The sequence below is a fragment of the Mangifera indica genome, chromosome 7 (genome assembly GCF_011075055.1).
Source record: "Mangifera indica cultivar Alphonso chromosome 7, CATAS_Mindica_2.1, whole genome shotgun sequence".
Taxonomy (NCBI): Eukaryota; Viridiplantae; Streptophyta; class Magnoliopsida; order Sapindales; family Anacardiaceae; genus Mangifera; species Mangifera indica.
Window position 1 is genome coordinate 13,124,869 of NC_058143.1, and position 72,089 is coordinate 13,196,957.

The 72,089-nt window shown below is 31.8% G+C and overlaps 7 protein-coding genes, 1 long non-coding RNA gene, 1 other non-coding gene and 1 pseudogene across 13 annotated transcripts; 5 read left to right on the top strand and 5 right to left on the bottom strand.

The window, feature by feature from the left end:
• Positions 1 to 7,927: 7,927 nt before the first annotated feature.
• Positions 7,928 to 9,905, bottom strand: LOC123220291. The gene is made up of 2 exons (XR_006503017.1): positions 8,562 to 9,905; positions 7,928 to 8,469 (listed from the first exon to the last, which is right to left on the bottom strand). It is a non-coding gene; the product is annotated as an uncharacterized LOC123220291 (long non-coding RNA).
• On the bottom strand, positions 9,484 to 9,586 carry LOC123222216. The gene has a single exon (XR_006503540.1). It is a non-coding gene; the product is annotated as a U6 spliceosomal RNA (small nuclear RNA).
• Positions 9,906 to 10,640: 735 nt separating the features above from the next.
• LOC123220289 (60S ribosomal protein L18-2-like) lies at positions 10,641 to 12,567 on the bottom strand. Its single transcript, XM_044642401.1, has 5 exons — positions 12,463 to 12,567; positions 12,289 to 12,378; positions 12,062 to 12,190; positions 11,646 to 11,828; positions 10,641 to 10,975 (listed from the first exon to the last, which is right to left on the bottom strand). Exons 1-5 carry the CDS (start codon positions 12,463 to 12,465, stop codon positions 10,817 to 10,819), a joined length of 564 nt encoding a protein of 187 aa, XP_044498336.1. The 5' UTR covers positions 12,466 to 12,567; the 3' UTR covers positions 10,641 to 10,816.
• Positions 12,568 to 14,215: 1,648 nt separating this feature from the next.
• On the bottom strand, positions 14,216 to 17,724 carry LOC123220290 (malignant T-cell-amplified sequence 1 homolog). Its single transcript, XM_044642402.1, has 8 exons — positions 17,534 to 17,724; positions 16,596 to 16,677; positions 16,414 to 16,481; positions 16,196 to 16,293; positions 15,161 to 15,297; positions 14,894 to 14,961; positions 14,637 to 14,700; positions 14,216 to 14,494 (listed from the first exon to the last, which is right to left on the bottom strand). Exons 1-8 carry the CDS (start codon positions 17,542 to 17,544, stop codon positions 14,477 to 14,479), a joined length of 546 nt encoding a protein of 181 aa, XP_044498337.1. The 5' UTR covers positions 17,545 to 17,724; the 3' UTR covers positions 14,216 to 14,476.
• Positions 17,725 to 27,723: 9,999 nt separating this feature from the next.
• LOC123221497 lies at positions 27,724 to 30,131 on the top strand. The gene is made up of 2 exons (XM_044644336.1): positions 27,724 to 29,470; positions 29,542 to 30,131. The coding sequence occupies exons 1-2, from the start codon at positions 27,724 to 27,726 to the stop codon at positions 30,129 to 30,131; spliced, it is 2,337 nt and encodes a 778-aa protein (XP_044500271.1).
• Positions 30,132 to 35,747: 5,616 nt separating this feature from the next.
• On the top strand, positions 35,748 to 38,079 carry LOC123220292. 2 transcript variants are annotated; one of them, XM_044642404.1, is made up of 5 exons: positions 35,749 to 36,635; positions 36,751 to 37,113; positions 37,190 to 37,405; positions 37,478 to 37,874; positions 37,969 to 38,079. In XM_044642404.1, exons 1-5 carry the CDS (start codon positions 35,853 to 35,855, stop codon positions 37,983 to 37,985), a joined length of 1,776 nt encoding a protein of 591 aa, XP_044498339.1. In that variant the 5' UTR covers positions 35,749 to 35,852; the 3' UTR covers positions 37,986 to 38,079. The 2 variants fall into 2 exon arrangements, with proteins under 2 accessions (XP_044498338.1, XP_044498339.1); XM_044642403.1 differs by having other exon boundaries at positions 35,748 to 36,635; positions 37,190 to 37,874.
• Positions 38,080 to 41,558: 3,479 nt separating this feature from the next.
• Positions 41,559 to 43,076, top strand: LOC123220293 (bidirectional sugar transporter SWEET17-like). Its single transcript, XM_044642405.1, has 6 exons — positions 41,559 to 41,740; positions 41,834 to 41,870; positions 41,951 to 42,161; positions 42,241 to 42,402; positions 42,475 to 42,594; positions 42,703 to 43,076. The coding sequence occupies exons 1-6, from the start codon at positions 41,704 to 41,706 to the stop codon at positions 42,874 to 42,876; spliced, it is 741 nt and encodes a 246-aa protein (XP_044498340.1). The 5' UTR covers positions 41,559 to 41,703; the 3' UTR covers positions 42,877 to 43,076.
• Positions 43,077 to 50,462: 7,386 nt separating this feature from the next.
• LOC123220082 lies at positions 50,463 to 51,348 on the top strand. The gene has a single exon (XM_044642092.1). It carries the CDS (start codon positions 50,510 to 50,512, stop codon positions 51,173 to 51,175), a length of 666 nt encoding a protein of 221 aa, XP_044498027.1. The 5' UTR covers positions 50,463 to 50,509; the 3' UTR covers positions 51,176 to 51,348.
• A 2,689-nt stretch (positions 51,349 to 54,037) lies between these two features.
• Positions 54,038 to 57,124, top strand: LOC123221865 (serine/threonine-protein phosphatase PP1-like). Of its 4 annotated transcripts, none has more exons than XM_044644822.1 (6): positions 54,038 to 54,213; positions 54,320 to 54,363; positions 54,527 to 54,727; positions 55,486 to 56,045; positions 56,313 to 56,516; positions 56,612 to 57,124. In XM_044644822.1, exons 3-6 carry the CDS (start codon positions 54,532 to 54,534, stop codon positions 56,618 to 56,620), a joined length of 969 nt encoding a protein of 322 aa, XP_044500757.1. In that variant the 5' UTR covers positions 54,038 to 54,213; positions 54,320 to 54,363; positions 54,527 to 54,531; the 3' UTR covers positions 56,621 to 57,124. The 4 variants fall into 4 exon arrangements, with proteins under 4 accessions (XP_044500757.1, XP_044500756.1, XP_044500754.1 ...); XM_044644821.1 differs by having other exon boundaries at positions 54,041 to 54,213; positions 54,317 to 54,363; positions 56,659 to 57,124; XM_044644819.1 differs by having other exon boundaries at positions 54,041 to 54,213; positions 56,659 to 57,124.
• Positions 57,125 to 58,039: 915 nt separating this feature from the next.
• On the bottom strand, positions 58,040 to 59,110 carry LOC123221498 (annotated as a pseudogene).
• Positions 59,111 to 72,089: the final 12,979 nt, after the last annotated feature.

The following is a 72,089-nucleotide window of genomic DNA, read 5'->3' on the forward strand; positions in this document are numbered from 1 at the left end:
TAAAGGATAACCATTGTTACTTATTCTCATTGGTTGAAATATTATATATCTTTTACAGGATTAAAGCAAGTGATTACTTCATCATAAATATAATATGCAAATGGTGTTTCAATCAACCCATTTAAACTTCAGGCCCTACTACAGCTAAATCTCTGGTGTTTACCTCATTCAAATTGAATGTCCTTAAAATTATGTCCAATGAGTGAACATTAGGAATTATAAAGGGCCCGAAATTTGAGGTATGAGCTTGCAGTGTTACAATGGGAACGAACCAGGTTAAATTCATGGTTACCAAAACAACCTTTATTCCACTGGTTTAGATATTGACTCTGGGGGCAATTTGACTTAAATAACACGGAAAAATGGCATACCTTGCAACTGAGTAATTTTACTCATTGATGGAGACAGTATCTTGCAGTGAAATACTGCTGATCCATCTGGACTAAGATAGCCATCCAAGGGATCAACAACAGCAGAATTTTCAGGATCAACTTCAATGCTGAATTTACTAGGTGCTCTCCCTAAATTTTGTAACAGAAAGCAAAGAATTATAATCTGGTAAGGAAGAAATGAAAATGTTGGAACCTCAGGTGACTAAGTGTATCTTTACCTTTGAAAAATGGCACTCTTCAGGTAATGAAATTTTAGTACTGAGGTTGCCTTAATTGGATATGCCGCCATCAACTACAATGGTCTAAGTGACAGCCAATGATCGCCTCTGGAGTCAGTTTTGGCGATTTGGATCTGGAAGCAGGAGGCTGAACTTCTTTAAGCTCTAGAATAAGAAGTACAGGTTCTTCCTTTTTCAAGTCTAGGTATCTGATGACCCTATTGTTTGTATCACCTATGAGAAGCCTTGCTGAAAATTGAACAACAAACGCATTGAATAAGTAGTTCTGATAATTTATTCAAAGGCACAGCGAATCACAGTCAGTTAAAATGTCCACAGAAAATTTGAAAAAAGCTAGTGGTTAATGAAACAGAGAAGATGGACTAGCATCACCATTTTCTGCTTCGATGATTCCTGATAGCTCTGAAAGCTGAAAGAAACAGAAAATGCATTAAAAGTGAAATTTCAGGCAATCACAAAATCGGGAATAGTGATGTAGTTTACTTGGAGAGTGAAATAAACACCCTCAGCCTTTCATTTGTGTTCATTAGGTTAACAATTTAGTTCTTTTTGGGTTTGAAATGGAATAACAAGGATGAAAGAGCTTCATTATAATAATTCAAAAAATGTGGATGTGACAAAATTCAAAATAGGAGATGCTACTTGGATTATGCATTCTTTCATTTTAATCTAATGGCCCATAATAGCTAAGAAATTGCTTTATGAACTAATGAAAGAAACTCAGTTTCATTGTGTCTGAAATTCCACAATGCAGGTAACAAAGCATTGCCTTTCCATGTGCAACTTATTGCAACTGTGACACAACAAACAAGTATATGTAATGCAGTTGAGCAAGAGATATAGATTTTTTTGAAATTAAAATTCCTTCAAAACAACATTTGCTGAATTTTTGGCCACCGGTATGAGCAGAATTCAGTAAGAAGGATACAGACTACTTTTCTAATCTGAGCTGCTAAGGCTGTTCCATCCTTGAAAGCAGATTTCCCAGTCCCTGCTAGGGCACTGACCCTTTTACTAGCTGGACCCAGCTTCTTGATCGGAAAATTCACCATAAAAGAGCTGAAAAATCAAGTAGTTTGCTTTGCTTAAGCTATAATTCACATTCTTTTATGAGTTATGTGATCTACTTTCAATGAGAGCCCATGGTGCTGTATCAAGAGCATTCATGAAGCAGCTTTAAATTTATCATCAGAACATTCAAAAAATTATTGGCAGGCCACAGTTGTTTAAATATTTTTAATATCTTTATCCATTAGCTAATTACCTTGTGATTGTAGCCATCTGCAATATAAATTTGACCATCCTTTGTGCAAAAGACAAACCCTGTTCCATCATGGTCTCCCAAATGTAAACCATTGTAAAAGTTTTACTAAGGACTTCCAGATAATATTACAATATACTATCGGGCATTCTTTAGATGGTACGCTTGGTATAGAAGGCATAACTAGTCGTTTTAATAAGCATGGTACAATTGTGTAGCGTTAAACAATTGTGCAACCCAAAAATATATTGGATAGATCCCAGGGAGAGCTTCAAGTAAAATTAGTTTAAATAATTTGGTTTTTAATATGACGGATTTTCATATCTGATTTTTTTATTACTTGATTCTAACCTTCTTCACTTATAATAATATCCACACTTATAACCCAAATAAAACCTTAAAATCGAAAAGCTTTAAATGCATATCAATATCATCTTCATTATCAATGAAACATAATTAATTTCCTACACCCTAAGCAATAAAAAGAGAAATGATGTACTAATATTTGTACCTATTATGTACATTAAAATTCTTTTAAATCTTTAAGATCTATGACGAAATAAGTGGTATGTTCAACAAAGACGGTGTATGTGGGTTTTGAAATTGGTCAACCTAAATCAATTTTATACGAAGTAATTTCATCTAACCCAAATATGTTGGTTACAAAAATATAAGCTGAGTTGAGGATTATTTTTGTATAACCCCTTGAAAAATAATTATTTTAATTAATTAAAAAAAATTAAAGAATGAAAATATGACAATTAAGACCACTAATCAATCTATCCCTAGTCAACATTAATTTGAATCCTCTATGGTTCTCTTCCCAAACACCCAATCCACCTATTTATACTGTTACAAATTCGGTTAATTGGTCCTGCTTCTGGATTGACAAAAACGTAACTGAGAATGAAATCACAATGAGCCTGCCTATTAGATTTACCAATTAACTGTTTGAAGTAAATTGAATTAACTCAAGCTGATGGCAACAACTTTATATTTGTAACATGAAAACCATAGCATGCATGTGCTTAATTGATTGTGCTTTGTCAACTTGAGAAACTTAGCCCATGATTGGATTAGCCTACATTGACACTGGTAAACCAGCAGCAGCTAAATTTGCATCAACCTTGATGCCATCAGCACTAGATGTAACAGCAACTTTTAGGCCTTTGCTTTTACACTGTTTTACAGCGACATTACATTAGCCAATCTTTAATTGCAGGAAAAAGTAATTAGGATAATGAAATTTGTCATTAATTAGATTACCTACCTGAGTCCCGGAAATTCTATTCCTGAATTTTGTTTTGCATACAGCAAGCATTGAAAAACCAGAGGCAAGTAATGAGTATACCATCTTCTTATTGAAATATGTAGTTTAATGGTATATTAATGACCTTCTCCAGATATACCATCTTCAAATGCCAACCATTTATGAAAAGACAAGCAAGATTAAAAAAAAAAAAAAAAAGAAGAAGAAGAATCGCCCGATCAACTAGATGAGCTAAAATGCAAAAGTAATTAGTGACTATTAATTAGCTCTTACCATTTCCTATGAAAGGTGCACAGTCCACTGTAACATGAACTCCCATTTCTGCACTAACATCCACACCAGCCCTTCTTGAAGGCTTCTCACTACTACACAAAACCCCATCCATATCAAACAATACAGCTGACACTTTCCCCCGCTCACTTGAACCACTTTATGAAACATTCATATCGTTCGATCTGCTCAACTTTTGTTGCACATGCTTTTACTACTACCATTTTTTGTGTAAAAACTCTGCGCTTTACTCTGCATTGATAAAAAGGGTTTGAGATTGAAGTGGGGTTCAAAAGTTTTGCGTTTGAAGAGAAGAGTGTGGTTTTATGAGACAAAGAAGAAGGTGGCGGTGACAGTAATTTCATGGTTAAGACCTGGTTGTTTAATTGGTAACTATAATTGATAATAGAGAGTGATGCTTCTAATTATTATTAGGGAGGAGTTCTAAAGGTCAAGAGTTCCAATGACACAAACACTCCCTATGGTTTGCAGAGGATATCAAAGTGAATTTATCAAGAGTTTGAAACCGGGGACCTTGTCGTATTGGTTGGAGGGATAAACCCGAATCATAATAACTGGACCCATAATCATTATATCAAATAAATTAAAGTTTCACAAACGTGATAAAGACTTGAATTCAAGATTTCTTTATTAAAATTTTAATATTCTACTAGTTTTACTAACCTTCGAAGTCAAGATTGAGTTTTTACACTAGCTAATTGTTTGGACTTAAAGAGTCCAAAGGGACAAAAACTAGGGGTGCTGTGTTCCTGAGAAATGACCAAATGCATGGTTTTTATACCCATGTTATCACCTTACCCATCACATTTCTCTTCAATGCCATGCTTTTACTCTGCCAAAATTCATAGGGAAATTCAAAGATGATTCATTATTTTAATGACATTATACTTGTCATCCACTAATGACCATTCTAGTGAATATAACTGTATGTCATTATGTAAACCTAAGCAAACTGTTTTACATTAAAAAAAAAAAGACGAAAAATCATATCAACCTCACACTATGATAACTAAATTTCATAGATGTTTTATCCTTACCATGATTACTTCTATAATGGCCACTTTGAAGCACACTTGGTGATGTCCTTCGAATTAGGTGAAATAATTGTGATTAGTCCACTAATTTTTTTCCCACTAAGCAATATATTTAGCCTATATAATCTCTTCTTTGGAAGAAAGATTCACCATCCCATTTCCATATCAAGAAAGCTTAAACAGAAAGAAGTAAGGGTATGTCCTAGTTCATTCGTGTTGAAGTTGCTTTCATATATTATTATTATTTTATCTTGACTCTCAAGTAATCATTAATCTTATATTGTTTTAAGCTATATATAGGTTATAATCATGAAGACAGTACTTGGTAGTTCTATTTGTCCTTGTATTGGTCTCACAAAAACTCCAGGTTGAAGCCAGAAAATTTAATTTAGAGGTGAAAAATGAGAAATCTGATTCCCAGACTTCATACAACATTGAACCTGGGAGAAAGCTAGATGCTGTTAGCAATGGTGCCATCGTTGATTCAGAGCCATTAGTTGCTGTTAAAAATGATAACGAAGGCAACATCAGTGGTACTGATGATAGTTCAGATGAGGTGAACCATAGTTATAAAAATTATGGGAATCCTTCCGGATCATCTACCGATTCTCACCATATTTATACCGACGATTGCGGGCCGAAGAAAAGTTGCTAAGAAGGTACGGAGAAGAAATGTGTAAATAAATTTATAGTATGGTTGAAGGGTACTGTGGCAGTGCAATGTCACAAGCTTGATATTGCTACTTAGATGTGTATTAAATTTATAGTATAAGTGATATACGTTGTGTTGTGTGTGCTATATTTTGTCATGGTTGTATGGCCTTGAGCCAAAATACCAAGTGGTTGACACTTTATCTAAATAGAAGGATCACAACGAGTGTTGTTTTGTGTGCTTAAGATTTGAGATAGCTTAATGACAACAGCTCAATCATCTCATCATCCCATTAATCAGAAGTGAGATTTTTGTATGCATTTAGGCTCCTTGAGAATTCTAATTAAGGGCCAATATTTTCATGAGCATTTTAACAAAGAGAAACAATGTGATTTTATATAAAATTAACATTTGATGTATAATAATTGAATCTATAATCAATGCACAGATAATTTAAAGTTTTTTCAGTCATATGATCAATACAATTCAAACCCAAACCCTCTGCTTGAGAAATCTTGCAACGCGAATCCTTGGGGTAGGGTTATGGTTCTTTTGTCACCATTGAAAGTGACATCGACATCAAACACAAGATTGATTATAAAGTAATCCCTCTTTCTTTTGTGTATCCAATACCAAATAAATATATACTTTGATTTTGTCAATCCCTTCTATAAAAAGTATATTTTAATTATTTCTAATCATATATCCTTTTGGTGTTTTATAAGAATGTTCATGTTACATCTAACAATTGGGTCAAATGGAAATGACACGTTAAGATAACACATTTCTTTACTTGTTTTAAACTATAATTAGCTACTGTTTAGATTATTTGAATTCCTAAGAAAGTTAGCCTTTGCAGTCAGTCACAACTTACTGTTCATAGGTACTCTCAAATTACTATACATGTGGGTAGCTGCATATACTGATATACACATTCATTGATATAGGCATTCTCAAGAGGCTTGGAAATGAAGTTTTGAGTAAAATATTGTAGAATTTTAGAAAGATAACTTGTCATTCTTTGTTAGCCATGCTGGAAGTATCATTGCCAACCTTATATGCTTTAAGTCATGACTATTATCAATGTTGAAAATTGCACTAACGGTAACTACACCAAATTAATGAGATTTATGTCTTAGAATATGATAAGTTAAGATAAAAATTGATAACATTGATAATTTTTACATGGTTTAATCAAAAAACCATTTAAGAGCCTAGGTTCACAGTTAGGGTTAAACTTGAACCGAGCTAGTTTGGGCTCAAAAGTTGGCTCAACTTGATTCGGCTCGGTTCGAATTAATTTACTTTAAATATGATCTGAATTCGAGTTAAGAAGTTTAATTTGTTTTAAAATTGAGCCAAACTTGAGTTATACAAAGTTCAACTCAGCTTGGCTTGTGAGCTAAATAGATGATTTGATTTGATTCAAACTTAGCTTGTAGCTCGATTTGAATTATATTAAATAATTGTTAAATGATGTCGTTTTGTTAATGAGTCTAACTTCAAACTACAAATCTGAGTCACATATCTAAATTATAAATTTGAACTATAAATTTAAATCAAACTCAAATTGAACTCAAACCATACTATTTTCATTAGAACCAAATTCGAATTATCTTTAATTTTGGCTTGACGAATTTGAACCGAACTCAAATTGAACTATTTTTTATTCGAGCTAAGAGGTGTTCGAACTCGGTTCGATTCGTATCCAACCCTATTCATAGTGTAGATGCTAATATAAATGAAATGGCTTACAAAAAGATAATAAGAGTTCAACATTCTTGTGTTATAATCTTCCCATGATTTCCAACTCACTGTTCATATCTACTGTAAAGGAATGACATTTGAGTAAATGTAATAATTATGACTAATAAAATGATAGTGGTTTCCAAAACGTTAAAAAGAGTAAATACACTCCATCCATTGTTGTTGAATCGCAGAAAGATCATTCCATAACAATAGGAATCTTATGAGTTAAGTGTCTCTGGTTAGAAAATAAAAAAGAAGTAATGTCAGAAACCATTCAGGTCATAAAGAACAAAAGATGTTTTCTTGTAGACAAAATAAAACCATTAGTTAGGGTGAAGCCTCTAAAATTTGAAAATACTGGAAAGAGTGCCGGAAGCTCTTTATTGAATCATGCTGAATCCCTCCAGAGTTACAGATCGCAATTAATTCTTGGTTGCTGGACTTCTCTGGTTTTTGATGATCTAATAATATCATTGAAATATTTTTGTCAAGAAATAGTTGATATATTTATTTCCTTACGGCGTCTTGATTTGTCAGTTAAACTATGAGACAGATGATTGTAGCGAGCTCAAAGATAGTGATGTCAAATCACTTGGGCCATTTTTAACTGAATTGTGTATATTTTTTTCAGCATTGTATGCCTGTTGTCTTGCTGGCAACTTGGTGGAAGAGCCGTGGAATTTTGCTTGGCCTTCTGCTATTGATTTGCCTCATCCAAGCCTCCTGCCTGTGCAGTCATGGGATTCTTCTGCAAGGTTGCAATGGTTCCATTGAGATAAATTAACCTTTGTAACAATAGGACGTAATGAAGATGATTTCTGAAGGCTATTTTGTTCAACAGTTTGCACTAATTATTGGAAGTCCTTTGGTGGGTCAACTTATGTTGGCTTGAATAGTGTTGCAGAACATCCAGTGGAGGGCCTTTGCCTGATGGTGGCAGCATAGGCAGGATTTATTGATTTGATAATATTCTGTTTGAAAGAATAATTTTCTGTGCTGTATCTGATCATATTCCACCCAAACAAACAATATTCTAGTCTAAACCAAAGTGAAATTTAGATATATCTCCAATCTAACACTACATCTTAAGTTTTGCAAAACGACAAAACAATAGCAATCGAGTATAGAGAAATGAAATATGCTTGTAACAGAGGTGCTAGCTCCTCCCAAGGCAATTGCTAAAATAACAAAGAGCAGCTACACCCTCTCCACGCTTGGTATTCGGGAGACTAGGTTTCTCCCCCAGTTGTTTTCGACAGTTTTCCTGCTTGATTCATCCTCCTCTTCAAACTCTCTATGTTATCCTTGCTCCTCTCATAACTGCCCAACCAATTTACTGTCAAGTGTGCTTGTTGTCTCTAGGGGTGCCTAATCTCCCTTTTGTGTCATCTGTTATTATCATGTCATGGGAACTGACTCTAAAGCACCAACCCCATCACTCTACACTCCCCTTTTATTATCATTTCATGATTCTCTCCACTCATAGCCTACCACATGTCATCCTCTTGAACTGTTGAAATTGATAACTCTGAACCACTCTCTCTTCAAGTTGCATCCCCTTTGAAGCTCTCTCCCTGGGGCCTGCGTTCATAAACCTTGGTTATAAGAGTTCCATAATATGCATTTCTCCAATGGCCAGTTTAATTTCACAGAAGTTGGAAATGCAAATTGACCTTTATATTTGCTGTGTCAGTATCAGTTGGCAAATAATGTAAGTGATATTCTGTTTACATTGGAATATCAGAATAACCAAGTCAAACTGTAAATCAAGGAATCAAATTGCATTAAACAGAATAATTTATGAAACATCAACCATCTGCACTGTGAAATACCTCATCGATGACCTTCAAGCCTCATACAAATATTCTAAGTTTAGTGATATGGATCTTACCAAAAAGGTAGGATAGCAACTAAAGAAAAACTGGTTAATTGTAATTTTCACAAGGAACCCAAGAAAATTATCCAATGAATGCAACCACTCTAAATATAAGTCACTGCAAACAACAGTTTATGTTCATCAGCAATTAAGAACAGAAATAGAAATTTGTAAGGCAATCATTATGAAGAAAAGAAAAAAATTAGAGCTGAGCTCATCAGAGGCTTATGAAAGGGCTTCCACAGAAGTGAAAAACTGGTGAGCTTAAAATAAATAGATCCTATCAATATATTATTGCTTATACTTCAATATTTGTGTGTTGAAAACAAACAGCATGAAGAGATACAGAAGCCATGGCGAAATGAGTTATTAAAGGGCGGTCAAATTCTGTTAAAAAGATATTTCAGAAACGCCAATCCAATAACACCCACAACCCCATTAATTAAATTTAGCATGCAACAATCAAATAACAAAAACCTAGAAACCCAAACATTCAAACCAAATAATCAAACAAAACCCACTTCAAAATCAAACTACCCAGCTAAAAATTCATACAAAATAATCAAACCCAGTTCAAAATAAACCACCCAGCTGAAAATTTACAAAATTATCAAACCATTGTGAGAAACCCAGCTCAAAAATAAATTCATACAAAATAATCAAACCCGGTTCAAAATCAAACCATTGTGAGAAACCCAGCTCAAATATTCAGAAGGTAAAAAAATTTGGACCATTTCTCGATTTGTGCGTGTCATCCTTGCGCAGGGGCCATGCTAATCTTCTCTGTATCGTTCCAATTTTATCGGATGTCTCCGAAGAGACGACCACTAGTGACCTTGCCTTTGCTTATAAAATGTTTAGCTATTTCTCAACTGAACGATGTGGGAGGGATAGTTGGTTTCCAACTAGATCACTCATTCTACACGTCACTAGACCTGCTTTTGAATTTGAATTGAATTGAGTTATATGATTGAATACGACTCGTCGTACCCTCCGTTGTTAATTTTGGGCCCAGAGCCCAACGAATCTATACTACATTAATTTTATTTCTTTTGAAATTTCCTGTTATTATCGATTTGATAACGTCATTGGAACCCATTGTAAGGCTGGTGTTTCGGATTGATGTTGACTTTGAGGTGACATCTTGGATAAAAGAAATAGTAAAAAATTGAGAGGAAGGAGAGTGCTATAACAAAGTGAGAGAATAGTGAGCTACTTGAGCTGTAAAATGTAAATGTAGGATAATATTGGGGGTTCTGTCCAGTCTATAAAAGCGAACTGCACATACCCATCACTCTGGCTGGAACCCCCTATTCCAGGAATCACAATTCTTTTCGAACCAGTCCTCTCCTTCATAACTATGCCGATTATATCAAGTAAGTATTCATATTTAATAATTGAACCCACAACCACAACTCCACATGGTAAGCCAAAAATTGATTTAGATATAGATTCACTGAGTCTAGTATTCAAAACCTCCTTCTTCGATATCCTAAACTAACACCACTCAAGCTCCCATTGGGAGTTAGTTCACCAGAACATAACACAAACACAAACACAAACACCATCAATCCATCACTATTTTCGTTACACGCATTTTGGGAACCAAGTACCATGCGTCCAATACTTCCCTGATACTTTTTGTCAGGGTTTTACCCTAAATGCAAAAACCAGTTTTGGAATAACTATAAATTTGTTAGTAATTAATGTATGCAAAATAGTCACTTATGCTAATTCAAAATTAATCCTGCACATGGAATGGATTATCATTCCACTGACTATTTGAAGGGGGGAAATCCCAGTATAATTTTATAAGGAACATTGGACTCGAAAAAAAAAAAATGTAAACTTTGATTGCCCCCGAACCATCAAATCATTACTTAAAAAACATTGATTCATAATTTAAAGCACTAAAACCATATCTCAATCTAGGCATCCATAAGCATAGATCTTAAATAACAAGAACCCCCCCACAGATACCTAAACGCAAGTCTAGTAAAATTTTGATTGCAACACAGTAAGAAATAACAATCCTCCAACACTAAATTCAACTTAAACTCTGAATCCCTTGCTGTTTCTCCTTCCTCTAGCCCGCTCAAATTTCCTTCCCTTGGACCGCACATAGGGCTTGGTATGGCTGTGTGGCACACCAGGAGCTGGACCAAAGTGCTTCACTGCTTCACGAGCATTCTTTGGACCTCTGAGAAGTACCTGTGGATGAAAAAAATACCAAAAAAATAACTCTCTATCTGCTTAAACATATTTTCTAGAAATATGATAACTTGCCATAACCTACTTTAACATGCAGGAAAACCAAAAACATGATCGAATGTATTATCATGTCCAACAAATTTACTGATAACATGCCAGTAGAAATTCAATACCATAGTACAAATAATCAGGTGCCAGTTTGCTTCCCTTATTGATCTCAATGAGCACAAAATTAAGTAAGCAATGGAGTGACGTGCTACAATTTGGAAGAATAATCACTTAGTGCACAAAGCTGACTCAAAGAAAGAATTTATTGATACCAAACTAGCGCAAATTCTATAACATTAGCATCAATAAACAGAGCCAGTTTGTTTCCCTTATAGACCAAAAGAGGTAGACAAAGAAGCGAGTAAACAATGAGGTAACATGCTACAAATTGAAAGTATTAGAAACCCAACAAATTAAAGGCTAATGATACAAAATCAAGGCCATGTAATACTGGAGAACCTATTTCCACCGATCAAGCAACGTTTAACCCAACCCATCACCAAACCAACATGGGTACCTCACTGATTTACTAAAGCCAACAAAAGGCAATTACAGTACTCAAGACAAAATATCACATAATCAGGCAAATAATACAAATATACAAACATATTAAAATGCGTACCGTCTTCTGGCCCAATGGAGCCCTGAGAGCAAGTTGATCAAAAGTCAAGCACTCTCCACCGGCCTTCTCAATCCTTGCCCTAGCTGTCTCAGTAAACCTCAAAGCAGTGACCTTCAAAGCTGGCACCTCATAAACCCTAATGTCATCCGTCACTGTTCCCACAACCACTGCAATGAATTCCTCCTATATCATTTTAAAAAAAAAAACCCACCATTACTCTCACAAAATAACTAAGATCTAAAGATACCTCACATCATAACACATGCCAACTGAACATACAATATAATTCATTTTAACTTGCGAAACACCATTCCATGTGAATTCGTAATAGAATCTAATACGTAATACGTCTAATTGCGAAAAAAAATTAACAAAAGATATAATATGAAATGAGAGACACAGAGAAAGACGTTAACCTTTCCTTTCATGTAGCGGATAAGCCTAGAGAGAGATAGTGGGGGCTTGTTGACCTTGCTCATGAACAGCCTCTTCAATATCACTTTATTGAAGTTACTATCCGTCCTTCTTACAAGAAATCGGTACAACTATTACCACAACGACGCCAACCAAAAAAATTAAAAATTGCATAACAGTAAGCTAGAAAAACAAAGATGAATTACTAAACGAAAAAGCAAGAAGGGACCTTGACAAGGAGCTTAAGGTAGATATCATCGGACTTGGGTGCAGTTCTCTTCGACTTCTTGCTCTTACCTCCTGCGACCAGATCGATCCCCTGAAACAACAACGACTTCAATAAGCAAGCTAGTTGATTATGTTAACAGAGTACATGAATCTAAGGATAATGAGATGAAGAGACCATTGCGACTGCTCTACTGGTAGATGGCGCGGCTGCTGTGAGTGTGGCGTGAGACAACGAACATGAAGATTAAGGTAGGGTTTTTAGCGCTTCTTTATAGGCTGGGTCTTGTGTGTTTCCTCATTTTGATCTTCGGTTTCATGGGTCCGGTATTGGGCCAAGCCCACCACTGTTTGAATTTCATCGACAAAATTTTCAAATTGATTTTATAAATATATTGTTATGTCCGAACATAAACGAAATTGTTTTGTATGATAATTTAAGTTGTGATTTTTGGGTAACTAAGAATTTTTTTATCGTGTAAAAGATGAAAATGTTTAACCAAGATCATCTATTTTATAACTATAGGAATTTCTTCTACTTGAGAAAAGAGATTAAAAAATTGATGTAATATTAAATTTTTTTAAAAAAAATTTTAAATTCAAATCTCTATCATATCTGTAAAATTTTTTGTAACATATAAAAAATATTTATATAAAAACATTTTACATGCTACATTTATATCATCATATCAAATTAACCAAAAGACTCGTTGGAATGGCAAATTCTTACTAATAAATTTTAAAAAAGCTAAATATTGAAAAGACTGTTTCCCACCCAAGGTTTGTTGTAATGACAAATTTTTACCTATTAAGTTAAAAAAAGTTAAATATCCACTCATCATTTAATTTTGTTAGTGTCTTTTGTTAATTTTTAAAATAAATTATTGATTTACCATATTTTAATGTAATAAGGAAAATACCCACCTAAATTAATATATATTTAAATTACATATTTATACTTTGTTCAATTGAATGTAGAAAATTACCCTTTATATAAAAAATAAAATTTAATCAATATAATTAAGGTGAATTTATCAATTTAGTTGACTAGTTTATTTTATTATTTTTATAGGTTAAATTCATCTAAAAAAAATTCATTAATCTAACAATCATTTAAGAGAATTAAAATAATATCACCTCTTAAATATTTAATATTAACAAATAAAATAAAATATATTATACAATCCAATGGAGGGATTCCAAAATATTGTTTATATTATTTGTAGATATTTTTCATTGTGTTAAATGATAATCACATTTTCCACGTGTCAACTTTTTATTTTTTTTTTAGTAACAAGAAATCTCACCTGAATTTGATTGTTCTTTTAAAGCAAAATTAATTATATCAAGTAAGTCAAATCTCGAGTTCAGTGATTGATTTCATAATCATTGAATCAGATAAATTAAAAGTTTAATCTTGAAATATTATTAAAAAAAAATTAAACTTATGCCCTCTTATATATTGAATTTCATTTTTTGCTATTCAAATTATCTCTTATAAATTAACTTTACTTCACATATACTATCAAAATAAATCGACACGGTCAAATTGTGACCATTGATCAAATATTGAACAATGTATTATATTATATATATTGACTTTTACATTTTGAAATGATACGTTAATTCTTTATTTTATGTGCTCCGACTTGTTATGTGTCAACACAAGACCCCATTTTCAAAAGCCACTTCTTTTTCTGGCCCTTCATGATTTATAAAATAATATTTTCTTAATTATAAATAATTTTAAGATTGAATTATTGAATATTAAGTATAATCACTATCTTATCTCTACCTTAAATGGATTTCATTAACAAAAATATTTTACAAGTAGGTATTTAGTTTTTTCAAACTTATGAAGAAAAAATTTATCATTTCATGGTAATTAGTCTTTTGGCCTATCAAATTTTTTCATTTTCTAGTAACTCAAATGGCATCAAATTCATGTAATATCATTTCCAGATTGTCCACAAAATGGAAAAACATTGAATTGATAGAATGGTTTATCTATATGATTGTGTCGATCCTCTACTGTACAAACAACATATGAGAAATGTTCATGACTCTTCAGCAGGGATACAAACAGTTCGAGGGGGAAAAAAAGCAGCAGAAAGATCAAACAAAAAACTTCTCAAGTTCTTTCTTTATCCTATGCATGGATGGAACCGCAGCTGCGCTCGCTCAGAATGTCCTCAATCTAGACGTTCCATCTACAGTACAGAATAATTATATGAAGTCATAATATTTTTTCTTGTTCTCAACAAGATCATATAGATTTTCATTTCACAAGCTTTAGCAGTATGATAGGCTCAACTGAAAAGGCCAAATTTTCACCCTTCCGTGTTTGCATACCTTCCAAAGGCCGTCATTGAGATAATGCATATTGTCCACTCCAATGCCCTTATTAATTGCCTTTCTGTAAAACAATAAAATAAGTTGAATTTACGGATATACCAACCACAACTAAGGGAGCTGTGCACTAGAGTTGTGCCTAGGTCATGTTATGCTTCATTATTCTTCTATTAAAAGGAAAGGTAAATGGCTATCTGAATACCCAGTTTGACACATCTATGGTTATAAGTATACTAGTAAAAGGTTTGACAACTTACATGTCCTTTGCTGACATCTTTGTAAACCCAATAGCAAGAGCATGTCGCTTTCCCTCAGCCATTATGGCCTGAGAGTATCAATTTTGACGTCAGAAAGAAAACACTATATTTCACTGCTCTCATAATATATCATCCGAAACAAAAGGATGAAGAAGATAGCAATACTTTGAGCAATATATTAGAACAGAAAACAGTGTAACTTGATTGAATCTTAACAGTAATTTCAAAAACAAACTAGCACAAAGAGAGACAGAGGAGTGTATGTACCACAGGAGTTTCTGCTTCCACTTCCTCATCCAAAGCACCACCAGGAGATGTAAGACCAGGACACATTATGTTTGCACCAGACAGGACAAATTTTATTGCACCCCTGTCCACTTGTAGTTTTTTCATTATATTTGGATCTGTAAATCAAGAATACAGAAGAATAAATAGTCTGCAACTTGAATTTCTGTAAGAGTGAGGTCCACTCAAAAGACAGATTTAACTTTTAATCGATGGTAAATGACAAGAACAATGTCAGAAAGAGTTTTAAATCTTAGTTGCAGTTCTATAAACTTGTAATTGAAGGGGTATGATTGATTATGAGCAGCCAGGAGAAATCTAAACATTATATGCTAAACTTCGTCAGAGATAAGTTAAACAATAGATTAATCATCTTTGCTCGGTTGCCCTGAAATTTCCATCTATCTTCCTTCAACCGATAGAAAGGTGAAATTAGTGATTTGGACAGCTGCCACATCCTTGTCCCTTCCTACATATACATCCTGCCAAGACAGCAGTAGTGGTCTCCTACTGCTTTTTTTTCTCTCTACCTTATTTCCTTCCCTGTCATTTCTCCCCTTCCATGCAAAGTAAGAATAATAAGCTTAGCAACTTTGAATTTATCCAAAAGGTTAATAGAACACCTTTCATGAGGATAGACTAGGGAATGACTTGGCCAAGGACCCTGATATCTTTTTGTCTAACAATTCAAAAACTATTGTAATGGCAAAGCTAAGACTTATCTTATTGTCTAACAATTCTAGACCTAAAAAGGCAAATTGTACACCAATATGCTTCTCTGGAGAACCTTAAACTTGATTATCAATAAAATTGTTTGTGTACATATAGAGATAGCAGCAAGTGGAAACTCATTTTCATGTTTCTCCTTGTAATTCACAAACAATTACATCCAAATATAAATGAATCAGAACCAACATTTTAGAGAATTAAAAACATGCAATGACTAATAAAATGATTAATATTAAAAACGATGCAATTATGAGAGAAAAAAATATTGTTGACAAAACAACAACTTACATTGATGGAGAAGTCGTAGGGTAGGCATGTAAGGTCCATCACGAATATTGAAAAACAATGGAACATTATTCACTAGAACCAAATTCAGATGATTTTGACTACAAGGAATAGGAGAAGTATGTTAAAAAACATACAGCCGATGCCCTGACAATTACTTTCACAAAGGAACAGTTGAACTAATAAGCAATTGCAGAAGCAGGAGTGACAAAGTTACAAACCATTTACAAACAATTAAAGGTGATTTCTTTGGAAGCAAATCATCCAACACTGGCTCAAGTCCTGGGTACTGCACCAGAAATGAAAATTTTTTATTGAATAAAAATATCAAACGAAAAATAGAATCAGACTATTAAATTATTAGAAGCAGAATAATGAAACAATAACAGCAACAAGATATGACCTCATCTGCAATGCTTTGGCGAATTTTTCGCTGGACAGATGCCTTGAGTTGGTTCTGTGAGGAAACATCTTCAGATGAAAACCTACAAGAATACAAAATATAACAGGTTAAAATTTTTTACCAATAGAAGCAATCATATATGTATTTAAGCAAATTAATTGCTGCACATGTGAAGACAAAGGAGGAAAAGCAGTTAGGTCTTTACTCTTTACAAATCTTATGATAGACAACTTCAAATATCAACCTAAAAAAAGTTTCTATTAGTGCACAAAACACCCTAAACATAACACTTCTACTAGGGGCTGACATTAATAATATTAATAGCCCATTATTTGATCCATTATTAATAATGTCTCACGACAAAATTATAGAAACCCAATTACAATATTATTTGCCATGCTTTCAACAGAAGCAAAGGTGATTAATTCAACAGTATGATTAGCAAAACAATGAAACCTACAACATTCATCTCACACCAAAATTTACACCAAGTGCACAACGTAACCCTCCTCAAATACATACATTATTTTACCAATTTCAATGTCAGCACCAAATGCAACCCAATTAGCAGAAAATCAAACTTAGATGCAAATAAAAACCACAAAATTAAATTAGCAAAAACATATTGCCACCAACGCTATCACAATAAACCATCAATACATAAGAAATTATCAAGTGATTAATCTGTCACTTCGTTTTGCAAGTAAATTAACAGCTAGCATTAACATAAAAACAAAAACAGAAACAAAAGTTAAACCTGTTTTCATAAATTCCTTAGAACAATTACAATCCAGCCAAACCAACAAGAATAAACTATCTAACCCAGATGAAAAAACAAACTGAAACGTGCATAGGAACTTAAATGTCACAATCATTTAACCAAATCAACAGAAGAACACGAAAAAGAAAAAAATGATTAAAATTGAGAGAAAGCTTACTTTTTGAACATCCTTGGTGGAAGTGCAGGGGTTATGTGTAAGAATGAGTTTTGGGAGTTCTACGACTCGCTCCAAAAGCAAAAAGAAGTTGGCCCGCTTAGCCAACTAGTCTATCGAGTTCAGCGTCGTGTCCGTCCGTGTTAGAGAGATCCAAATTCCAAATGCTGAAAGAGAGTTTTTCGTTTGGTTTTGGGCGGAAATGTCAAGTGGGCTTCAATATCTTGCACCCGAGTCTGGGTAATTTGTAATTACAACAATTTCTTTTTACTACATTACCCTTTATTAGATAGAATAGTACCACATTTTCCAAAATATAATTTCAAAAATACTAGCCTTGTTCTATAAATAAATAATTAAACTGATATTTAATAGAGAAAATAATTAAATTAATTTTTTTAAATAATGTTATACATTTTAATCCTTTCTTGCTTTATATAATTGAATTCTAAAAATAAAAAAAAAAAACGTTTTACCGAAATTGCTTTTACATATAAAAGGGTTGTTTCCCCTCATTTTCATTACTTCACCTGCCTACCCTTCCTACCTTCAACATTCTTCTCCCTTGTTTGCAAGATTTCAGCTCCAAATCTTTGTTTTCCTTCACTTTCTCAGTCATAATCATCCCATAAACGAATTCACATGTTAATAATCAATTTATTTTGTCTTCGTTTTTTGATTTGTTTCAATTTGACTGCATAATCTATTTGTCGGTTTTTATTGACTCCTACTAATGATACTATAACCAAGACAACATTTTATTCATGGGATGACTTAACCATAAATGGTAACTCTTGTGATGTTTTCTTGGTAAAGCCTTAAGCCAAGGGAGTTTTTTGGACAACCCTTCTAAAGTTGGGGTCATGGCTACAAGATCTGGTATGTGTTATAACCTAAGAAGCACAGAAACGCATAGCAACGTGCGTTTCCACGAATCCAAAACGTTTCGGTTTTCGAAACAGCCCGAAATTGGTACGAAACATTTTGGGGCCGTTTCGGTAATTTTAGATAAAAGAGAAACACGTTTCTTTAATAGAAAGAGTTTCCTATGCATACCAGGATTTTGAAAGTGTATCATAAATGGATTCTGAAAGGATTTTGAAAGTAAATAACAAAAATAGTTTCCTGTACGTAATAGTTTTTTGGGCATCTTCTCTTCTTTGCTGTCAATCTCCTTTGCCGCCAATCTGCTGGGCGTCTTCTTCTCTTCTTTGCTGTCCTGGGCGTCTTCTTCTTTTGCTGGGTGTCTCAATAAATTAATTTGTTCCAGCAAAAAAAAAATGTAAATTTTGGCAGCATATATAATACTGGATATTAGCTGAGAAACTCACCAAGAAAGCATAAAAAAGCTAATTATGGAACAATGTATGTTTTTCAAAGAGAATGAATGTTATAGGAATTGGTAAAAATGAAAGAATATAAAAAAACATCTTTGAAACAGAATTTTCTTTCTGTTTGTCCTCGAGATTATCGCTGGAAACATTTATTCTCTTTGAAAATAGGACAACATTCAATATATTTTGATAAAATATATTGATTTATATACATGTTTATTTTTCATTTTAAAAGATGAATATATAAGTATTGATTTAATTTATACATACATGTTTCAAGAACTTGAATTTGTAACTTATTTTTGGTATAAAATTATTTTATTATATGTTATTTTAAATTGGTTGGAAAAAAATCAATTGTTGTATTTTTTAATTAAAATATAGGTTATTGTATTTTTTATAAAAATTTCATATTTATAAAAAAACCCTTATATTTTTTATATTTACATGTTTCCCCACGTTTCCGTTTCCTACTTTTTTAAGAAAATATGTTTCCACGTTTCTGTTTCCGTGCTACCTAGGATATAACTAATATGTATTCTTTAATTTCATGTTAATAAGTTTTTATATTTTATCATGATATACGACTCTTCGGCAAACTACAAAGTTAGTTCAGATTGATTCATGGACTTGATGGCCCTATACACATATCTGTTAGCCATCATGTCTCAATCGTGATATTGATCAGACTTAGGACATCCACTACACACGGATGAAAATAAGTTTGAGGGGCTACGGTTCTAAAGTTAAGGATGAAAGTAAAATGGGTATTAAATTGGGTTCTTGAGTATATGTGTATAATACATAAAAACTGGGTTAAAATTGTATAATATGATTAAAAAAGAAGTTAAGTCAATTAATTTCTTAGTTTACAAATCTATTTGTAAGAGATACTTTTCTGAAAATAATATTCTCTTTCTACTTTGTCAGGTTTCAGAATTAGAAATGTATTTACACCGAGCCAAGCTCGAGCTTAAGCCAACCTAAGTTCAACTCACCTTAAAAGAGACAAGTTCAATGAGCTCTTCAAACTATTTTGAGTTCAGTTTGATTTGACTTGAAAGAGTTAAGCTTGAACTTGACAACCTCTTCTCAAACTAGTTCGAGTTTAGTTTGACTTAGTATTGTAACTAAATCAAAATTGATTAAAATGATATTGTTTTAATATATATTGATTAAAATGAAATTATTTTAGTTAATTTAAAAAGAAAAAATTTTAAGCTCATGGGCTTGACAAACAAAATACCCCAAACTTGATCTTGATAATATAAAACCTTTAAGCTTAAGTTTAAACTAAAATTTATTTAAATCAAACTTGTTTAAGATTCATTTAAACTAAACTAACGATTCAAATCCACCTCTAACACTTGTTAGCTCAATAATGAAAAACTAATTTCCATTTTCAAAAGTAACAAACTTTTAAAGCCTTGACTTATTTTAAAGAAATCATTTTAATATTCTATTATATTTAATGTCTTCATTTTATTTTATTTTTTTTATGCATTTGCCTTTAAAGATAGTTTAAATAATAAAAAAAGAGACTTTATATATAAAAAGGTATAGACTCAAGTCTCTTTTAGTGATATTTCAATATCAAACTCTTGACTTACTTAATTTAGTGATTGTGAACTAATTACTAAATCTAAAATTTTACTTATTTGACATAATTGATACTGTTCCAAAGAAAGAGATTGTGACGTTGTCCTAAGAGTTAACAAAATTAGTAAAGTACTAAAATTTTTACAGAAAATGTTTGAATTCAATTATTTGTCACGCTTATAAAACTTTAATTTATTTAATGCTGTAATTGTGAGTTTGATTACTATATCCCATAATTTACTTATTCAATCAATTCAAACAAAATTCCTCGGTCAACCAAAAAAAAGTTGTCCCATATTTTAACTTTTTAAATTTGTATAACATAAGTAATGTTGGAGTATAAATAAATTAACATTTCACGAGCGATAAAATACAGTTGTGACTAAACAAAAGTTTATAAGTAATAAGCTCAAAAAACATTTTTAGGTTTCACTCACAAATTTGAAGCTTAATCCGTAGCACCAAACCCCTCTGATGCCAATCTTTATCGTCCTCCCAACTGAACAATTATTACACATATAGTTAGAACTAAAAATTAAGGAAGAAAAATTTAATACTATTTTCAAGACCAAGAAATCTTAAAGAAATCATTTTAATGGACTATTTCTTTATTAAAAGAAATATATATATATATATATATATATATATATATATATATATATATATATATATATATATATATATATATATATATATATATATATATGTAAAGGACTTTTGCCAATCAAATTTATATGTAAAGCACTTTTGCCATGAAGAAACTTTTATATATTTGAGAGCTAATTAATTTTGAGCTATTCACTTATAAATTTTCTTCTCTATTTAAAACCCTTACTCATACACTTTGTAATTTCATTTGCATTAAATTGTACTAAGCTTAAACTTTGATATACACTCTTTGAAAGAGATTATATTTTGAATTCATACTGAAATTTGCACTATAAAGAGTGAGGTTTACTCTTGAAGAGATTAGAAAACTTTTTAGTGAGAGAAATTGAGTTCTAGTATTTGTAAAGGTTACTAGCATCTTAAAAGCTATTTTGTTGTGAAGAAAAACTTGGTTGAGTTTTTGTCAACTAAGGATTAGTGGAATCCAACGGAGATAGCTTGGAGGAGTGGACGTAGGCCGGATTGTGCCGAACCACTATATATCATGTGTTTGATTTTCTTTTCCTTTAAACTTATATTTTGTGTTATGTTTTTTTTTATTGTATTGACTATTTGAAATATTCTTGTCATTCTCATAAATTACATTAAAAATAAGCAACATTCATTGATTTGAATAAATTGATTTAATTCTTTAATTTGGTAAAGATTGTTTTAAATTGCCTAATTCACCCTCCTCTTAAGTCATTCGATCCTTTACATTTGACAGATGAGTCGACACATCCACAGAGTTTCCAAGAGTTTGACGAGAATTATGGTGATGATGATAATGACGACAACATGGATGAAGATTACGAAGTAGAGGGTAATGAAGATGATGATGATGATGAATTCTCGGGGTTTGATGAGGGCATATACGGTGTTCTGAGCCAAGAGGTTGACAAAAGTAAAAACCATGTTTGTAATGAGGGGGCCAAATGTAACACAAGACGTCATGGATCTATTAATATTAGAGTATATTTAAGTCACATTCATAATCCAAATCCATTTCAATAGGTTTTTGAGCCTATTATTGATGTTAAAAAAGTAAGTATTAGTAATCGGGCAACAGGAAGGGACAACCATTTGCAAGTGATGAGTTTTTATAATTCGAAGACATAATTAAAAACATTATGTCAATTGGACACCTTTGTGTCCTCCCTGAATATCAGACCAGTGACTAGTGCAAACTCATGAGGGCTGAACTGAAATTCAAGACCATTTAATCTGAACCACATTTCTCTCACTGGGTCCTTATGGTTAATCATACGAAGTAACATCGCATGCATCCAAACGACACTAAACCTTGACTCTGCCAAATCTAATAAGTGTCCGAAATATGTTGTCCTAAAAATAACTCTCTGAGGAAGCATTAGTTTGTTCATAATTATAGTCACAGTGTCTATCTTTGTCCGAAATGGCATGTGCAATCAGAATCCGTTTATTACATTAATGAAAGATTAATGAAAAATAATTATTTTTAATAAAAAATTAATCAAACAAACTGGATTATCATTAAATTAATAAGGATAGCATCAATTAATTCAATTGACTCTTCTATTTTTCAAAATTAATAATAGCCTTAAAGTTATATTTTACATGAGTAACATTTTTTTTAAAAATTGATAGGTGAGATGAAAAAAAAAAGAATAAAAAATTGGAATTGATAAATGGATAGGTGGCCTGGTAGAAAAGGTTGGCAGCGACGCCAACTTGTTCCACCTTTGCCCACCAACGAATTTTGCCTTTAATTAGCTTGAATTAAACAATAATTCGATCATAATCAAATTGAGATTTACATAGAATTACTTAATTCGTAATTTATATTGAATTACTTAATTGAATTCAGATTGAATTAAATTTAATTGATATTAGTAATTTACATTGAATTAGTTAATTGAATTCAAATTAAATTAAATTTGATATGATATAATTATGCTTCTATTTTTACAAGAAAACCTTACATATTGTTCTGCCATTATGTCGCCGCTGCCAATTCAAGAAGTTTCATTGTTAGCCGATGATTGATGAAGATGTTCATTGAATTTTTTTCGCACACAGGAAAACAATTTGATGATTTATGCTATATATGTTTAATACTTTTATGCTATATATTATATGATCTTTACGAGAAAGCAAATAAATAGTTTTGCAAAAAATAATTGCAAAAGTATGTACATTCACATGAATGAACACATTAAAGTAAACACGCATGCAGAGTATTCTCTATAATATTCTATGTTTCTCTGCAATATTCTATACAACTATCTATGCAAATATTCTTTACGTACTGTTTTAATATGAGATTAATGTCAATCAGAATTTAGGGAGATAAGATCAAGTGAGTTTAATTTTTTTTTAGATTTAATATAAAAAATTTAAACAAAAAAATTTTTAAATTCACTTAATCTTTCTAACACATATATAAATCTTGTTTCAAATATTGACATTAAATATCTACCAATATTCTCTCTTTACAATGCACACAAAGAAATAATAGTGTTGCCTTATTTAATTTCTCAAAGTTGAAGATAAAAACAATATAAGTACTCCAATATATAAAGTAGTAAAAATGTTTAACGTGAAAAGTATGATATAAATGTATACATGGGCCGAAATTAGGATAAAAAATTCAATATCCCTAAATAAAATGACATCTTAGCTTGTATAGGCTTATACAAGTAGCCAACTTACCTAGTTTTTTTAAAACACGCACCTACACTTCACTTCATATGTCCTTCCTAATATCATGTTAACTTAAAATTATGGATAAATAAATACATTACATTTTAACCTATTGTACAAACATGAGTTTAAGATCTTAGATTAATATAAATTTATCGTTCTTTGACCTATTAAAGGGATCAGACCGTAAAATCAATGAAAGCCACAACAGATAATATCTTGCCAGGACAACGTTAACAATTTGCATATAAATATAATTTAAATTTATGTCTCTTTAACAAGGGAAATTGAAATTTTTAGCACTTTTTTATTCCGTGTATACAAAATTGCCACCTATCCTAAAGCTTTCACAAATATACCACAACAGTACTCACCTTCCCCAAAATACCCCTCTTCAATTTTTCATGCATAAATTCTCTCTCCTCTTCTCTGCAACTTTTTTTTCTCTTCTTCCTCTTCTTCCAAAGTTATAAAGAAATCACTCTCTCTTCTCCCTCATCTTCAAAAACAAAAACAGGAAGGAAACAACCAAATTCTTCAAATTAAGAATTCTTCAAAGTAAGGATTTTTACAAAAAAAAGGGGAAAAAAAAGAGCAATCTACAAGAGAAAAAATGACCATCGAAGAAATGACCATGTAAGATGATCATGTAACAGAATTTAACTGGAAAAAGAAAAAAATTGATATTTAAGGATTTAAGTGAAACAAAAAAAACTGGGCATTTAACTTAAAAAAAAAAAAATAGTTGGCGTGAAAGTTGCTGTGTAACGCCAACTTTAAAAAAAAAATGTATATAATATTAAATAATATTATTATATTAATATAATATATTATATACTATAATATTATAATATATTATAATTTATATAATTAAATTATAATATTTTATAATATAATATTACATATATAATATAAAATATATTATATATAATATATATAATTATTACAGGGGTTGGCGGCATCGCCAACCCCTGGAAATATATATTATATATATAATAATAATATTATAATTATATATTAATATAATATTATTATATATAATATAATATATAAAATATTATAATTTATATAATTAATTTTTAATATTATTATAATATTTTATAATATAATATTTTATAATATATAATATTATATTATATTATATATAATATTATATATTTTATAATTATATATTATTATAATATATTACTTATTTTATATAATATAATTTATATTAATTATAAATATTATATTATAATATAATTTTATATTTTATAAAATATATGTAAAAGCAATCTGGGTTGGCGATAAGGGAAATTGGCCTGTAGCATTAATGTAGGGTGGGCCCACCTTTTATAAAGCAAAACATGATTTTTATATATATATATAATTATTTAATTTATATAAAATTATATCATATATTAATATATGATATATTATATTATATTTTAATTAGAATATTATAATTATATTATATAATTATATATTATAATATATTATATACTATAATATTATCATATAATAATATATTAATATAATATATAATATATAATATATTATAATTTAAATAATATTATTATAATATAATATTACATATATAATATAATATATATAAAATATATTATATATAATTATTACCAGGGGTTGGCGGCATCGCCAACCCTTGGCGTCGCCAAGGGTTGGCGATGTCGCCAACCCCTGGTTATATATATTATATATTATATATATAATATTATATTATAATATAATTTTATATTTTATAAAATATATGTAAAAGGACTCTGGGTTGGCGAGAAGGGGAAATTGGCCTGCAGCATTAATGTAGGGTGGGCCCACCCTTTATAAAGCAAAACATGACTTATATATATATATATAATTTTTTAATTTTATATATATATAATTATATTATATATTTATATTAATATATGATATATTATATTATATTTTAATTAGAATTTTATAATAATATATTATTTATATTATTATAATTATTATTTTATTATAATAGTATATTAATATTAAAATATATTATTATATATTATTATAATATTAAAGATATTCTAGTATTAATAATTATATATTATAATATATAATATTATATATATTAATATAATATATATAATATTATATTAATAAATTTTTTTGCCAGGGTTGGCGGAACGCCAACCCTTGGCGTACGCCAAAGGTTGGCGATTCCGCCAACCCATGACTTATATATATATATATAATTAAATAATTATATATATAATTATATTATATATTAATATATATAATATATTATATTTAATATATTATAATATATAATTATAATTATATATTATATTATAGATAATATATATTATATATAATATATTATATTATCTTATTTATATTATATTTTTAATTAAAATATTATAATTATATTATATATTAATATATAAAATATTTTCTTTAATATATGTATAAGGGTTGGAGTTGCCAACGCCAACCCTTATATGTATATATTATTATTATATTGATATTATAATTATAATATATAATAATAAATAATAATATTATTTAATTTTATATATAATATAATATATATAATAAGTTATTATATATTATATATATTCTGAAGAATTCTTATTATTATAATATTATATAATAATATATATTATTATATTTTTAATTGGAATAATAAATTATATTTTAGTATAATTAAATGATTGATGCTCATGAAGTGACCCATGCAGAGAATCTCTGTAATATGAGGAAAGAATCCCAGCAGCATGAAACTAAAATATTAGTATTAATGGTAGGAAGAAGACATGTGACTGAACAATAAAACATGTGAGAATCCATTATAAAAGATTCAAAATGGACATAAGGGAGGGAGAGACGAACATTGATAAATTTATTAAGAGAATAAACACCTGCTGCAAAAAATTCATAGCAAAGTCATCCACGTCCAGGTTAGTGTTGACTTAACCCTTTATGTTATTTGTTTTCTTTATAAATAGCTGAAACTTAAATAATTATGGTGTTTTCATGTTCATGTAAAATTTAATTTTATTATGATTTCATGTTGTTAGATTGTTTAATGCTATTATTTCATGTTGTTTCTATTGTTTAAAGTTATTATTATTGTTTAATGTTGTTGTGATAGCTATAAAATACCAAAATACAGCTGAAAAAAAATTCCAGTTTAATGATGAACAGGTTGGCGGAATCGCCAAGGGTTGGCGAAACGCCAACCCTTGGCGTTTCCGCCAACCTGTTCATCCCCACTTAATTTATTTAATTTTGGATTTTTCCCTGTTTTCGTCTATTGCACGTAATTTCTTTACTTTTTATACTTGTTTTTTCCTGTCTTCTTTTATTGCATGATGTGTTGTGACTTGTATTGACAGGGAGTTAGAAAATATATTACAAAATTGCCACCAAATATGCCCCACTGAATTTATTTAATTTTTCCTGTTTTCTTCTATTGTAAGCAATTTCTTTATTTTTTATGCTTGTTTTTTCCTGTTTTCTTCTATTGCATGATGTGTTGTTTTCCTTGTATTAACAGGGAGTTAGATAATATATTACGAAATTGCCACTATCTATTTTTTCATGTTTTGCCTTGATACATTTTTGTGCATCAGTTGATGATAAGATAGTTAAATATGTATATATGAAGTTTGATGCCATTGGTACTGCATTTGGGGCTTAATTTGAAAAAATGGAAGCATAGTGTAATTTGGAGTTTTTATGTTTTTAGGTTTATTTTTAGTTAGGATGGAAAAAGCTGCATTTAAGATTCGATATGGAGGCCAATGGGTTGAAGGTGATGATAATGTCACAAGATATGTTGGTGGGAATGAGAGAGGGATTTGTATTGACCCAAATGTTGATTTTGATGGATTCATTGGAAGAATCAGCTCTCGTCTAAGACTCAATCAAAGACAGTCAATTGTGCGTGTATTTACAGTAGGTGATATAGGTCCAATGGAGATTGTTGACGATGATGATGTGAAGTTTTTGATGGTTGTAGCAAGAGGTTCACAAGGTTACACAAAACTTTTTGTTACCGAGAGTCAAATTGACGGAAGGGCCAATCAACAAGGCGAAGATGTTCATGATGAAGAACGGTCAAATCAACCGACAGATGAGTGGGCACATCCACAAAGTTTTCAAGAGTTTGGAGGGAATTATGGTGTTAATGATGATAATGACGAGAACATGGATGAGGATTATGATGTAGAAGGTAATGAAGAGGAAGAGGTGGAGGAGGAGGAGGAGGAGGATGATGATGATGAAGACGAAGAATTCTCGGGGTTTGGTGACGACATAAACGGTGTTCCGAGCCAAGACGCTGGCAGAAGTCAAAGTCATCCTTGCTACAATGAGGCTGAATGTAGCACAAGACGTCATGGCTTTATGAATATTGGAGCATATTCAAGTAACATCCATAATCCAAATCCATTTCAATGGGTTCCTGAGCCTGCTGTTGATGTTGAGAATACAGGTATTACTAACCGGGCAACACAAAGGGGCAATCGTTTGCAAATAATGGGTTTTTATAACTCCAAGGCTGAATTGAGAGCACTATTTCGAACGTATGCCTTGGAGACCGGAATTCAGTGGAAGGTTGGTCACTCCGATAACATACGGTACGAGCTTAAGTGCGTACACCCACAATGTAAATGGCGGGCACGAGCGACGAGAGAGCAAGACGGAGACTATTGGGTCTTACGACGTATGGATGAGACCCACACTTGTCCGCGAGATCAAATATTGCCACATCACAGACAAGCAGGTGCCGAATCATTAGGTAACATACTTAAGTCCATGTTCGTGGTTGATCGTATTTATCGACCAAAGGAAATTATTTCAGACATGGCAGATAGGTATCGGATTGACATATCATACACGCAAGCATGGCGTGCCAAAACATATGCAATAAATGCATTACGAGGATCTCCGGAAGAGTCTTTCGGTATATTACGTGAGTACTGTCATAATTTGGAGCTTAAGAACCCAGGAACTATGGCACGTATTGATGTCGATCTGGAAAATAGGTTCAAGTTTTTTTTCATGTGTATGGGGTGTTCTATACGAGGGTTCCAACAATTCTGTCGTCCGGTGATATGCATTGATGCTTCACACTTAAAAGGAAAGTATCTTGGGTCTCTTTTCATTGCTGTTGCCAAGGACGGTAATAATCAAATTTACCCACTTGCATTCGGTATTGGGCACAAAGAGGGACTAGATACATGGACGCCGTTTTTGACGTACCTTCGCATGTGCATTGGTGATTTGCCGGATTTGGCTATTATTTCTGATCGTCATCATTCAATAATTGCGGCGGTCGCAAACGTAATGCCTCACGCTCGTCATGGGTTTTGTAATTTCCATATCAAGGGTAACATGCGTTCGCAGTTTAAAAATACTAAACATATTGAAGGACTATTTTGGAGAGCTGCTAAGGCATATCGTCTCACGGACTTTCAAGCCGCTATGAATAGAATTGCTAGAGTCAATCCCGCTGCAGCAACCTATTTGACCGACATTGGGTATGACAGATGGGCACGTGCGCACTTTGGAGGATGGCGGTACAATATTATGACGACCAATATTGCAGAGTCCTTCAATGCTTTAACACGGACTGCTCGCGCTTTGCCTATCACTATATTGGTAGAGTTTCTTCGAAGCACGCTACAACATTGGTTTTTCAATAGGCGAAACATGGCTGGTGCGTATGACTCAAATTTATTATGATGTTTCCATTTTTTCACCCCATTTATTTTAGTTGTTTTTTTGCAGGTCAGAGATCTCACCCGTTAACACCATGGGCTGAGGACAAGCTTGCTCGGCATGTGTTCAAATCTGCCAACATGATTGTTAAACCAATCAACATGCAACAATACGAAGTTCATGACTCACGCCAACAAGTTTTCATCGTGAATCTTCTATATCGAACGTGTGATTGTGGAAAATTTCAACGATCCCAGATTCCATGTGCACACGCTGCTGCTATCGCAAGGTATAATAACCTATCAGACTGTGTAGGCTGGGTCAGTACATACTACTCTACTGAATATTTACGTAGGGTATACGAGGAAGATATTAATCCACTAGGGGATCAATCAACTTGGGCACCATCAAATTTGCCTGTGATTTTTCCTCCAGTGATGGAGCAACGAAGGTCTGGTCGCCCTTCCAGTCATGCAAGAAGACCTTCACAAGGAGAAGAAGTTCGACAACAATACTGTAGTCGATGTCACCAACCTGGTCATACTCGTTTGAGATGTCCGAGTCCAGCACCAATGCCTGTGGTTAGCTCATACCGCACACCCAGTAACACACGAACTCGAGGTCGTCGTACTGATGGTGCAACCCATACGGTCGACTAGGTTACCATGTTGGATCTTCTATTGGGTTTTGTACATGTACACGATGGCAATGGACTTTAATATATTGCATGTTTTATTTAATGTAATTTATCTATTACGGTCTATACAATTTTTAATGTCTTGCATTTTATTATCGTTTTTGTTAGCCTATCATTTTTTATTATTGGTGTGATAATCTGTTTATATATATATAATTATGAAAGACCATCAGGGGTTTGTTTCCTTTATAACAATCAAATATATTTATTTATAAAATAACAATTTATTGGATTCACTTTTATATAACAATCATTGCGAGAAAGGATACTATAATGAAATGAAATTTCTGTAAATGTAAAATATATTTTGATATAATTAAATATTATATCATTTTCTTTTGATATTCCTATTCTCATTCTCTACTCTCTACATGTAATAAGAGATAAAGGATGTAGACTAAAGAATAAAAAAAATATATTATGATATAATTAAATATTATTTCATAAGTAATTTAAAATATATTATTACTGGGAAAAAAATGAAAACACTTGCACACATATATCCAATAAAGCAAAAATATTCCACGGAATTTAGTTGAATTACTGAGGGAACTGGAGTGAATTATTGATGCAAATAATTCAGCTATGGCAGGAATGAATAATTTTAGCCCAAAATGCTCTTGAAAGAAACTCTGCACAACAGTAAATTACTCAGCAGAATTATTTAAAGGGTGAGAAAAGGGTGCAAAAAAAAACAAAAAAAAGGGTTGGCGGGGCCAACCCTTAACATTTATTTTATTTTAATGCAAACAGGGTTGGCGTGCCCTTTTTATAATATTATAAAATATGTTATATTATATATATTTTTTTAATATAATATATTATAATGGTTGGCGGAATCGCCAACCCTTGGCGACGCCAAGGGTTGGCGATTCCGCCAACCCAGGCTATATATATATTTTATATATATAATATATATATATATTATAATATTATATATTATGTAATATATTATAGAATTATAATTATATTATATATTAATATATAATATATTATATATAATAAATTATTTATATGATATTTTTTATTAGAATATTATAATTATATTATGTTATTATAATTATAATATATAATATTATAATAATATTAATATATTATATATAATATTATATAATATAATATGTGTATATATTATTGCCAGGGTTGATGAAAACCTTATTAGTTTATTTTATATATAATATATATTATATATATTATATATTAAATATTATTATATAATTTTAATATATTATATAGTATAATAATATATATAATATACAATATATTATTATATATTATAATATATAATATAATATATTATATATTATAATATATATTGTAATATATAATATAATATATATAATATATTATGTAATATTATTTAATATACATTGAAGGGTTAGCGTGACCTGCTTTTAGTATATTATGTGTTGGCGGTGTGCATCAACCATTTGTCTGCTGATTGTTAATGTTACGCTAACCCTCAAAAATCTTTTATATTTTTCAGTAATTTTTAATAACCTATCAGTCTTATTCTGAAATCTGAAATCTACATAATAAGATTATATAGGTCTGCAAATCATTTTTTTTCCAGTTTTTTAACACAATATTATAATTAAAATACAATATAATATTATAATATTAAGAATTCTTCAAATTAATGTGATATAATATAACATATTTTAATTATATTTAATATTATATAATTATAAATATTAAATATAATATATAATATATTAATATATTAAAATATTATAATATTTATTACTGTAGCTACTAAAGGTTGGCGGAATCGCCAACCCTTGGCGTCGCCAAGGGTTGGCGATTCCGCCAACCATTATAATATATTATATTATAAAAATATATATAATATAAAATAGTATATAATATTATATACTTTTATATTATAATATTATATTTTATAGTATAATTAAATGGTTGACGCCAACCATTTTCTTGCAATTATTATTATTTTGTTGATATAAAATATATTATATTATATTTCCCTCAATCTTAGTATTTTCACTAATAACTATAGAATGTATTAGATTATTTGAACAATATATTAAATATCTTCATAATGTGGACATGGAATTCAATTACTATGACCAACTTCCGACCCATCCTGGGCAACAGATTTGTACGATTTAAAACAGGGCATCTTGTTAATCAAACGCTCGTCATATTTATATGGGTTCGATCTCCACCAATCAGATTGAGAAAAAACATTTTCTCTTTCTCTAACGATAGTAGGAGTAACTTTATCTAAGATAAAGTTATTATAATACTTGCAATAGCCTACATGCCTCGCACTTCGTTGATTCGAGAAAATCGAGAGAGATGTTGACTTTCTTATATTCATCACAATTCTCCGTTCTTCAGCGAGCTGCAATTCATCCACGCATTGCCAATAAGTCTTGAATTTCTTTTCTCGGACGAGATCAGCAATTATTGGAGTCCAATAATCTGGTAACGACCTTAGTAATCCAGATATCCGCTCCTTTCTAGTTAATTTTATGCCATTGTCTTTTAAATCATTATATCTCTCATGCATGACACCAAGATGAGTGAAAAGGTTGTGCACTGGATTCATCTTATAATTTAGATAGTAGTCCTTAGTCGACATGTTCCCCCTTATACCTGACTAGTAAAGACAGAACAATAATTTATACATGCATAACAATATACATATTTAATTTAAAAAAATATATTTTTTATTTAAATTTAAATAAATTAAGTGAAAAAAATGTATATTTAACAGATTAATAGATTAAGCCAAAATTCAATAAAAACCTTGAAACAATTGGCTAATCAAACATATTACGGAAATTGTAATATTTAACAATATGTTGATTTACTTAATTAAATTTTAATAGAATTAAATTGAAATTTTTTAGACTGAATCCAAATATGAAATAATTTCAATGCAGGTGTAATACAATAGAATTAAATAAATTAAGGTTTCTTAAAACCTTACCTGTTGTCCTAGCAATATTTCGTCTCTGCAATAAATTTCGTTGGTTGATTGCTTAATAAAATTTTTTCTCCTGCAAAGTATAAATCTGCCTATCTGTTGTGGTATGTTCAAGATAGGATTGCCATATATATATATATAAAGATAATAATAATAATAATAATAGGTAATAATATTACAAACGGTAGCACGTGAATATTATTCGATCAGTGCATCCCTGCCAGACTGTGTATTCTCTGCAATTATTCCTCTGCGATTATTCCTCTGCAATATTCCCATGCGGCTGCTATAAAGAAATTTGGCATGGATTTTGCGCAGGCCCCCCACCGTTGTGAAATAATGCTGCAAACACATTTGGCATGGATTTTGCGCAGGCCCCCCACCATTGTGAAATAATATGATTAAGTATAAAAAGCAGGAGGGTTGGCGGGGCCAACCTTTTTTGTTTTTTTATTATAATGCCAGCCCTTTTTGCATTATAAAATAAATCTTGCCGACGGTTTTTTCTTTTTTTGCACCCTTTTCTCACCTTTAATAATTCTTCTGAGAACTGTTGTGCATAGATTTGTTCAAAAGCATTTTTTGATTATTCATTCCTGACATAGTTGAATTTTTTGCATCAATAATTCAATCCAGCTCCCTCAATAGTTCAACAAAATTCCGTGGAATGTGTTTTGCTTTATTGGATATATATATATGCATGTGTTTTCAATTTTTCCCCAGTAATGTTTTTGCTTGCTTGCATTCATATTTCCCACCAAATTGTTTAGTTGCTTGGTTCGGGTAATTTTCTGGTTCAGCGAAAAATCCATCAAATAGTTTCATCGGATATCGATACTTACAACATAATGGCAGGAAGACAGGTTAGGTTTCGTTATAATAAATGTAATAATATATATTTTCAGAGTTTTTTTCTTGTGGCTTAGATTAATTATATGATCAACGATTTTTTTTTTCTGTGGGTTAGAATATGTAGTTTTAGCATAATGTAGCAATATTTGTCCTTTTTCATATATTAAGAATTCTTCAAATTACTTATTTTGTGGGTCAGATTATGTAGCTTAGCATAATTTATATTTAATTTAAAATGTTAATTAGTGGGTCCCATGAGAATTTTTAATTATACTAATAAAAAACTATAAAGGGTGGCGTTGTTTAATTTCAATTGTTTAATATCCACATGAGAATTTTTAATTGTTTAGAATTAAAATAATACAAATAATAAACTATAAAGGAGTTAGAATCATTGGGGGTGGAACGTCCAGGGAAGCCAATTCCATTCTAATTTATTTTTATTTTTAACATTAGAAATTTTAAATTATTATTAATTTATTGGTTATATCTTTCTCGCTATATAGTCCATGCATATTTGATTATTGTAGTGATTTGGAGAAATTGTGTTATGTTAAATCTGTGCAAATTCTAATTTATGAATCTGGTAAGATATTCGTTTTTGTATTTTTAGGACATCTCTTCTCAGCTCTCTAGTTGTAAGAACAAACATACCACTAAAGTAGGGAATATCCCATCCATCACAACGTGGTTAATTTAATAATAATCATTCAGTTTCCTTCAGTAGTGTAATTTAATGAATTAATATATATTTTTAGGCATTTGCAATCAACTATCAAGAGGGGGCTTACAGATTCCACGATGCATACCAATTTCGTGTGCATATGTCGCTTCGAACAAAAATGGACACTTTGACTGTAATTAGGAATAAACTAACATTTAGTCAAAGAGCCATTTTCCGCACAACATGTTTTGGACATTTATTAGATTTGGTGGAGCCACGGTTCAGTGCCGTTTTTATTCAAGCAATGTTGCTACGTATGATCAATCGTGGGAACCCAGATAGAGAAATGTGGTTTAGAATAAATGGGGTTGAATTCCGATTCAGCCCTGTTGAGTTTGCACTCGTCACTGGTTTAATTTTCGGGGAGGACATGGACGTGTCCAGTTACGTTGATTGCACGGATACCCCTCGATTAAGAGAGCAATACTTCCCGAACATTCACAGGTTGTTATCTCATGGGGAGATCGAAGAAGCATTCGACAATGAAGTTTGGGGGGACAATGATGATGATGCAGTGAAGTTTGCAGTCTTGTATTGCGCATTTACTGGATTATTAGGGGCGGACAACAGAAACAAAGTACCTGATCATTTTTTGCATTTAGCAAATAATTTAGATGCATTTAGTCGATATCCATGGGGAACACTGACATGGAATAAAACATTCGACTCGATACGGAAAGGTATACATAAGAAATATCAATATTGTGTTGACCATTACCCGCCGTACACAAGTCCGCTCCCACTTCTCAGTTACAGTATTTTGGGATACCCGATTGCTTTTCAAGTAAGTATAATATAATAGATAAAGTTTACATACTTAATGCCTATTATCAATACTAATAATTTTTGTTGTACATTGTGTAGTATTGGATTTATGAGACGATTCAGAATCTATCGCCTTATATCCGTATGGAAGCAAATGATCGAATCCCTCGTATCCTAAAATGGAAAACAATTGTACTACCTTCATGGGATGACATATCGATACTTTGGGACACTTCTCCGGTATGTTGCTCATTTATATTTTATTATTCTGTTTTGTATTTCAAAAATCATAAAAAATTTCTTTCATGTTGTAGGAGGAGATTACAACTGCATTATATCCGACCGAGATTGAGCGTTACTCTGAGTGGTATATTCGAGTCTTGGAGTTTATGGGAGAACACGCACCATCTATGCATTCAGATGATGATGATGCCACTCAGTCGAACCCTCCTGCTGCCTTTCAGACAGTCCCTACAGGGTCTTCTATGTCTTCAACTGCTTCCAGGCGAAGACCGTCATCACGAGGTGCCAGACCCATGGTTCCTAGGACGTCTCCTATTGCACGTACATCCCCTCCACAGGGGTCATCCTCCCGAGGGTCATATAGGGCCACACCTAATGTACCTGCTTCCCCACCACGAAGGTCCACTTCACGCGCCTCCCATTCTCGTGAGCATCCGGTACACGAGCCTGCAAGACACTCGGTCCATGGGACGTCATACAGTGGTGTTTCATATGACCGTCTTCAACAAATATTAATGGAACATGAAAGAGGCATCAACTCTCAGATGCAACAACAATTGGACCAACACGGTGCAATGATGCGCGCGGAGTGGGAGCGACAATCGGCATCGTTTCGTGAGGATATGCAGTCGTATTGGCAACAACAAGCATCGACGTTTCGGGGGGAGATGCAGGACCAATGGCAACAACAACAATCGACATTTCGGGGGGAGTTGCAGGACCAATGGCAACAACAACAATCGACGTTTCGGGGGGAATTGCAGGAGCTATGGCAACAACAAGCATCGATGTTTCGAGGGGAGTTACAGGACCAATGGCAACAACAACAATCGATGTTTCGGGGGGAGATGCAGGAAAAAATGCAATCATTAAATAATCGAATTACAGGACTTGAGGGTTCTTATGTTCAAGCATCTGAATCAGTACAGGTTATTATCCACCATACTTAATTTTATTTTTCAATTAGTTTTATTATTTAATTTCTTTTTTCAATTGCTTAATTATAAAGTTATGATAAACATTATTTTTTTTTCTTTTTTCCAGTTAGACGAATCATCCGACGAGGAAGTCCAACAACAAATTCAGGACCAACCAACAACTGCTCAGAAGCCGACAACAACTAAAAAAGTGTCAGCTTTCGGTCGTGTACTGCGAAAAGGGAAACAGTTGGTCAGTCCATTCACAAATCCAGTAAAGGAAAAAAAGAACAAACAACCAGTAATTAAGGGTATTGATGTTGACCCCAAGTTGGCTGGGTGCTATTCAGAGTTCACAATATGGTATGATCAAGCGTCTGATAATGACAGTCGACGCGTCTTCCTCGGGGGACCAGCCGGAACGACAGCCCGTATGCCCAAACCATGGTGGACCCAAATTGTAACACTAGGGCAATGGTTGGAAAACACGGTATGTACCCTTCCTTTGTATTTGTTTCTATTACTTATCATGTTCAAAGTATGATGTGATTAATCTATGAACACAGCATATTGAAGCTTTTATGGGTATACTTCGTAAATCTTATCCGGACGGTAATTGGACTACTGTTTCCACCCAATTTGTTGCACTTCTCCCTCAGTGTTACAGTGAGTTTAAACAATTGGGTGCAAATATGGAGTGGCCTACGTTTTTTCTAGATCAAATCAATGGAATCTCGCTTCGGACAAAAGAATTCTTTCGCCCATGGAGTAGTGTTGACAAGGTGGTGTACAACTGTAAGTTGTTTACGGTAAGATTGATTATTGATACTTATTTCATCTTCATTGGTCGACAGGTATTCTTTCCGATCAACTTCGACAACCAACATTGGGTGTGTGGCGTATTGGATATAAATGAATGGAGGATGTATATATATGACTCTGCCCAATATACTGAAAGCATAGAGAGGGTGAAGAAGTTATTGATGCCATTTAGGACACTAACACACCTAATGAAGGCGAGTAACTTCTATATATCAAAGGGAATTCCATCACCAGATCCTCTACCGACATTACAATATAGGTGTGTTCGTGATGTCCCAAAACAGGATGTTGGAAGTGGAGACTGTGGCATTTTTTTACTCATGTTTATGGAATACCTTGCCCGAGATCACCCATTTAATTTTACATCAGCACATTCCAAGAGATTAAGAAAACGCGTGGCTACAACCATATTCCAAGGAAGGACCCTCAGTAAGTATTAACTGTTTATGAGTTTATTTGTATGTCAGCAAAGTTTACTAAATTGATTGTCTTTATTCAATTCAATTGGAATGTGACAATGCAGGTTTCGAGGATTTCTAAACAGGCATGGATGGACGGGCATGCATACGAATTGGATGTCATTTTATTATGGCTTGAAAGATGTATTTTATTATTGATTGAAAGGTGTATTTTATTATTTTTTGAATGATGTCATTTTTTATTGTTTGTATGGTGTATTTGACACATTGTTTTATTGAAACACGGTATGGGCTGCATTAAAAAATAATAAATCAAATTGTTTTATTAATTTTACTAGTCTTCTTATATAAAAATATTAATTAACTGCCAAAATCCTAATAAATTTTTTTGTCAATTTGATTTTAGGTCAATTTTGATCCACCTTTAAAAACAATCCTCTTTAGCTATTATATTGGCATCATTTCAATAATATTTAACATATTGATAATAGTATAAGTACGAATATAAATAATATTAATAATATATTTTATAATAATAATATATAATATAATATATTATATTATAATAATATATAATAATATATAAAATTAATATAATAATATATATATATTAATATAAAGGGTTGGCGGTATATATAAAATATATTATAATATAATTTTAATATATTATATTATATAACATATTATATATTAATATAAATTATAATTATATTATAATATTATATAAATTAATATATAAAATAAACTGATAAGGGTTTCCACCAACCCTGGCAATAATATATACATATATTATATTATATATAATATATTAATATTATTAATAATATATATAATATATTATAATATAATATATTATAATATATAATAATATATATTTTATTATATATATAATTATAATATATAATTATATATAAATAATATATAATATTATATATTATATATAATATATTATTTATTATATATATAATATATAATATATTATTTATTATATATAATATAATATATTATATATAATATATATTATCTATAATATAATATATAATTATAATTATATATTATAATATATTAAATATAATATATTATATATATTAATATATAATATAATTATATATATAATTATTTAATTATATATATATATATAAGTCATGGGTTGGCGGAATCGCCAACCTTTGGCGTACGCCAAGGGTTGGCGTTCCGCCAACCCTGGCAAAAAAATTTATTAATATAATATTATATATATTATATTAATATATATAATATTATATATTATAATATATAATTATTAATACTAGAATATCTTTAATATTATAATAATATATAATAATATATTTTAATATTAATATACTATTATAATAAAATAATAATTATAATAATATAAATAATATATTATTATAAAATTCTAATTAAAATATAATATAATATATCATATATTAATATAAATATATAATATAATTATATATATATAAAATTAAAAAATTATATATATATATATAAGTCATGTTTTGCTTTATAAAGGGTGGGCCCACCCTACATTAATGCTGCAGGCCAATTTCCCCTTCTCGCCAACCCAGAGTCCTTTTACATATATTTTATAAAATATAAAATTATATTATAATATAATATTATATATATAATATATAATATATATAACCAGGGGTTGGCGACATCGCCAACCCTTGGCGACGCCAAGGGTTGGCGATGCCGCCAACCCCTGGTAATAATTATATATAATATATTTTATATATATTATATTATATATGTAATATTATATTATAATAATATTATTTAAATTATAATATATTATATATTATATATTATATTAATATATTATTATATGATAATATTATAGTATATAATATATTATAATATATAATTATATAATATAATTATAATATTCTAATTAAAATATAATATAATATATCATATATTAATATATGATATAATTTTATATAAATTAAATAATTATATATATATATAAAAATCATGTTTTGCTTTATAAAAGGTGGGCCCACCCTACATTAATGCTACAGGCCAATTTCCCTTATCGCCAACCCAGATTGCTTTTACATATATTTTATAAAATATAAAATTATATTATAATATAATATTTATAATTAATATAAATTATATTATATAAAATAAGTAATATATTATAATAATATATAATTATAAAATATATAATATTATATATAATATAATATAATATTATATATTATAAAATATTATAATAATATTAAAAATTAATTATATAAATTATAATATTTTATATATTATATTATATATAATAATATTATATTAATATATAATTATAATATTATTATTATATATATAATATATATTTCCAGGGGTTGGCGGCATCGCCAACCCCTGGCGACGCCAGGGGTTGGCGATGCCGCCAACCCCTGTAATAATTATATATATTATATATAATATATTTTATATTATATATGTAATATTATATTATAAAATATTATAATTTAATTATATAAATTATAATATATTATAATATTATAGTATATAATATATTATATTAATATAATAATATTATTTAATATTATATACATTTTTTTTTTAAAGTTGGCGTTACACAGCAACTTTCACGCCAACTATTTTTTTTTTTTTAAGTTAAATGCCCAGTTTTTTTTGTTTCACTTAAATCCTTAAATATCAATTTTTTTCTTTTTCCAGTTAAATTCTGTTACATGATCATCTTACATGGTCATTTCTTCGATGGTCATTTTTTCTCTTGTAGATTGCTCTTTTTTTTCCCCTTTTTTTTGTAAAAATCCTTACTTTGAAGAATTCTTAATTTGAAGAATTTGGTTGTTTCCTTCCTGTTTTTGTTTTTGAAGATGAGGGAGAAGAGAGAGTGATTTCTTTATAACTTTGGAAGAAGAGGAAGAAGAGAAAAAAAAGTTGCAGAGAAGAGGAGAGAGAATTTATGCATGAAAAATTGAAGAGGGGTATTTTGGGGAAGGTGAGTACTGTTGTGGTATATTTGTGAAAGCTTTAGGATAGGTGGCAATTTTGTATACACGGAATAAAAAAGTGCTAAAAATTTCAATTTCCCCTTTAACAAAGACAATAATCTTCATACTTTCCTAACTAGTTAGCCCTATCCTTGCAGAGGTGACCCTCGATCCAGTCGTGGTCATCATTGGTGCAGACGAGATTTAGAGAGTGAAGTGAAGGATTATGCAGCAAAATTGGAAAAGCTTGGGAAGAAATAGAGGGTCTAGAGCTTGAAGGAGAGCAACATGGTTACTTTACCTTTCATCCAACTTCAGTCACGGCTGGTAAGTGATGAAAACCTCAGAATTTTCTTGCCTGACAAGTGACAAGCACGATTCATCCAATGCATCTACTTAAAACGTCAGTTATATATATATATATAAGGCTTGAAATCAAAAGGGCAAAGACACTGTGCACATGTGTTGATCGCTTTAGACAATTAAAAACAAATTAACATCACGGTCATTTCCATTTTATGAACCCACTATCGTCAGCTCTGATCCATCAGACAGGACGATAATAAGACAACCGAGACAATGAAAGGCAGGTTCTTCATGATTTAATTCCAATAAATAAAATTTATTTCCCTCCACGAATTTGTCTCCCTTATGAGTTTTAGGTAATCTTTAATAATATTACACGATAAAACTGGTGGGGCTGGATGCATCCAACCATTGAGTCATGTAATTTCTCTATAAGACTTGTTAAATTATATAGGTGCACAATTCAAACCAGAAAGCTTGGCATTTTTTAAGCTTTTCAGGTGCACAATTCAAACCAGAAAGCTTGGCACTTTTGAAGCTTTTTATCAGTCAATCTTTCTCAGTATGGCAATCAGCTTAAGTTTCCTCTTCGGTCTCTTAGGTAAATAATAAATCTATATAAACCAGTTTATATACCGTTTAAATTTATGCAATAAAAGAATAATATTTTTCATTTGATCGTCTGTTTCTGCAGGCAACATAACCACCGGCCTGGTTTATCTTTCTCCTGCGTAAGTGCATATATGTATAAAAGTTTCTTATTTTTGATTTATCTTAAGTCCTTGATGTTATATATTGGTGTTTACTTCAGGAAAACGTTTTGGCATATAGTGGAGAGAAGATCAACCGAGCTGTTTGAGAGTCTTCCATACGTATGCAAATTGTTAAACGCATACTGTTGGGTTTGGTATGGAATTGTGAAGCCTAACAGTGTGCTTGTGGCCACTGTTAATGGATTTGGAGGCGTCTTGGAGATCATTTACGTCACCATATTTCTAATATTTGCTCCTCCAAGAATGAGGGTACGTTAATTTTTATTGATTTCAGTGTTTAATTATGAAATATGTGATTAATTAACATGTTAAAATCATGTGTTTTTAGATTCAAACTGCCATACTTGCCGGGGTTTTAGATGTGGCGTTTCCTGCTGCTGCAGTGTTAATTACTCAACTGGAATTCGACAGAGAAGTGCAAATCAAGGTTTCAGGGTTCTTGTCCTTGGTCTTCAGCTTGGTCACTTACGGCTCACCTCTTTCAGTCATGGTAACAAAATTTTATGCATTTTCTTTGAGAAAATCCTCATCAATCGATATCAATAATTGAATTAATGCACAGAAAACAGTGGTGACCACTAAGAGTGTGGAGTACATGCCTTTCCTTCTGTCCTTTATCCTCTTCATTAATGGAACCGTATGGACTATCTATGCTGTGATTACGAAAGATCTTTTTATTGGAGTAAGTTCCCAGCAATGCTCATAATTATATATGGTAAATTAATTTTCGCATTATTTTTTCTTTTGTAGTTGAGTTGAGTTGACTTGATCCCTAAATGCGTTTTTACAGATCCCAAATGGAACTGGATTTGTTCTTGGCACAGCGCAATTGGTGCTCTATGCAATATATTGGAAACCGAAGTCATCCAAGAGAAATTCACGCAACGATTTGGAAGATGGACGTCAACAGGAACCTCTCATCTCCACTGACAACCCAGCTACAAAGCATCAAGACGAAGAGTGAAAGCCACTAAAACTAAGAATCGGTCAAGTTTATAGGGTTAATTTCATCTTTCTCCAAGAGTGAAACCCTGACTTTACAATTTTACATCTTTTTTTATGTGTTGATTTTCGCCTTGTATTGTCCACTCATGTCATGCACTCATATGAAGATATGTATCTTTTATTTAGGGATAATAATTGAAGTGAGAATTTGGCTGTCAATTGCTTTGCTAATAGTCTGTCTGAGCATGCATGAAGAAGACTTGTGGATGGAAGTAGTAACAACTAATATGATTTCAACCGTCAGTCAAATGTGGTCACTAAATGTTGGTCACCTATGAGCCTTGCCATTGGGTTTGATAGGCAGGTAGGAAATTGATATTATACCGACAGTCGGGACGTGCATTAAATTATGAAATCTTTAATCATTATACACTATGAGTCTAACATATCACAGATAACGATTTGATAATTATCATCATCAATATTAATATCTTTTAGGCCAAAAGACTTATTCTCACCAAGGTTAGTGCTAACCCAAAAGACCTTCTCCCTTGTGGTCAACGACACCACGGCTCTCTTTGTTGTCTTTGACCACTAGGGAGAAGGTTGTTGGAAACTCCAAATCAAGAGAGAGAGTTGAAAACATCTCTTCGGATTCGTGATGATTTTAGGTTGTTTCACATTGGAAAATCACTAAAAATGATACAAATGTGCCAAAAAGATGGTTTTGGGTGTGTCGAAGTCAATCTTTAGGACGTACGATCACTAGAGAGGGAGAACACATTTTTTGGGGGTGTAAATATAATATTTTAGAATTTAAGGGGGATGACTATTAACTTTAAAATATGAAAAACCGTAGAAATCCAAGTGGTAGGGGTGAAAAAGTAACTTTTCAAAATAATGTTGGGAGAAATGATTAGTTTTCAAAATTAAGGTGAATAAAAGAAAAACTTTTTTTTAAAAAATAAAATCTTTAAATGAAGATTTTGTCTCTGACAATAACAATTAAAATTAACAGACAGATGAATATTTAAATTTTTAAAAGTTAACGGATATAAATTTGTGTTTGCACTAAACCTTGGGTGGAAGAAAGTCTTTTGACCAACTTTTTATTACTTTTGGTTATCTTCTTTGTTAGTAAAATAGTAAAAAATTTCGTTAATATTTTATTATTCATAATGATGTAATAAATAATATAGAAAGTAATCTTATTATCGTATTTATTTTACCTATTAAAAGATTATCAAAGTAATTTTAATTTTGTTACTATTTTACCCTTACTTATTAAAATTTTAGGACAAAAATGCCTTCTATTTTTAATTAAAATAATAAGTAATATAGAAAATATTTTTATATCCATTAATCTTTCATATAATATATTAAATAATATATTAATATTCTTTTATTATTTCAAACTAAATATAATAATTATTTATATACACTAGTTTTATCAAACATAATAACAAATTTATATCCAATAAATTTTTTAAATAATTTATCTTTATGATAATATTTTATTTTCAGTAATAACGTGAACCAAAAACATCCTATGAGTATTCATGCGTAGAAACATATATCTTAAATTAGAGAAACTCTACATGAAGTTTGACTATATGGTTCAGATTTTATATTCAGGTTTAACACTAAATAATGATGGGCTGTGAATTAATACGATAAAATATATGCTTTCTTATAATTAATGTAATACTAAAACGGGTCATATGAATTGGATTTCAAATAGAGAATTTAAATTTGTATGTATAAATTATCCATAATTTTATGCTAAAATCTGTACGTTAACATGCATGGGTTGAACCATTCTCATGGTGGATTTAGACCTACTTCACTTGGTTTGGTGTTATGTTTTATGAATTTGTAGATTTGATTGCAATCCAAACACATAAATGGCTAATACATTCAACAAGGTGGTCGTCTTTCTTCTTCTTGCTCTCTTTTCTCTCTTTCTTCTTGATCCTCCACCAAGCAACGATCATATTTTAAAGCTAGTAAGTTTAACGCCATATATCAACTTTGCAACTCGATTTCTGACTTCGACAATCTGATTCCTGAGAGCCCTTATTCCCTGTTTGCTTGGCTGCCTTATGGAGAAGCCTTCTTTCAGCATGTAAAAGGGAAATGCTCAGATGGGTTGATACGGATTGATTAAACTGGTAACATATTAACTTTTGTTTTGTCATGATCCTACATGCATAATTTTAATAGATTTTTGTGAAATTTAATGTATATAATTTGCAAATTTGTAGCTCTGTCGGCCTGTTAGGAAGAGTACAAAGAACTTGATTACTCCTTCAGGGATAAGGCGAGTCAGCGAATGGAGACTACATGAGGGCAGTTTTGCCATCTCCTTATGATCGTCTATTTGATTATATTAATGTAATTGATGGCGGACTATTTATGTTATGATTTCTACATATCTAAAGTTATTCATCCGCCAAAACACTATTTTCCACCCAAAGATTGACACAAAGCTAATTTCTCAACTACTAACCATTAAAAGCTTAAAAATCTATTTATCTATTAAATTTTATTATTATTATCAATAATAAAATTATTATTTAGCAAAATATTAAAAAAACTAAAAATTTATCACATTTTCTCTATTAAGTTTAAAAATGTAACAAATTTCCCCTATCCAAAGTTTAAAAAATAAACATTTTTTCCTAGGATTTTCCAGCCACCACTAAGAGCAGCCAGTGACGGCAATTGCTGAATTCTCTCTTCCTCATGGCTTCTCTCTTCATCCTGGTCCATCTTTAGCCATCACGGACCAACGAATCTCTTTGTCACAGGCAAAGAAGAGGTTTCTCTCCTCTATCCAAACAAAGATGATAATTCATCTTCGTCTCTCAGGCGAAGATGATTTGTCGTCTTTATTGGGATGGAGAAAAAAGTCTTCGTCAGTTGACCAAACTGGTTGATGATGGTCTAAGATGGACTAAGATGGAGAGAAAAGCTAGAAAGGAGAGAGAACGCAGTGGTCGTCATCTTTGGCCATCAGTAATGGTGGCTGAAAAAACTTTAAGGAGAAAAGTTGACTTTTCAAAATTTAGGTGGGAGAAATTTGTTAAATTTTTAAACCTTGCGGGGGAGCGAGAAATTTTTAATTTTTAAATATTTTGATAAATGATAATTTTACCCTTAACAGTAACAACAAAATTTAACAGATAAATAGATATTTAAATTTTTGATAATTAATGGATGGGAGGTTGGGTTTGCATCAAACCTTGGGTGGGAAATAATCATTTGGCCTCATTCATGATGAGGATCTTTTGATGTTTATGTTGGATAATTATGAAGGAAGGTTATTTTAATATTTTTATGCAAAGATTTAAATTTCTACATTTTAAATTAAGAGGTTCATGCCTATATTATCAAAAATAGTAATATTTCTCTTTCGAAGAAATTACTTTTAAAGAGGGATGTTACACATTTGAGCACATCCATCAAAAACACTTTTGATTGCTCTAGGTCTAATTTACTTCTTTTAAGGTCAGTAACTCTACAAAAAGCTATGCAACTCCACACTTTTATATAATTAAGATTTAGTTTTCTACAATTTTTACATTTCATAAGGTGAAACTTTTAACCTTTTGGATGGTATTCTATTATGTCCATGGCATGTAGTTAGCAAAACTTCTCTCCACAAATTATTTGGTAGTTTTGCATTTAAAAGCATAACATTCACCATATCAACCAAAGTTATAATTTTCCCTTTTGGCTAATTCATTTTTGTGTGAAGTGTATGATGCACTTTTTCTTATATATCATTTCATTTTCTTCACAAAAATTATTGGATTCTAGAGGAGAGCATTTACCACCTTTATCATTCCTTAAGACTGTGTTTCTCTTTTGTTTTTTATTTCCTCCTAATTCCTTAAATATTCTAAATATGTCAAAGACTTTATCCTTAGTTCCCATTAAATCAACATGTGCATATCCTTTATTATCACTACTACTATGAAAAAAATATTTATTACCACCTCTAGTTAACAAAGCATTTCATTCAAAAATATTTTAGGGTGCATTAGGTTTGTATAATATTTTATTTTCAAAATTAAATGATTACCTTGAAGATTACTGGATATAAATTATTATTATGTTTGATAAAAGTTGATAGGTATAAATAATTATTATGTTTTGTTAGAAGTAATAAAAGAATACTAGCATATTATTTTACTTAAATATTTTTGGGTATAATTATTTTAAAATATTTTTTATATTACTTGCTATATTAATTGAAAATTATATCATTTTTATCCTAAGAAAATTAATAAATAAGAATATAATTATAATAAAATAAAGATTACCTTGATAATTTTTTAATACCTAAGATGTATGTGAAAATAAAATTACCATTTATATTACCTGTCATATTATCATTGATAATAGAAAATTATCGAAATTTTTTAGTATTTATTAATCAAATAAAGTAATGTAAATCATAAAAGATAGATTAACAAATTATTTTTCTTATTGTATTCCTTATTATCAGAATTTTTATCCACCTTTCAAAAATGTTTTCTAGTCATTTTAGCTTGGAAACATATTTCACATTTTTCATTTTGTATTATACAAGAAATGAAATTATGCTTATTTATGAATTTTAAAGATCTATAATTAACATGAGCTAATCTGTTATGTTATAAATGAGAAGAGATACTGTAAGAATACCCACTCCCTACATTAGTTTTTCTGCTTCAAGAAAAGCTTTAATTAATAGCCTTTTACATAAAATACTTGCTAATATGGGATTCTCTAATATCCAGAACATGAACAACATTCATTAAAATGAGCTTTTTCCCAAAAGTAAATTGTAGTTTCACTGTTCCTTTGCCAATGACTTCTGCAGTATCATTATTTCCCATTAGCAATTTCTCATCACCATCTTCAGTATTCTTGAGCAAAGTTTTGTCACAGCAAACATGTGTAGTTACTGTGGAATCATACCACGAACCAACATTTTTATTTGGTGCTGTCATGTGAAGTTCAGATGTCATGACAGTCAACTCAGTGGGCTCTTGTTCAATTATATATGACTTGTTGGTGTTTTTAGTTTTCTATTACCTTGAGAATTTGCATTCTTTGGAAATGTTGTTTCTTTCCATATAAATAATAATATGGTTCTTCTCCTTGTGCTTTAGGAGTTGGCCAATGGTGAGATAAACTGAAGTATGTAATAATTTCTTTCTGTAATCATTCCAAGTTGAAGGCAACTTTGAAATGAATGCAAAATCTTGAATAGATTCAGAAATTTTCACCTTAAGATCTTTAAGTTTATAAGTTAATACTTGCATTTTGTCAACTTGATTCATGGTGGATTTATTGTTTATTATAGTAAATAATAAATCCACCATGGTTTTTCTCTTGAGCACATCAAGTATCTTGTGGAGACTTAATGAAGCAAAACATATCATATAAGTAATTTGGGAGATGATAATGAACGTCTTTTACAATACAAAAACACAACAATATGTCATATAGATCATATCGAGTCAAATCTGACATGACCTATCATGTGTAAGGATTGGGTCATGTTTAGGCCTGCCAATTGATGAGCCTAGCATGTCGGGTTAACCTGGTAGGATTGCAAGGCCGGTGGCACGATCTAAAGCCTCTACAGGGTTTTAATAAAGTAATCAACAGGGTTTCACAGGTCTAGTAGCATATATCATCTTTTCTCTTTTTTATGTACAAACTTGATTTTATCATAATCTTTTAACATTGGTTGAGCTAATGGAGACTATTCTAAGACATAAAAACACCATCAATTCGATCAAATAAACTTTATTTTATCCTACCAACGCATAAAATTAAAACTATCAAATCGTTTTAACTTGTAGATTTCTTGATTGATCAACTCTAAATCAGTAGAAACTAAATATCACTTTGAAATTGTTAGAAATTTTGGAAGGAAGTAGTGGAGAAACAACAATAAAGTGAATACGCCTTTAGGCAAGTAACACTTACTTTAAAGTGATATTACACCCTATTTGCTCTTTTTAGGATAATGTGATTTCACTTCCAAGATACAATAAGACTCTAGAAATTTGCATTCTACACACATTGAAGATTTCTTCGACAAATTCTATAAAAAGTAGCATGTTTCGAGTGAAAGAGTTATCAAGTATGTCAAGTGAGAAAAAAAGAAATGTTACTAAGATTTTCTATGATTATTCACTTAACTAAGGCTTATCTAAGAAACGAAAGGACATCTTTTTGGTTTGTGATTAGACACATAAACAATCGTAATGGTTATGAACAAGTACAAAAATAATTACATTGATTTGTGAATAGGCCAGAAGACTTATGATAACCCAAAGTTTATTGTAAATCTAAATTGATATTTGTTAAGTATTAAAAATATAAACTTTCATCAATAAACTATTAAAATTAATTAAAAAAATTAATTTTAGAGGTAAAATTATAATTTAACCAATAATATATTAAAAATAATAAAATATTATTCATTTTCTCTAAGTTTAGGAAACTAATAATTTTTTTTAGGATTAAATTTAAAAAAATCATATTTTCCCTTGTTGCTTTTCCATTTTCAGACGAGTTTTCTTAAGAAACCTTCTCTTTGTTTCGTCTCTATCGAATTTGAACATGATGAATTATCCAAATTTGCGCCCAACACTAATTGTTTCTATTAATTTTTACAACTCATAGGCAAGAGTTCAGATTTTTAATATTTAGTGGATTACCACAAACCTTGGGTGGGAATATGTCTTTTGGCCTTGTGAATGATCAAAACCATTTACTTGTTAAAGAAAGCAACCTTTGCAACATAACTTTTGACATATAATAACGAATAAAACCTTTAAATTTAGAAAATGATTTTAATTATTTTAATTATTCACGTGACTGTATTTATTTCTAAAATTGATTAATTATACAAAGTAGTATTGTATAGATAAATAATATATATAATTTTTTATATAAATAATAATATATTATCATATAATTAAATAATTTTAAATTAAAAATAAATAATACCCAATTACAGATTGACATGTCATTGTCATTATATAAAATTATACATATAGTTTTATTGAATTATAAACTCTATTTATAAGATCATTTAGTTGTTTTTTCTTATTCATTCTGGATTATTAACAGTGAAAAATTAAACTATGTATACAATTTTATAAACAAAAAACGATGTATCACTATATGAGTAGGTGTTGTTTTATTTTTAATTTTTAACTATTCAATTATACGATAACACATTGATGTTTATCCACAAAAATCATGCACATAACACTATTCCTTTATACTAAATACTATGAGATCAAATACAAAGTGTTAAATTAATCAATAAACCCATACATATCCATTTTGAGTATATAAATATGTCATCATATGATTAGATAATTTTGAATTAAGTATAAAATAATATCTAATTATATAATGAGATATATAAGTGTGTATTTATGTGTACTTAAAATGAGTATACGTAATATTATTTTAACTTAATTTTTTTTATTTGAACTAAAAGCCCACCTAGCCCAACCCATTTTTAGACCCAGCTAACTGGCTCATACGCAAACAGTATTAACAGGTAACAGCACAGAAGAGAACAGACTCGGCATTGGGTTTGCTTTTCTTCAACTACCGTTCTTTTATCTTATATGACATACAGATACAAGCTCTGGCAGTGGAACAATAAGATCAAACAAACAACACAACAACGAAGAATACAAACCAAAGACACAGAGATGGGTTCGCTTTCATTCTTCTCTCAAAGATTCAACTTTTCTGTTACAATCTTCATTCTTTCTATCATTTTTTTCGTCACTTGTTCACCTTCTTTTGTTTCATCATCACAACAAAACTCACTTGAAACAAAGCCAACAGCCTATCAGATGCTCGAAACCTACGATTTCCCGGTTGGTATTCTCCCAAAAGGGGTTCTCGATTATGATCTTGAACAATCATCTGGTAAATTCTCAGCCTTTTTAAACAGTTCTTGTGGTTTCTCTCTTGAGGGGTCGTATCAACTCAAGTACAAACCCACCGTTAAAGGGTACATTTCAAATGGGAAAATTTCAAGCTTGGAAGGTGTTAGTGTGAAGCTTTATTTCATCTGGGTTGATATCATTGAGGTCTCAAGACATGGTGATAATCTTGATTTCTCTGTTGGGATTGCTGCTGCTGGCTTTGCCATTGATAATTTTGAAGAGTGTCCTCAATGTGGATGCGGATTTAATTGCCACAGTGACCAAGTAAGGAAGAAGATGAAAAAAAGTATATTTGTTTCTTCTTCTTGGCAGAGATTTGTGCTTAACATGTTTTGAATTGTAGAATTGTGACTAATTGTGATTAGTTGCTATTGTATTTTGCTTATTTTGATAAATTTTTATGGGTAATGTGATGACTTTTATGATCAGATTGTAAGTAAAGTGGGGAAACTTTCAACTCCACGTTTAATTTAATCTGTGATATGAACTCTTCGCCTTTGTTGTTGCTAGACTGTTCTAGGAATTGGGGTTAAGAATCTGTGAGGTTGTTTACTTATCTGTCATATTAATATTTATTTTAAAGTTGATATTGTAGAAAGTTTTCTGAAAAATAAATGAAATTTAGGGACATGGTTCTGAGGTTTGGTTATTTGGACACCGAAGTACAGAACTTCTTGCCATTTGAATAGAACTGTTTAGCTAAGATCAGGTTAAATTGATTCAGGATAATGGCTTCGTTGTAAATTTCTAAGTTATGCATGTGTTGCTTGTTACTAGATCCAGAGAGGCATTGTAGTAGAATTTGGACAATAAAGCTTATTTGCTTTGAATTAACAAATGGGGAATTTGCTGCTTTGTTTAATTGCAATGCTCTGATGTCTATTTCTCACTGCCTTCAATAAGAATGATGTTTTCTTTGGTCAAGAACAGCTACAATTTTTGCATGCTTTTAGTTTGAGTCTGCTACTATAGCTTTTGTGTGAATGCGCCTGCAGTGTTTTGATTTTCTGTGATATTGGGGATGAAAAGTATGTGGGGTTTTGCTGTGATTTTGCTTTACCTTCCACCTTTCACTAAGTTGGTGAGTATCTGGGATTCATTCTTTCCAAAGATCGCCAAAAAATTGACTAAGCCATTCTAGAAAATGATTGAACAACTCATCTTTTTATGGTTGGTCACGGTCATTTGCTATGAGTAGGTTGAAATATTTTCCTGTACATTATGAAATCAACTCAGACTTTTAAAAGTGCTTGTTAACTTTTAAAAGAGTAGCATTTTCCTTGCGCCCGGTATTTAATGTGTTATAAATTGTATGCCTGTTTTTTTTTTAAAGACTACTTTCTGAAAATTCTGGATGAAGAAACAAGATTCTGTTGAGTACCATAGAAATATTGCAAATCCCAGGCTTGTTTTTACTGGAGTCATATAGGATTGACATATAAGACTCTCCATATAGTGCCACAGAAATTATGTAGATTAATTGCTGGACATCTAACTTTTGGCAATATGTATAACGTAATTGGGACTCCTGTTCCTCATGATTCAAATGTTGAATATCACTCCAGTTCGGGTTTAAAATTGGTATTAGCTTCACTTGCTTGTCCTACAGTGAGCATAATTCTACAAAATGTGCCATCCTTACAGAGAGGGTTACTTTACTCATATATGTTTGTTTGATGAGGGAAAAAGACCAAAGCTGAACTATTTGGAATATTCCCTGCACATTTTTTATTTATCTGGTGATTATAATGATCTTTGTTTACCCAAGTAGGCCGTAGCAAATGCCTGAGTGAGTAGTAACTAGAGGCAGTTAAACGATGTCCGACAGAATAATGGGAAAGAATGCTTACTGGGACTGAAATCGCTGAATTGTGGGAATCATCTATCAGCAATATCTTGACATTCTTGTCAAACTTTATCACACTGATGAAAACTACGGCTCTTAAATCCCTAGGCTAAAATGATGGTCAAATCCACCTTAGTTTCTGGGGATGTTTATCCTTCCTCTGGTAAGGTTGTAACACTATCATATATGATCAAACCTCAAATAAAAAAATGAAGCTTGGGCAGCATGAGCAGCAGCTTTCGCAAGGGTGGTTTTTGAGCAACCCGGAGGTCCATGAAGAAGAACTCCACGTACAGGTGAAACTCCCAGCCTAAATGCACCAGAATGTTTGACAGGCCACTAAACTTGTTGAGGCTTTTTCTTTCTATAGTATGTTCTTAGTTTAAGTTCAGTATAAGTTTTAGCTTGAAATGAATGTGAACTATGTGTAACTATGTTGGATACACAAATATGTGCACACTAATATGTGGCATTATGTGATTAAGTGATTTTAAATTAAAAATAAAATAACACCTAATCATATGATGACATGTATAAATATATATATATTTATGTACTCAAAATAGGTATACATAGTATAATATTGTCATTGAGCAACACAATTTATACTATGACTATTATCTGTCATTTCTTAAAGTTTGCAGAGGTTTGCCTTGAAGGAAGCCTATAGGAAGTAAATTAAATGTAACATTTGTACTCCAAGCTGAAGAATGACACCCCAATTCTCTATCCACATAAACAGATTAATGAATACAATAATGTTGAAAATGAAAGACAAGCTGATCCAACTACCCAAAGTGATAAAAGTAAAGCCTACCAAGACCAAGGTGGCTTTATTTAATCAATCAGATCAAATACAGTTGGCTGATGACAGGTCCACCAGTACGTAATGAAATACAAACTAGGCCGTTTTGTTGGAGCCATGACTCTTCCCACAATCTTGATTACACATCGATGATTATTACCCAATTCATACATTTAAATAAATGCTGTGTTGTGAGACATAAGCCCTTTATCTATTCCTAAATCCTAACTTAATTAAATGACATATAAAATTTGACTAAAAAATGAGAGATTGAATTATAATAAGATAAAGAATACTAAAATATTTTAGATTTTTCAATTTTCAAATATTTAAAACAAACAATTAAAAAATAAAGATTGAAATATATATTATACAAAGGGAATAATAATTTTCATTGAAATTGTTTTGATTTTTTTATTTTTTAATGAAGCCAATTATTACCAAACTTAGATTATCTCTACTTGAAAACTCTCCATGTGTACATCTTGTTTGGCTATATTTTGTCTTGCCTTTGAAGGTTTCAACTTTACCCCATTTGATCATCTTAAAGAAGAATCCTAAACTGTTGGCTAAGAAATTAATCAAATAATGCGAGTTACATAAAGAAAATGACAACCCATTTCCATTATTTATCTCTCTTCTTCAAATCGTCATATCCAATCTCCTTAATATATTTCTTTTGATTCTAATATGTTTCTGCCTTTTTATTATTTTATTTATCAGGTAAATTCTCTTGCTTTCGCTTTGTTGACCTATCTTTGCTCTCTCTCCCCTCTCTAGGTATCCAAAAAGTTGGTGTGTTTGATTCATCTTTTTCTTTATTTAGCAGACTTCTGTTTTAAAGTTGAAGCTTTCGATCTATTTATCTCAAAGGTTGTTCCTTTCCCTTGTTTACTCTCTAAAATTTTGATCTTTGATTCATTTGTATTACCTTTTTTCAGTTTTCTCAATACGCTTCTGTTCAATCTTTTTAGAATTGAAGAATTCATTTGCAATTTTCTCTGATGAAATTTGGTTGGTGTGAATTGAATTGAAGATAAAATGATGATGATGACAATGGAAGGGATGATGGATAAATCAGCATTGGATGATATAATAAGGAGGCTATTGGAGGGCAGAGGGGGAAAGCAGGTGCAATTATCAGAGGGAGAGATCCGCCAACTTTGTGTCAACGCTCGCCAACTTTTCTTATCTGAACCTATGCTTCTTGAGCTTCATGCTCCTATTCGCATATGTGGTCAGCTTTCTATCACCCTCTGGTTCCCTTGATGACATAAAAATTTTGTTATGTTTCTTGATATTGAATTGGAAATTACAATATTGATTTTAATATATTTAATGTTGCGATGCATAGAACTATTGGGGATCATCAAGAAAGCAAAATTGAAAGAGCTTCTTTTGTTTTTCTTTTCAAGCTAGTGTAATCAATGGGGAACTGAGGAAGAATTATTATCTGTTGATTGTGATAAATTGTGTGCCAGATTTGTTTATAAGTTGCATTGTAATTATGAATAAATTCTAGACAAAGTGTTGCTATGGTTATGTTAGCCATTTCAACAAAAAAAGGATACTTTTGAGGAGCATTTTTTGAAGGAAAATCTAATGTAAGATTCTGGTTTTCTTTTTTGCGAGTTGGTATGATTGATGGAGAGTTTGGGAATTTTTATCTTGGTTGATGAACATTGTGATAATCTGTGTGAGATATTTAGTTGCATTGTGATTATGCAGAAAATTTTATTATGTTTATGTTGGTCAATTTTTGAACATAAGAAGTGGTACTTTATGCTTGATGAACATGAGATACAACTCTGGTTATTAGCTGTAAAAAGGATATGTTTTTGACTAGATACAGTTTGCCTAAATGGTTGGTGTATGATTTTACCATGTTGATCTGGGGAAAATTTCAGAAAATCTGTGGAAAATTAATGCCATTTATCAGCTTGTTCTCTTTTTGCCACTGATATATGTTATTTCAAAGATTTCTGGCTTTTACAGGTGATATTCATGGTCAATACCAAGACCTCCTCAGACTATTCGAACATGGTGGTTACCCTCCTGCTGCAAACTACCTCTTTCTTGGGGATTATGTTGATCGAGGCAAGCAAAGTTTGGAGACAATATGTTTGCTTTTGGCATATAAAATAAGATATCCAGACAGAATTCACCTCTTAAGGGGAAACCATGAAGACCCTAAGATTAATCGGGTTTATGGATTTTATGATGAGTGTAAAAGGAGATTTAATGTTAGGCTTTGGAAAATTTTTACTGACTGCTTTAATTGCTTGCCTGTGGCCGCACTCATTGATGAGAAGATACTTTGTATGCATGGAGGACTTTCTCCAGAGTTGCAAAATTTGGACCAAATTGGGCAAATCACTAGGCCTACTGAAATTCCTGAAAATGGTCTCCTCTGTGATCTGCTATGGTCTGACCCTAATGGTAACATTGAGGGCTGGGCAGATAGTGATCGAGGTGTTTCATGCATCTTTGGACCGGATATAGTTGCTGACTTCTTGGAAAAAAATGATCTTGATCTCATTTGCCGGGGCCATCAGGTAAGCCACTGTCTTTGATAACATACAATATCATCGTTAGCACAGATTTGTTTGAACCTAGAGAAACTAGTTTACCTTTTGTTCTTTGAATTCATTTAGAAACTAGTTTTATAATCATTGCCAAATAAGATATTAGCACTGATATATAGTAATTCACTAAGTCCTCAATTGATAGTAAGAATTTGATACCAATTACTTTGTGTAACATACAGCCTAAACCATCTCACCTGCACTTCCTAATTATGATTTTTCTTGGTCAAATGGCAGGTGGTGGAGGATGGATACGAGTTTTTTGCTAAACGAAGATTAGTTACAATTTTTTCAGCTCCAAACTATGGTGGGGAATTCGACAATGCTGGTGCTCTATTGAGTGTCAATGAAGCGCTTGTGTGTTCCTTTCAGATATTGAAGCCATCTGATAATACAGCATCTGCAAGTGGTTCTAATTCGCGGGTGACGCCTCTTAAGAAAGTATGATTATATTTTTTTTCCAGCTTTTATTTGTTTTCTGATAATGTTTCTCCTGCTTTTATTTGTTTTTGATCTTGCCTTTTTATGTTTATTAGATTGGCTAAAGATTCCAAACCTCATTTCATTATCATTCTTTGAACAGCCCCCGAAAACTGGGAAGGCTTGATATGGAACCAGGGATTTCTGGCCATTTTCTTTTAGTTCAAATATGAGATACAGAAAGCTTGCTTCATGCTAGAGTTTCAATTCTTTTAAGACATGGAACTGAGCCTTAAGACTAGCGGAGCATGTCCAAAAGTTAATTGCAATGGGAGGTGTTATGAAAAAGAATAGAAGAATCTGTAAATCAACAAAACACATCTTCTATGCAAGAAAAGGAATTTTTTGCGTTTGGCATCCTTTGATCTCTTTTTGCAACAGCTGATTTGGTATAGGTATGATTTGCGAAATGTCTTCCCTTGATTTTTGTTTCAGTATTTGTAATTAAATTATGCCATTTGTGGTTTGCTCAGCTCTCTCCTATTAGCAGGGTGGCTCCTATTAAAGAGCTAAACTTTGTACATAACATGAGATGTTTCATTTCCAACCATTTCCAACGTTAAGAAGAATCAAGTGTTTTGCATTCAATGAAAATAATAGTTTATCACAACATTTATATTAATTTATAAAGCAAATATAAGATTCAAAGTCTAATTTTGATACTCCAGTTCTAGATCAAAGATAATATTTTAAAGATCCTTAAAAACCAGCCTGAGGAGATTTAGTTGCTAAAATACAAGCAAAGTGACAAACTTAATATGTCTGGTAAATAGCTTGCAAAGCCTCCAAAGATGAGCTTATAATCTGTCAAAATTGGTAACTATGTTATATTTCTTATCTAAAATGAAATGTAGAATCATCACAGACCCTGCAAACTAACATTGATAACTATGTTACATATAAGGCAACATTTATTGCCTAGCCGCCTCTCCTATTTCCCTGACTAACAGGATATGCTTGGTTCATCTTGCCTTCCAGTTTCCTCGCTGTGCGTTGAATAGCTGCCAGTTTTGACGTTGATTATGGCTCTTCCTTTTACTGGGTATTCGAAGAAAAAACAGGTGAACATAAAAGAGACTAATCTCAATTCCTTACGTGATTGGGAAGCATGAATAGATTAGATACAATGAATAATTATGAACAGAAAGGTAACAGCTTGAAATTGTCAATAAAATGTGAAAGTATGAGAGACTAGAGTTTGAAATGATGAACAGAGGATGAAGGAAATTTAGCACGGTAGAACAACCATCAAAACAAGTCAGATATCAAAAAACGTGTTAATAAGAATGTGCTATGATATAGGCAGGCCAACGGAGCAGTTGTCACACCTCACAAACAATGGTCCCGCTGTAAGAACCATTCCCCGCACTGCCCAAGAAACTCTGTCGCTGAATGGCATTTCCTGCAGCCACTGCTGGAAATCTTCTGACATACTGAGCTCCTTAGCTTTCTGGGGCTCCTCAGATTGTGAAATTATCCAGGAATCAGCAATCTTCGCCAAAACTTGCTTTACCAACAGAGCAAGATGTTTCTTCTACGTCAGAGTACATGCCATCAGGATATTTAACAGCGAAACCTGCAGAACGGCAGAACTCAGTGCCATTGGCGGCCCATTTGGCAGCTCTACCACAAACAAAACTCGTTTACTCCACATGGTGCTAGAACCTAGAAAGGGATTCTCATCAGGAAAATTGATATAATCAAGTATTTGGGAAAAAGAGAAATGCTAAAAATACACACTTTTTCTACTTTCTGTGTCAACCTCTCAGTCTCACTCTCCTTTAAACAAATATACAAGAGACACAGACATGGTATAGTACCAACTTGTCAATTGTTCCCAGCATCCCTCAGGAAATAATATATCAAAACTCCAATTTTTAACATGAGGATTAATCCATTAAGAGCACCAGTGCCACTTAATTTAAAGGAAGAGTATAACATGCTTATTAACTACGCCAATTTATAAGCCCCTAACTTATTGGTGACGAAGGTAGAAATGAAGCTAAAGCAATTATTCTTGGCCTAATAAACATATAGTTTAGTTCGTGCAAGTGTCAATAGAAGACTTTGTGGCCTAACCTTAGGTTTGCAAACAAAAATCTTAAATATATGATCAACTAAAACACCAAAATGCCACACCCCTAGTTCATTTCATTTTCCAAGAAATTAGACACCTGTGTCTTAGCATCCATAGAGAAGTATGCATTAGAGCACGCTTCATAGACTCTGACACAGAATGAGGCACATATCAGAGGGGGTCCAGGTTGAACGCCAACACTTTGATCACAAATTGAACATTCCAATAACTCCCAGAGATGCACACACTCTTGGTTGGCCTCCCCCTTTGAAGCCAGCCTCCTAATGGATTGCAAAGCAGCATGTGTCTGGGTAGTATCACAGCAATTCTTTTTGTGGAACACCCTACAAAGGGTCAAATCGTTGTGTCCCTTGCGTACCTTTTTTGGAGGTTTCCCTTCAGATGAAAATGGTGGGAAGTGACCGCCTTGAGAAATGCACAGCCCACCAGGATTTCCGCAAACAATAACACGAAGAATTCAATAAGTCAGGAAATACGAAGAGAAACTTCACAGCAAGAATCTTTAGCACTAAATCTTTTTAGTATCTGTCAAAAGATGAGATAAAGTTAGTATGTTTTATTTGATAATGATAAATGTATGATTTTTCATAGGAGGAGCATGAAGTCGATCTATTCAACTAAAATGATAGCAAACAAAATGTTTCTTATTGTGTTATCTCAAATCACCTTTAATGCCTTCAAAGCTCAAAGTGTTGATTTAATATTTTGGCATAAATGATACAATCATCTCAACTTCACTAGCCTGCAATTGTTGCATAAGCTGAATATGGCTTCAGTCCTCACATTGGTGGAGCTAAATCACAAGCCTTGTGAAGCATGCGTCTCTGTGAAGCAATAACGTGACAAATTTCCAATGAGAAAAGCATGGAGAGCCACTAAGCATTTTGAAAAGTTTCCAAGCAATGGAGGGAAAATTTGCTGCCATTAAGAGAAATAAAACATGGAGTTTGGTGGATTTCCCTAATGGAAATGAAGTAATTGGTCTCAAACGGATCCAAAGTGCAAATTCAATCCTGATGGGACTTTGCAAAGAAATAAGGTAAGATTGGTGGCAAAAGGGTACGCTCAAATCCTAGGTTCTCTTAGAAACTTTTGCTCTCACTGCTAGGTTTGATGCTGTTAGAATTTTCTTGTCAGTTGCAGTTTACAATGGTTAGATAGTTATCAAGTTGATGTAAAATCAACATTTCTTAATGATGATTTACTTAAGTAAGTATATGTGGAGTAGCCTAAGGGCTCTGAGATAAAAAAGGGTTGGAAAAAAAGGTTTATAAATCGTACAAAGCACTCTATGGACTAAAACACGCTCCTGAAGCTTGATATAGTAAATTTGACATTTACTTCTTGAGCATTGAAGTGATACAAGATGGAGCTGGGATTTTCATTTGCCGAATAAAGTATGTTGCTGATCTTTTAAAGTGGTTGTTGGGCGTGTCAAATTGTAAATATGTCAAAAACAAGACAGTATAATCGTGTATTGAAAACCTAATTATGTGTATTATATATCAAGTATTGTATCGTATGATACAACTTTTAAGAAATAAAATAATAAAAAAAATATAATTGACAGGTCATTATTTTGAATAATATCGTAAACATTTTTAAAAATTTAAGATTTTTAATATATATATCTACAATATCATTATTTTTTCTAAAAAATGTATTAATCTGTATCGATAATATATATCGTGTTATATCGTATTATATGATATGTTTATTATACGTATTAATTATGATACACTTTATGATATGTATTATTTTCATCTGTATCGCATCGTATTATAGAATACGTATGATATATCATGTGATGCTAATAACTACCCTTAATACACAAATTATAAATTATCCTTGAATGATGGAGTTGATAAATTAGATGAAAAGCAATCTAGAATCTCACATTTACCCGACCGGATACTGCGTTTGGTGTGAATCTCATTTCCAGATTCATGCACAGAGGAAGCAAACGGCATCCTGGAGCTGACAACAGAATTTTAAGATATATATTTTAAGGAACCACGAGTTATGACATCAGATTCGTAAAAGAGAAAACCAATAAACTTCTTGCATTTACTAATAGTGATTCTGCTGGTGGTGTGGACGACAGAGAAAATACAACAGGTTTTGTAGTATCCCATGGATGTCAAAGAAGCAACCGAATACTGCCTTAATCAAGTACTTGGGTTGAAGATAGAGCTGCCACGACAACAAACTGTCATGCCACTTGGTTAAGAAGAAAGGGCAAATAGGTCAAGTTTAAGAAGCTTTGAGCTCTAATTGGACTGCAACCCTTGCTTGGATTAAGAGGCAGACTGTTGGAAAATAATCAAGTAGAATACACTGGCTCCTTAGGACAAGAAACGAGAGGAGTTCTTTGGCATTTCGAGCTCTTACATTCAAGAACGATCGGAAGGGAACAAATGTGTCCCACTGAGTACATAACATTCATTTATTATGCCAGAACTAAATATACGATGACACATATAAAAATATATTCACTTATATACTAAAAATAGGTATACATAATATTACTCGTTTTGATAATTTTGGTTTGAAACTGAATTGTCTTGCTGTCAAAACTTCCTCATCTTTCCATGGAGCTACATATTCGATTTCCTGGAGTTTTTGATGGCTGGTAACAGGTGAAATCAACTAGACAAACATGCTTGGGTGTTTAAATTTACACCAAAACTATAGTACTATTGAAGGTGCAATGAGATCTAGCAACCACAGGGATCTGAGCAAGGCTAGAGCGTTATGAAATTATTCATATGAACTTTAACAAACATATTCATACATAATCAAATCAATCTATCATTATATACATAAAAATTATAGTATATTGAAATTAAAAATATTTAGAGATTCAGACAAATCTGATACGTCATAGTTGATGTCGGGTCAGTTCTTAATCTTATCAATTATCAATAAATAAAATTGGGCTTCTTTTAATCAATAACACTCACAACAAAACATGATAACCATGCATGGGTACATATTTCACTTTTATATGTTTTGAGAATAGGTTTATTGGGTCTCACATTTATTACTCAAATTAAAAGACTAAATATAAAATGTAATAGATATTTATAATATGATCATACAATACGCAATAAATTCATTCTAAACTATACATTTATCCATTTTATTTTACTCAATATACACGCGTAGAAAATTCCAACGTGTACCACATGATAAATATCCCTTTTTAAGCTTATCAGCCGGTTGTGTAAAGGGCTCATGCAAAATCAAACGAAATGGAGTACCAGCCATGGCGCATGTATTGATAATTAATTTACCAAGTAGTATTATAGAGAAGGCAAAGCTATTTTCTACCGAAATTTTAATACAAAGATAAATATATATTTATAAATTTTAAAAACTTAAATATTTATTTATAGATTAACTATAGTTAAAATTTATTGTTAGAGCTAAGAGTAAAATTGTCATTTTATCAATAATATTAAAAAATATATTATTTTATCTTATTTTCCTTTTGAATTTAGTCTCAATTTTAAAACTTTTTTTTCCAAATCTCTAGGGTTTTCTCCGTTCTCTAGTGATAGTGGCCGCCACAGTCACTATCTTTAGTTTGATCATCTCTCTCCTCGATAAATGATGTTAATAGAGACGAAAAACTTCATTTTTATCTAAACAGATGAGACGAAATTGTCTCATCACTCTATTGAGTAAGAGATTTTCTTTCTCGACGAAGAGGAGACAAATTGTCTCCATCTCTTTCTTGACCAATAGATAAGACAATTTTGTTTATAGAGATAAAATTTTTTATCTTTGTCGATGTCTAGAGGAGGGAGATGCCTAGTTAAATGTGGAGGCGATGGTGATCATTATTGTCGGAGAAAAGAGAAAACCCTAAAGATTTGAAAAAAAAATATTTTTTAAAGTTAATGTTAGAAAATAAAAGACAAATTTTCTAAATTAAAAAATATATATAAATTTATATATTTTTTAATATTATTAAAAAATAATAATTTTATTGTTAATTATAAGAAAAAGTTTTAATAACAATTGATTTTGTTTAAATTTTAAAATCAATTTATGTGTATTTATTTTTTATTAAAAATTTGGGTGGGAATAGTCCTTTGGCCTTTAAAGACAAAATAATTTTGGAGTTTCAGGTTCTGGTGTGTATTTATATTAAGGCGCAAAAGATACACAGTGAATCTAATACACGTGAAATAATGATTGTGTGTTGGAACCTCGAGATCTGAGACTTGCGTGTACAGAGAGTGCAGCTACCACATAATTATTCTTTTTCTTCTCCAATATGTACCTCATCTCTGTCTTTATTGATCATTGCTTTGCCTTGCATTGCTGTTGGTGCGAGTGTTTATACCATTGCTTGCATTTTAAGGTTCTTCATATCTGTACAGGCATTTCTGCGTTTCTTGTCCCCTCCCATTGCTGTTGGTGCGAGTGTTTATACCATTGCTTGCATTTTAAGGTTCTTCATATCTGTGCAGGCATTTCTGCGTTTCTTGTCCCCTCCCATTTCAATTTCCGACACCTTTATGGCCTATCAAAATAGGTCTTCTCAGTTATAAAGGGCACCCCACAGAGTTCCCCACTTTCTATGCTAAAAAATATTTTCAAAGTCTCATTTGCTTATAAACCCTCATTTTTTTCTTGACTCTCAGCCAAAACCTTTCTCAGTTTTGCCTCTTGGCTTCATCAATCATGTTTACTTATTTGCCAAGTGGTACTTGCTAATGTTTTCCCCGCACCATAACCAGAGAAAATAGATTCACAAGTACATTTGTGTGCATCATCTCATCTATGAAGAAGAAAATTTAGTTGCAGAAACAGTGAGTGTGCAGTGTGCATATGTCAATGTTTATACAATTTTCTGCTGAAAGATCAATGTTGATGAGTGATTTCTGTTGCAATAATTAACAATTTTGATTGCCACAGTGATTAGGGCAGTCTGTATTCGGTAAGTTACTAGTTTCTGCATGTTTTTACTCTGAATTTTCACCTCAAAACGGGCTCCATGTGATTGTCTATATATAGATGCAATGTACATTTTAGCCTGTTTTCAGACTTTCTCTGCAGCAAACAAGTAATTCAAAATACATGAAAATGGCCTTAGATACTGCCAAAAATTAAACATGTGCAGTGAAGTAGATGCATGTGTCTTCAAGTACCCTGCCAAAGGTGAAAACTAAAGACTCCATTAAAGTTGATAAATACTATTTCTACAATCACAGTGCCATATTCAACAAAAAGCTGCATATTTCTACAAAGATTAAAAGCTCGTTTGCTGTGAAAAAGAAAGTGCGAAGTGGGAAAGATGTACCTGGAAGTGTGAGGATGGATCGGCAAAGAGCAAAATTAAGAGTGAGGAACACATGTTGGAGAAGGGGAGCACGTGCAAGTTTTGTACATGTGAAGTACATTTGCACGTGCCCTGCTTCTCCAGCAAGAGCCACTCACTCACCTGGACCTGTAAACGATAATTCAGATGAAGAGAGCAAGAACGAGAGAGAAAGATAGCTATAACGAATGGAGAAGCAAAGTCATGCATGCATTTATATACAATTTTTGCAAGAGAGAGACAAGGGGGGAGAATTAAAGAGATTGAGTCTTCAAATGGGCATTCTTTAAAGACCCCTAAGAGAAAAAGGCAATCAAACATGATCATATTCACTTTTTCAAGTTCTGCCATGTAGAAACAACCATGAATGCCATTTACTCAAGGTCTTGATGACATTTAAATTGTTTCAAAAATATAGAAATTTAAATTTAAAAAAAAAAAAAACCCTGCGAGAAGTTTGAAAATATGAGTTATCAATTAATTGCAAGCCCTCAGATGATGGTGAATGGCTGTCACTGTCTCTTCGAAGAGTGGATAGTACTGGCCAATTAAAGTTGAATGTAGTGCTCCACGTGTTGTGCACGTGCTTAAGTTGAAGAAGGAGAAGGAGGAAGAAAATATACTTGAAGAAGAATTGATAGCATAGCATGCCATAATAGATTTGACTTACAATTTGACAAGCACCAGTGAATCTTATTCTCACCGGTTTCACCAACAGTTGTATATATATATATATATTATCAATTACGTATGAATTGGATCAGTTCATGGGATACTTTCTGCCGCCAAAGATGGCATTCCCCAGCTTTCTGTTTTGCTTCTTCTAAACATCTTTGCTTACTGATGCCTTTCATCATAAACTCTCACTTAAACGTATATTTCAACGAACTAATCATATATCATAAAAAATTTATTTGCCCATCTCATATATACTTTCTGATTGCAGTTGAATCAAAATTTTTCTTCTGAAATATAGCCCAACTCGAAAGTAGATAGATCTTTCTATAATGAGAAATAAAACTATATCCTGTAGTCGCTGTGTTACCTGTATATTTTTTAGTTTTCCAAATTTCCCGTTAGAGTTGACTATAAGTGATGAAAGGGGAGTTAACGTTTAGCTATAGGTATAGCTTTAGTTAATAACTTTTTCCATGAAAGCATGATAACCTTTTTGACCAAGAAAACGGTAGCAGGAGAGAGTAGAAGAAGAGACACTTAATTTGGAGCCTGGCATTAGAAGATTGGATAGTGGTGGGGGGGGGGGGGGGGGGGGGGGGGGGGGTGGCAGCAGGCAGCAGAAGCAGCTGATAATACTGCTTAATTTTGCAGAGATTGCACGTTTGGGTTGCGTGTTGAACGCAAGTTTTTTGCGTAAATAGAGATGGAAAAATCAACAAGTTTTTGGTTTTGGTTTTGGAAAGAGCAGACAGAGTTCCTAGGTGGATTTGAATGTCCAACTTTTTCATGGCATGGCAGCTGCTCATAATTTTATTAGTATTGTTTATTGTTAATTATATTTTACTTTGCCTTTCACTCTTCCTCTTCTTCTCTCATACATAATTCATTTTCCATTTATTTTTGTATGCTCCCTTCTTGCCCATGAATAATTTTTCCCTCTTAATTACTAGACGCTGACACTTCAAATATTAAAGGCCAAAAGACTTGTTCCCACCCAAGGTTAGGAGTAACTTCAAACTCTAATCCTCCAACTTTTAAAAATCTAAAGTTTCACTTATAAATAAAATTTTATTAAAATTTTCAATTAAAGTTAAGAGTAATACAATTATTTAACAAAATAATTTTAAAAACTAAAGTTTTATTACATTTTTCTCTTTCTCTCAGTTTGAAAATTTGACATTTTTTTAATCTAAAGTTTAAAAAATAACAATTTCTCTCATAGGGTTTTGAAACTATTATCAAAGATGGCCATTCATCCTCCCACCATGACTATCTCTCCCTCCCTATCGATTTGTTCTCATTTTTTATTTTTTCTTCATCTTGGATGAAAACGAAATCGTTTTTATTTAAGACAAAGACACTTCCACGAAGATGATTACATCTTCGTTGAAGGATATCACTGTTGTCAATGGGTGAGAACAAGTCGGTAGGAGGAGATAAGCCGGGAGAGAGAGTTAACATGGCAAGAAACGGTGGACTTTGTTGTCTCCAACTATGGTTTCAAACATCTAGGGGTGAATTGCCACTTTTCAAACTTTTGGTGGGGGAAAATTGTAAGATTTTTAAATTGAAAGAGAAATACAATAAAACTTTAGTTTTTTTAATTTTTTGTTAAATTACGATTTTGCTTTTAAAATTAACTGAGTTTTTTAATAAAATTTTGCTTTTGAGTAAGAGTTTGAGTTTTTAAAAGTTGAGGGTATGACTTGGTATTACACTTAACCTTGGGTGGGAACAAGTTTTTTAGCCTATTATTAATTTCATTTGTGCAAAGTTTGGTCTAAAATTGTCTTGTTGGTGTATCCTATTAAGAGTATTTTACACTCCAATTTTGAATATGGTTATGTTTGCTTTTCAATAGTTCTATAATTTATTGAGTCCATCCGTTAACTCCTGATACCCAGAAGCATCATGATTTAAGAAATTGAAGTTCCTATTTCGAATTTAAATGACTCTTTTTTCACTCAAATTCTGCTATAATTATATATAGAGACGATTTGAGCTCTCGAGTAATCTCAAAAATAAAAAGTACTACATAGAACGGCATCACATGAGCAATTAAGCATTTTGCAGTACTATATATATTAGCCCAAAAGACTTGTTCCCACCCAAGGTTAAGTGAAATCTCGAACTCATACCCTATAATTTTAAAAATCCAAACTCTCACCTATGAACAAAATTCTATTAAACAACTCAATTAATGTTAAGGTTAAAATCGTTATTTAACAAAAAATTAAAAAACTAAGGTTTTATTACGTTTTCCCTCTCGGTTTGAAAATCAACATTTCTCCCACCCAAAGTTTGAAAAGTAGCAATTTTACTCATAGGGTTTTGAAATCATTACTAGAGATGACGAACTTCGCTGTCTCCAATTACGTTGACTCTCTCTCCTAACTTATGTGCTCCTGCTAACTTGTTTCCACCCATCGATGATAGTGATATCCTTCAATGAAAATGAAATTATCTTTATCGGAGTGTCTTTGTCTTAGTCCAAGATGAAAATGTCGTCTGAGACTATCTTTGTCCGAGCTGAAGACACTTCGACAAAGGTGATTTTATCTTTGTTGGAGTTAACTGCTTTAATCTGTAGGTAGGAACAAGTCAATAGGGAGAGATAGACTAGGTGGGAGGACAAATATGGTCAGAGACAGCGAATTTCATCATCTTCAGTGATGGTTTCAAAACCTTAGGAGTAAAATTATTACCTTTCAAACTTTGGGTGAGAAGAAATATTAGATTTTCAAACTAAGGGAGAAAATGTGATAAAATTTTAATTTTTAAAATTATTTTATTAAACAACCATTTTACCTTTAACTTTAATTGAGAATTTTAACAGAATTTTGTTTATGAGTGAAACTTTGAGTTTTCACAAATTGGAGGATAGGAGTTTGGGATTACCCCTCACCTTAGGTGGGAACAAATGTTTTGGCTTATATATTATTGGGTCAAAAGGTGAAGAATTAACTTGCATTCTAGTGAAATCCTCCATAACAAAAGAAGTTGTTGTGCTTAGTAAAGTTGGAATAGAATTAACCTATTTGCCTGCGATTGATTAGGGTAACATTGAAGCTTTGGAATTAACAATGTAGCGAATAAGCCATGATACATATGTGATATCCTCACAAGCCTTCTGCGTCAATGGGTTTGGGACAAAATTGTGCCCAGATCCAAAAAAATCAGTACCACTGAGAATTTCTAATAATTAACCACAGAATTATGAGGAGTGAAGAAGAAGACGACTTAAAGTAGCAGCATTTTTATGGCTTGGACAACATCTGGTGCCTTGGCCTTGCCTCAAGAGAAAAAGTGCATCATTGCAACCGTTTCCTCCAATCTACCCAACCATGAGGAGAGATCTTTTACGTTCTTGTAAGTGTAGCCTTTATCATTGTGACAGGTTACGTTGAAATAGGTGGACATCCAGTCTAGCTGTCTGGTGAGAGAAGGGCCGGTTGGTTACAGGGGCTGGACTCCTTGTTCTCTAGTTTACAAGTTCACGGATGCAATTGCTGATGTTAGCCTTAGTTTCTTAAAGGGCCAAACGACTATTTCCCACCCAAGTTATGCTTTTACTGCAAATTCTCCCCCGTTAACTTTGAAAAACCCATTTATCTACCCATAGGCTGTTAAAAAAAACGTCAAGTTAACAGATTCAAGGGTAAAATCATCATTTTACCTGTAATATTAAAAATAAACTTAAATTTAATTTCTTTTTTACTCCCAAATCCTAACAATTAACAATTTTTCTCCAACCCAAGTTTTCAAAAATAACATTTCCCCCCTAGGGTTTCCAAACTTTTGGATTGAATTTTCCGACAAAGACCGATGATCTCCAGACGACGTCTCCTCCTCCCCGGCGTCTCCTTTTTCCGACCATGCGACGTCTTCCCCTCTTAGGCGTTGTCATCGACGAAGACGAATCATCTTTGTCCCGAAAGGAGAGGCCGTTAGAGAGGGAGAGTAGGTGCTTGGAGATAGTCGGTCGTTGCCGAAAAAATTAGATCTGAAGGTTTGAAAACCCTAGGAGGGAAAATGCAGTTTTTGAAAACTTGGGTTGGGTGAAAACTTTAGTTTTCAAAGTTTAAAGGGGGCAAAAAGAAATAAAATTTCAAGGAGTTAGGGTTCTATTAATTTTAACTGCTCATAGGTGGATATTTGGTATTATCAAAGTTAATAGAAGAGAAACTTGAGAATGCAGCATACCTTGAGTGGGAAATAGTCCTTTGGCCTTCTTAAAGCTTAGAAATTATATTCGAAAATTTGCCAATTTTGCTACAATAAATTAAATAATAGATATTTTTATTTATTTATCTTTATTTATGCCCTTTTTTATATTCATTTACGTTGATTATATGTTTTGATTTTAGTGAATGCATACAAGGAATATATGTGAAAAGACATGATTTTAAATTGATACCCTAAATTCATAGTCCATGATCAAGGAAAAGAAGAGGGATACTTCGTTTTTTATATGATTTTAATGTGACCTAAATTTGTATGAAAATTTATTTTTAAGCAAGGGCTTTGATACATTTCTAGTAATAAAAATGTATTGGAGTTGGACGATACTGGTAATTCCTAATTACGCAATGTAATAGACCATTTATGCAATGCAAAGCATGAAAAAAAAAATTCCTTAAATATATATTAAACAACAAAAACTTAATATTTCATAATTACAAAAATACACTTCCAATGATAATTGGTAAAAATGTCACAAATGTCAAATAGGAAATCAACCATATTAAACAAATGAAAAATGATAACATTCAATAGTCCAAATAGTGTATATATAAAGAATATCCGAAGTATCCAAATAAAGTCCAAAAACAACATAAAGCTAGTCCCCTCATATTTATCATCCATTTCGATGCCACCACCTTAGTGCTTGTCTACAAAACTAAGGAAAAAAGAGTGAATGAAATACACTTAATAAGTAGGAGTTAAGTCTTTTCTACATAATTGAATCTCAAGGATCTCCTTTCCCTATAACATCTAACAGTGGAAGCATTCAATTAATTATCTTGTCTTTTATTCTTGTTAACTTGTCAAGGTAATGGTAGGGATTTGGCCTCATGGCCAAGTGATTACCCCCTCTCTATCTCAGTTATCACAGTCTATGGTATCTATGAACTTGTCCGGTATCTCTATGTAGGTACAGCTCTTTGACTCTATCTCTCTCGTATCACTTCATTGTGGGTATCATCTCCCTATAGATGCATACAGTAAACAATGCGACCTCTTTACAAGTACAACACCTCTTGAGGTTGTAAAGTATGCAAACTAATTTAAAGTTTTTTTCTTCCTTATCTGCTGATTTTTTTATTCCAGCAGTAGTTTTTGCTTCTGTTTGGTTGTTGTTTTGCCCATCAAGCAAATGGTTTCCTGTCCAAACCGAATTTAAACTTGAAGTGTAGACTTTCAAGTGTACATATACTTGCTGTTGGTTCCCAATTGAAAAAAATCTGACGTTCACACTAAAAAGGGTGATGTATCCATATATGCTCTCATTTTACTGGTAAACTATTTACTAATTGTTGTTCCTTTTTTGAGTTCAGAAAGAGAAGTGGAAGAGGAAACCAATAAAACTAATCCGGACATTGCAGCTATGATGGGATTTGGCAGTTTTCATTTATGGAACAAGTGATGATGCTTGAACTTTCCTTTGATATTAGTAAGTTTAACCCATGTAATAGTGTTTCTATTGACTAACAATGCTTTAAAAGAACAATAAAATTATGAAATTGGTTGGAAGCCACCAACTTGGCCGTGGCATTTGCTTAATACTGATGGAGCTTATAAATCTAATACTAGTAGAGCTCATGCAGGCGGCCTACTTTGTGATCACACGGGTTCATGGTGTGGTGGATTCTCAATGAATATTGGTTGTTGTTCTATATTTCAAACTGAACTATGGGTTGTTTTAATTGGTCTCAATATGGCTTGGAGGAGGGGTGTGAGTAGTTTATCTGTTGAAATTGATAGTAAAACAATGATAGATATCCTGCAAGACAAAAGAGACTGTGGGGTAAGAACATATTCTTCAGCTACTAGTATTCGATATTTATTAAATAATAATTGGGAGGTACATTTTTGTCATGTTTACATGAAAGCTAATATGTCTACTGATTGACTTGCTAATTTTGCGGTGTCTTTACTTCTGGGGATACATGAACTTACATCTCCACTTAACAGCATTTTGTTTTGGCTTTTGCATGATATTAGTGGAATCGCTTATCCTCATAGTTGTGTTGTTTAGGTATTTGGGACTTCAACCCCCGTTTGTAACCAAAAAAAAATATTACGTATATAAAAAATGAGATGTCACTATATTATTAGGTCTTATTTTAATTTTAATTTAAAACTATCCAATCATATATTGACATATCATTGTGTATGTATAAAGTTATGCATATTGTTTATAGGTATAACACTACTCCTAAAAGAATTATAGGTTTTTAGCCTCTTGCAATTTGTAACATTTCATGTGTAGACTACTGTGGTTGCGAGTTTAACATCCACTTTCTTGGTTGCCGCCATTTGTATAATGTTGGATTTCTTTTGCACTCACCAATAGATGCTCAGCGACAGCCCTTGATGTTTCATTTTTCATATTATAATAAAGGGAATAGGACTATTTCCCACCCATTTTTTACCCCATTCTCAAACTTATACCCACGACTGATCAAAAACCCATTTTTTCACCCATAGGCAAACTTGTGTTAATTTTTTTTGTTAAAGATAGGGGTAAAATAGTCATTTTATTGTTTATATTAAAAAGTTATAAAGTTTATTACTTTTCACCTCCCTTAGGTTTTAGAAACTAACATTTCACCCTTACCTAAAGTTTTTAAACTTTGAAAAGTAACATTTTTACCTCCAAACCTAGGGTTTCTATATTTTTCAAAATGCAGCCGCCCCCAATAACTTTCAAAAATAGCAGTTTCACCTTCATTCTTCAACTTTATCTTCCGACATCGTTTGCAGCGTCGTCACTGGCCTCCTCCTTTTCCTGGTACGACGACGGTGGTGCGATGAAGAGATAGAGATCTCTTTGTCGCACCACCATGTGACGACTCTTCGTCGCTCCACCCATACGACGAAGGACGACAAAGCGTCGTCCTTCGTCCGTTCTTTTAGATCTAGACGACGCTTCGTCGTCTAAATCTGGGCGACGAAGGGTTATCTTTCGTGGTCCTTTGTAGTCGGAGATGAGAGATCGGTGGAATGCGTCAACCGTCGGTGGTGGTCGGAGAAGGAAGCAAACCCTATGGGTGAAATCTAAACTTTTAAACTTTGAGGATGAGTTGAAGTGTTAGTTTTTAAAACTTGGAGGGAGAAATGGTAAGTTTTAAAGTTTTGAGGTTTATAATTAAAATAATGATTTCACCTCTATCCCTAACTGAAAATTTAGACGCATAAATAG

What these genes read in the sequence shown, in the direction of transcription:
- LOC123220292 (XM_044642403.1), top strand. Translation starts at nt 35,853, where the DNA reads ATGGGAGAACACGCACCATCTATGCATTCAGATGATGATGATGCCACT. An exon ending in AAGCATCTGAATCAGTACAG is followed by an intron (nt 36,636 to 36,750) that starts GTTATTATCCAC and finishes TCTTTTTTCCAG; the next exon opens with TTAGACGAATCATCCGACGA. An exon ending in GGCAATGGTTGGAAAACACG is followed by an intron (nt 37,114 to 37,189) that starts GTATGTACCCTT and finishes CTATGAACACAG; the next exon opens with CATATTGAAGCTTTTATGGG.
- LOC123221865 (XM_044644821.1), top strand. Translation starts at nt 54,532, where the DNA reads ATGATGATGATGACAATGGAAGGGATGATGGATAAATCAGCATTGGAT. An exon ending in TCATTTGCCGGGGCCATCAG is followed by an intron (nt 56,046 to 56,312) that starts GTAAGCCACTGT and finishes GTCAAATGGCAG; the next exon opens with GTGGTGGAGGATGGATACGA. An exon ending in GGGTGACGCCTCTTAAGAAA is followed by an intron (nt 56,517 to 56,658) that starts GTATGATTATAT and finishes TTCTTTGAACAG; the next exon opens with CCCCCGAAAACTGGGAAGGC.
- LOC123221497 (XM_044644336.1), top strand. Translation starts at nt 27,724, where the DNA reads ATGGAGATTGTTGACGATGATGATGTGAAGTTTTTGATGGTTGTAGCA. An exon ending in CAATAGGCGAAACATGGCTG is followed by an intron (nt 29,471 to 29,541) that starts GTGCGTATGACT and finishes GTTTTTTTGCAG; the next exon opens with GTCAGAGATCTCACCCGTTA.
- LOC123220082 (XM_044642092.1), top strand. Translation starts at nt 50,510, where the DNA reads ATGACATACAGATACAAGCTCTGGCAGTGGAACAATAAGATCAAACAA.
- LOC123220293 (XM_044642405.1), top strand. Translation starts at nt 41,704, where the DNA reads ATGGCAATCAGCTTAAGTTTCCTCTTCGGTCTCTTAG. An exon ending in CTGGTTTATCTTTCTCCTGC is followed by an intron (nt 41,871 to 41,950) that starts GTAAGTGCATAT and finishes TGTTTACTTCAG; the next exon opens with GAAAACGTTTTGGCATATAG. An exon ending in TTGCTCCTCCAAGAATGAGG is followed by an intron (nt 42,162 to 42,240) that starts GTACGTTAATTT and finishes ATGTGTTTTTAG; the next exon opens with ATTCAAACTGCCATACTTGC.
- LOC123220289 (XM_044642401.1), bottom strand. An exon ending in ACCTTAAGCTCCTTGTCAAG is followed by an intron (nt 12,191 to 12,288) that starts GTCCCTTCTTGC and finishes TTGTGGTAATAG; the next exon opens with TTGTACCGATTTCTTGTAAG. An exon ending in CTCCATTGGGCCAGAAGACG is followed by an intron (nt 10,976 to 11,645) that starts GTACGCATTTTA and finishes TTTCATCCACAG; the next exon opens with GTACTTCTCAGAGGTCCAAA.
- LOC123220290 (XM_044642402.1), bottom strand. An exon ending in GCCAAAGCATTGCAGATGAG is followed by an intron (nt 16,482 to 16,595) that starts GTCATATCTTGT and finishes TTTCTGGTGCAG; the next exon opens with TACCCAGGACTTGAGCCAGT. An exon ending in AAGATGTCAGCAAAGGACAT is followed by an intron (nt 14,701 to 14,893) that starts GTAAGTTGTCAA and finishes ATTGTTTTACAG; the next exon opens with AAAGGCAATTAATAAGGGCA.